Source organism: Crassostrea angulata, chromosome 1 (assembly GCF_025612915.1).
Source record: "Crassostrea angulata isolate pt1a10 chromosome 1, ASM2561291v2, whole genome shotgun sequence".
Lineage (NCBI taxonomy): Eukaryota > Metazoa > Mollusca > Bivalvia > Ostreida > Ostreidae > Magallana > Magallana angulata.
Genome location: NC_069111.1, coordinates 56719022 through 56774102, shown reverse-complemented (window position 1 = coordinate 56774102; position 55081 = coordinate 56719022). Strand labels below are relative to the sequence as shown.

The 55081-nt window shown below is 36.9% G+C and overlaps 5 protein-coding genes across 5 annotated transcripts; 2 read left to right on the top strand and 3 right to left on the bottom strand.

Annotated features, from left to right (window-relative positions):
- Positions 1–4722: 4722 nt before the first annotated feature.
- LOC128156954 (speckle targeted PIP5K1A-regulated poly(A) polymerase-like) lies at positions 4723–12611 on the bottom strand. The gene is made up of 10 exons (XM_052819296.1): positions 12457–12611; positions 11934–12136; positions 11175–11564; positions 9515–9629; positions 8981–9090; positions 8405–8646; positions 7573–7802; positions 7073–7159; positions 6735–6856; positions 4723–6377 (listed from the first exon to the last, which is right to left on the bottom strand). The coding sequence occupies exons 1-10, from the start codon at positions 12497–12499 to the stop codon at positions 5121–5123; spliced, it is 2799 nt and encodes a 932-aa protein (XP_052675256.1). The 5' UTR covers positions 12500–12611; the 3' UTR covers positions 4723–5120.
- A 166-nt stretch (positions 12612–12777) lies between these two features.
- On the top strand, positions 12778–26491 carry LOC128188200 (poly(A) RNA polymerase, mitochondrial-like). Its single transcript, XM_052859114.1, has 12 exons — positions 12778–12885; positions 13093–13235; positions 13337–13400; positions 18865–18941; positions 20100–20181; positions 20333–20547; positions 20844–20909; positions 21607–21756; positions 21843–22040; positions 23044–23210; positions 25219–25433; positions 26098–26491. Exons 1-12 carry the CDS (start codon positions 12798–12800, stop codon positions 26475–26477), a joined length of 1845 nt encoding a protein of 614 aa, XP_052715074.1. The 5' UTR covers positions 12778–12797; the 3' UTR covers positions 26478–26491.
- Positions 26492–27572: 1081 nt separating this feature from the next.
- Positions 27573–34168, bottom strand: LOC128188207 (uncharacterized). The gene is made up of 4 exons (XM_052859124.1): positions 32191–34168; positions 29981–30183; positions 29434–29468; positions 27573–28269 (listed from the first exon to the last, which is right to left on the bottom strand). The coding sequence occupies exons 1-4, from the start codon at positions 33537–33539 to the stop codon at positions 28066–28068; spliced, it is 1791 nt and encodes a 596-aa protein (XP_052715084.1). The 5' UTR covers positions 33540–34168; the 3' UTR covers positions 27573–28065.
- Positions 34169–38220: 4052 nt separating this feature from the next.
- Positions 38221–54231, top strand: LOC128162935 (solute carrier family 13 member 2-like). Its single transcript, XM_052826367.1, has 14 exons — positions 38221–38348; positions 40436–40585; positions 42105–42220; positions 42810–42952; positions 43418–43505; positions 43851–43982; positions 48957–49088; positions 49226–49309; positions 50629–50742; positions 50827–50933; positions 51069–51187; positions 51658–51819; positions 51914–52051; positions 52758–54231. The coding sequence occupies exons 1-14, from the start codon at positions 38241–38243 to the stop codon at positions 52956–52958; spliced, it is 1794 nt and encodes a 597-aa protein (XP_052682327.1). The 5' UTR covers positions 38221–38240; the 3' UTR covers positions 52959–54231.
- Positions 44611–48876, bottom strand: LOC128162926 (uncharacterized). The gene is made up of 2 exons (XM_052826356.1): positions 47528–48876; positions 44611–45851 (listed from the first exon to the last, which is right to left on the bottom strand). Exon 1 carries the CDS (start codon positions 48580–48582, stop codon positions 47554–47556), a length of 1029 nt encoding a protein of 342 aa, XP_052682316.1. The 5' UTR covers positions 48583–48876; the 3' UTR covers positions 44611–45851; positions 47528–47553.
- Positions 54232–55081: the final 850 nt, after the last annotated feature.

Sequence of the window (55081 nt, the reverse complement as noted above, 5' to 3'; positions counted from 1 at the left end):
AATTATGCGCGTACGGTTCGCCGTAGAATTCACTCTCAGAACTCGTAGAATGACACCCTCGAAAACCTTTGTCAACCTCCGCTTCGCGTTGGTTGACAATGGTTTTCTCGGGATGTCATTTTCAACAGTTACCCTCACAAACAGGCACTATTTATATATTATTATACGTTCATGTTATATACTGAAATCTGATTAGTTTAGACGAAGTTGATAATCCATTCTATTACCCTTAGCGTTAGCAACACACTTGGCAACGGGTAACAGTAACACTATATAAATAGTGCCTATTTGGGAGGGTAACAGTTGAAATTGACACCCCGAGGAAACTATTGTCAACCGACGCGAAGCTAACGCTGAGGGTAATAGAACAGATTATCAACTGCCTCTAAACCAATCAGATTTCAGAATTTAACATGAAAGTATAATAATATATAAATAGTGCCTGTTTGGAAGGGTAACTGTTAAAATTGACACCCCGAGAGAACCATTGTCAACGGACGCGAAGCGTCGGTTGACAATGGTTTTCTCCGGGGTGTCGATATCAACAGTTACCGTCCCAAACAGGCACTATTTATATAATACTGTCTTTTGCAAGTGTGTTTATCCACAGTGAGCTTTGGCTCATAAGGTCCAAAACATTCAACAGCCAAATTTTAACACAATGAAGTATGATCTCATAATTACGGCCCAGCTCCGCGGGCACCCTATAGTGATCCATCTGTAATTTCATCCATCTGTCCTTCCATCAATCCATCTGATATCTATTTTTCGGAGCATATCGCCTCTCCCCTTGGCCCAGTCTAGCTCATATTCAACTACAGAGTGCCTTTGTGTAAAAGCTGTGCAGTGATTTAGGTCTAAGGTTCAGAGGGTGCTGGTCACTTCGCCCCAAAGCCAAAGCGCCCCATGCACGAGCGCCCCAAATTTTTCTTGGTGCGCCCCAAGTACAATTCACGAGCGCCCCAAGTGTATGTCACGAGCGCCCCAAATGTTGCTTTTTTCACGATTAAATTTTTTCACGTGTATGTCACGAGCACCCCAAATGTTGTTTTTTTTTCACGATTAAATTTTTTTACGTACGAGCGCCCCAAAGTAATAATTGAAATGTTATGAGCAAAATTTCCAAATGCTCCGAATGGTAAATCATGTCGTTGTTTTTATTTTTTTTTTTTTTTTACGAGCGCCCCAAAATAAGTTTCGTTCTGAAATATTATGAATGTAAAATGACTTTTTTTCCAAGTGCTTCCAGGGACGTATATACTAACTAGTATATACGTCCCTGGTGCTTCACAAATTGCTAGTCTTGCTTGTTTTTTTTGTTTTTTTTGGTGTTTTTTTTAATTTAAGTTTCGCTGTCTATTATTATATTTCAAAATGTAGTTTTCGAGTCTATTAATGTTTTTTTCTAATTTTAATTTCGGAGCGTCCCAGAATAAGTTTTGCTATACAAAAATAAAAATGCTGATATAAAGCGATGACAAATATTTCCGTAAACTGTTTTTTATACAAAGATCAAAGCATGAGCACTGAAATTGATATTCATCAATCAAACAATATGACAATTATCTACCCAATTGACCTTCCAAAGCCCCCCCCCCCCCCCCCCCCCCATTACGTCACATATTGTCAATCCAGGGTGTTGGGTGTTACTCCTTCGTTGACATTCGTACGATTGCAAGAAAAAGTTAAGTGAATATTCTCATTTATTTTCTCTCTCTACTTAAAGAGACAGTACGGCGCATCTTATCGAAAAACCGACTTGAAAAAATTTTCCAATCGTGTTCGGTATTTTTGTACTACTCATGAATGTATAAACTTTCAGAAAATTACAAAGTTCTCCATGCAATAAATCTAATTTATATAAATTATCAAGTAAGTAAGGATGTGTTTCATTTAGAGAATCGCTTTAACCTCGTTTTCCATTATGACCGTAGTGGGACAAAGATCTTGTAGTTTTCAGCACATGTCAATTACTGTCAATCAAAGTCCACGTGGTACAAATTAACGATATAAGATTATTCCGGTTTGTACGACCCTTGAATTTCCGGCAGTTCATAATTACGTTAATTAAGTATGTGAAAGAGATTTTCATGTATTTCAACTATTACAATAAACATTATTTCTTATTTCCTAACTATACAATATGTAAATCTGAAGTTATTCACACCTGTGTTTTCAGCTGCACTGTCTCTTTAACAAAACATTAATTTATTTATTTAATTTATATTTTTTTTAAATTTTATTTCGCACGGTCATAATAATATGTAATTTTAGGAAGCTTTTGCAACCGATTTAACAACAGAATCAATAATGTTCGGATCTTTAATATACCTGAGTTTACCTAAACATATTCCCTCATCGGTGAGGTTTCTTTAGTTAAATTTTTTTAAGAATCTCGGAAAGAGGTATGCAAATATATATATATATATATATATATATATATATATATATATATATATATATATATATATATATATATATATATATATATATATATATATAATCGTTCATATTCTATCGACTAAAGATAAAACATTCAGAAATGGGGGGGGGGGGGGGTCGTAATATTTTAAGTTAACAAATGTTCATATATACAGAATCTTTATATAAATGTTTCTTGGTGTTTACGCCAAATTAAAGAATTTACAAATAAGGACAGTTTGAAGAACCTACAACCATGCATACCTTTTAACTGGATACTTATTACGAAATTCGAATCATAAGAACAAACTTAGATCATAATTTTCCATGTAATTAGATTTTCTTGTTTAATAATAATTAATTTAAAAAATATATACCAATATTTGTAAACAGGTCTGTTTATTGCTTCCTTTATAAATATCACGTTTCCTTTTGGTGTGTTTTTAGTTCATTATTGATAGTTTCTACAAAATACCGAACACAATCAATGTATATATACATACAATACACACAGTGATTACTAGTACATGGTGTACACACATCTAATCAAAGGGGTACGCGACGAAGCCAACGTCTCCCGCGTGTCTGGGTATGTTTTCTCCTGATACCGTGACAGGATACCCCCTCCCTTGACACCTTTTAATGTTTCCGAATATCCCCTTCTATTACATAATCGTCATTTGTCTTCGGAAGCTAATGTTTTAACACATGCGGTATATGTAATACAAAATAAATAATGACACACCCGTCCCATTGGCCCTATATATCACTGCAAATACAATTATAACATATATAATACACATATTACGCATTTTTTTCCTTATAAATAATGATTTACTGTAAATGTAAGCTTAAAAAACATATTTTGAGGTTTGCGCGGAAAATTTGAGAGTAGAAGAACAATTGTGTTGGATTATATCTGACATTATTAAAAATTTCCTTCAAAAATAAGAATACTTTGTACAATTCAACAGAATTGGTGCGCTCAAAATAAAAAAAAATTGAGGTATGTATTTTGGGGCGCTCGGAATAATAATGTGTAAGTTTAATGAGATTCCATAGAAGATTAATAAGGACTAATAAACAAAACCATTTTGGGGCGCTCGTGAAATTAATCCAAACTTGGGGACTCACACACCAACGTTGATTCTAGTTCAAAATAGAATAATCTCATTTGGGGGGCGTTCGTGTAAATGATGCTTATTTAACGTAAAAGTGAGATTCTCCAACATACATTTTAAAGCAAAATCAGGTTTCAGATATTTATTACACATGTAGTCAAATATTAACTTTAAAGCAACATAGAATGCTGATTTGAGAGCAAAGTTAAAGGTTATTTTGGGGCGCTCGTGGAAATGATTTCCTAATCATAAGATAGTTTTCTTACAAATCGTAGGCAACTTCAAGGCACGTTCGTAAAAAAAATAATCCAACAAGATTCTATGCAGAAAGGCATTATCAGGATAATCATTTTGGGGCGCTCGTGAAAACGATCCCGATTTTAGTACAATATTGGAAAATCCAATTTTGGGGCGCTCGGGCAAATTATTCAAGACGTAAGGTGTAATGATACAACAAGATTCTATGCAGAAAGACATAATCAGGAAAATCAGTTTGGGGCACTCGTGAAAACGATCCCGATTTTAGAACAATATTGGAAAATCCAATTTGGGGCGCTCGTGCAAATTTTCCAAGACGTAAGGTATAATGATACTTTTACTTTGGGGCGCTCGTATACATTTGGGGCGCTCGTGAAACGTAATTGGGGCGCTCCAAAAAAAATTTGGGGCGCTCGTGCTTGGGGCGCTTTGGCTTTGGGGCGATACGACAGTAACCCTGTTCAGATCATAGCAGAAATATATTTTAAAAAATCCTTGTTCAGAGCACATATTATCTTCTTTTGGTCCAATCTGCCTCATAATTCAGACACAGAATGCCTTCTAGGTTATAGGTTATAGATTATAGGTTAACATGGTTAAGGTCAACCTGCATTAATTTGGTTCTGTCAACCAAGCTGAAAATTTTCCCACAGCCCTATTCCTGAAGCTCTGAATAGCTTGTAAAAAAGAAGTCTTAATTTGTGATATGCTAAACAAGAAACACTTGTTTGAATCCCAATCTACAGAGATAACCCAGCATTTTCTGCTTAATGCATATTGAGAATATTTAAGACCTGTTATGCTTGTATTTTGGGTCAGAAAACATAAAGAACTTGATAGAGAACAATGAAACAAAGTCACAAACTATTGGTCTAAACATACACAGATTGCCGGTAAATATAAATGGAAAGTAACACCATGATTCTTGTACAGACACAAGTACTTCAATGATAAATACATAATATGAAAACAGGAATGTAAATGCATGAATACCTAGACCAACTGGTACAATATACATACACGTCTCTAAATTTCCACTGATTGTTGGTACGCTAGAGCAGCAGGGCTGATTTTTTATATCAAGCTTAAAGATCAGAGTAATGGGAGACAAGCTTCCTTTTTTTTGTTAATGTCAAGCCTCTCCCATCATTGCTTGTTTATATCGCAATTTCCAATTATTTATTTATTACTTCACCAATACAAAGACACCATGTACAAGAGACAATCAACTGAATATGTTATTCTCAACAAACATCTTTGTTCCATACAGCAAATAAAAAAAATTTTTAACAAATATTTTTCATATAACACTTCAAATAGTTACGCATAAAAGAATTTGTCGACATTTTTGAGGACAAACTTCTTCATGTAATGATAAATACAGTCGTATTCCTTTTGTCGTGTATCAGCCATACAATCCACGAGCACTGAGGCCCCATTATCAGAGACCAAGGATCGCATCACACACCGGAACTCTGTGATTGGCTTCTGGGCGGGCCCATGCACCTCGTAGAATAGCCTCTCAGACACAATTTGTTCTAACTGCAAGTTTTCCTTAAACCCTCTTTCTTTTAACTCCTTTATCAGATTTTTTCGCTCCACCCAAATCCTACACATGACTTTGACATCCATATCGACGTAATACTCAGAATCTCCAAAATCATACTGAATATAAGACGGATCTTGTCGCTGGTTCTCCTCTTCCTCAAATCTCCTCTGCTCTTCTTCCTTTCTCTGCGTTGCTTCCTCTTCATCTTCTTCATCATTGTCTAGTGGGTTTTCTACAGGGACCAGTTCTGTTCCATCCACTACATGCGGAAGGGTGGGGCCCTCCCCAGCAGGTGCCCAGCCCCCGTGGCTCCCAAAGTCTACATCAGCGTACTCCTCACCCCCAGGGGCAGTCATCTGGGGTTGGGAGCTTTCTTCAGCTTCTTCAGCGAAGTGCTGGTCATCTCCCTGGGAAGTGCTTGGCTGGTTCGGATCTGACCAGTTTTTCTCCACCTCTTGGCTGGTCCCCACATCCTGCTGACCTTCCATTCCTTCCTCTTGACCCTCCATCTCTTGCTCCGTGCCCTGTTCCTCTGTAATGGGGCGGAGGGGTTGTCCAACGTGTCTGTATACCGAGTAAGTTCGGGACGGTTTGAGCGTCACTGGGAGATTAACCACGGCCAGTTCGCAGTCAAACATCAGGAGTCGCTCGATCTGTCGATACAGGAACACAATCATCTTCTTACACCATGTGAGTCGCATGTTTCCCGTGGCCTGCAGTGTTTGAATGTCCGCCCGCGACAGCTTGTCCATATTCATGTCAATCAAGAACTGGTACGGCCCGATCTCCGCTAGGCCCTTAGGTTTCCTGGACATCTTCAGTTTTTTTGGCTGGAATCCCACAGGGACGTCCTCACTAAAAATGTCCATGATACTTTTTGTTTCTGCATTTGCGACATCGAACCATCGCTCTGATTTCACGACAGCAAGCTGCATCTCCTTCACTATTTTAGTCAGCATCTTCTCGTTAACGTTCTGTGTGATGTTGTGATTGAGAACAAAGGGATCCTGAAGGATGATTACTCCAACCTACAAACATAACATGGCAAATTACCACTATTTACAAACACTTACAGCAGAATTCAGGTGTTCTTTAAATATGTATTGCACAAAATGTTCTTGTATACCACTTTTTCTCAATTAATCAGTATGTCAAGCAGGCAACATTTCATCAAAACTATCTGGATCATATGAATTAATAGGTTTGTATTTTGTTAAAAACAGCTGACTCGTGAGGTTTGAACATTTAAGCTTTTTGTTATTTCTTGGCATACAACTGATATCATACTAGATATTAATTAAGATAATAAATATAAATTCATTGCAAGAAAGATTCACATACAGAACGTGGAAATTAATCCTTAATATAATATTGAGTAGATTGACCTTGAGTGTCTTTTCCAGCACTGATAGATCCAAGGTGATAGGTTTCCCTGTCCTCACAGACATGGGATTCGCCAGGAAATCAAAATGGCTAAAGTACTGGAAGAACCCATACAGTAGCTCCTCTGTCAACAAAACATGTAAAATTACCAAACATTTACAAAACAAGCAGACAATATCAATAATTTTTAAGCTAATAAAGTTAGATTTAAGTTGAATTATTTTTCCATTACAAAATAATAAAACTATGTGTGTAAAAAATGACTTTATCACAATAAATTGTAAATCTAAACTGTTGCTCTACGGCAACTAAACTGAATTTACAAAACAGTGTACAATACCTATGGTCTGTATGTTGGGGGTGGGAGGCATGAACTGAGCCGACACAAAGGAACAATCCCATTGGTCGACAATGGTCCTATCTCTCCCTACAAAATAAAGAAATCCATAAGAAACATGACATATTTTAATAGAATAATAGAATAGAATAATAGAAAACTTAAACCCTATTTCTACACAGAATTCATCATACAGTAGAATAGGGCTAAAGGGAGCACCAGGGGCAATAGAAAAACTCATCTCTACAAAGTGTTCAATATACAGTTAATCAGGATCATTGGGAGTAACAGGGGCAACACCACTAATTCATTGTAAACACAATTTGTTAATGAGTTTATTATGCATGTCTAAGATTATATGAAAGACATCAACATTGCTCTAAGTGTTGATACATCATGAAATTAATGTGTCTCTGTAACAGTGTTTAACCATATTGTAAAAAATGTAAAGGTAAATGACAATTTGTTTTTCTGAGGTTTGGGGAGTTTTATTTTCTACTGACCACACATCCTGGAGAGCTCCTCCACCGGGGGTAGTATCGGGGGCGTGGTGTTCATCAGGTAGTAGATGACCAGCATGGTGAGGGCGTAGGAGGACAGGCGGTTACAGGCCTGGGGGTTCCCCGCGATGCCCTTCAGCTTGGCCCAGTACCTGATTGAGTAGACCAGGGGCTTTATCCTAGCGTCAAACAGACTGAAGGTTTGCAGGAGGCGCGTGTTCTGAAGGGCCAGTCTGAAAAACGTAATAAATTGATTAAATATCATTTATTTTACAACGATTGATAAACAAGTTCAACAGCTTGAACAGACTTAAAGTCTGTAGGAGAAGCGTATTCTCTAGGGCCAGTCTGTAATTTGTAACGAATTAATTAAATAACATTTATTTTCCAACGAGTGATAAACAAGTTCAACAATTTGAACAGACTTAAAGTCTGTAGGAGAAGCGTGTTCTGTAGGGCCAGTCTGTAATACAGAAAAGACAGAAACTTTATTCAGTTAAATATCAAACCAATGCTATCAGTTGATGAGGAATTAAAGAGAAAAGACTTCTAACAGTAACATTGAAATATTGTATATTTACATGTACCAGTTGATTTAGTCACTCAGGACTTGTGACAAATGTGTGCACAAAGTTAAGAATTAAGGTACCATAAATAAACCCCAAAACATTATAACAATGGTTTGGCTGGTCACTGGGAAAGATCATGTAATTATGAAATTCTTATCTAATTAATTTTACTGTAATTTGTATGCATTTTAGAGATTTCAAAATGTTAAAAATATTTTTTCAGAAAATTGAGTGTTTAACTTTATTAATCTGGAGTCAGGACCTACTTATTATTGATAGAGAGGTCACACTTGATCTGGGAGTTGTAGTCAGTGAATCGCAGGATCGGACAGCGCTGGCTCGGGATGATGCGTGTGTCCATGCACGACGGAGCGTGCTCAGTGATGATGCGCTGGATGAGCTTCAGTTTGTCCATGGGGCGCATGTTGTCCACTTCCTGTTGGGAGAGGGGGCCACTGTTCTTCTTCTTCAGTGTGTACAGGTCCTTGATGTAGGGAAGTACTATGTTCTGAGGGACAAACAAGAAAGCAGTTAGTTCGCGTGTGTACATTTCCTTGATATAGTGTAGTACAATGTTCTGAGGGACAAAAACAAGAAGGCAGTTAGCTCTGACGGCAGTACAAGAGATGAAAGAAATATTAGCGTCATGAATTTAGCCTTGGAGAAATGAGGCACATTATCACTTGATAAGTTTACAAATGCATTTATCAAAATCATTTTACATTCAATGTAAGTACACCACACTGCTTAAAAAATGATTCTCGATTGAAGAAGATTTATGTTTCCGGGACTCATCTAAAACCAAATTTAGAGATCGCCTGATCTCTTGCTGACCCACTTACCGAGGTTCGGCAGGGAATTCCCAGTTTTGTCAGATCAATGTAGACGTCCATGTCACAGCCCTTGATTCCAAAACCATTGACCGAGGATCCAAACTGGTTCACTGTCATTCCTGGTACATTAATGAAAACGGATCAACATGAAGATTTACCCTGATTGAAATAGAATACCAATCTCAAAGCTTAATGCATCACATTACATTTATCTACAGTACGTGTTAATTTTAAATCTGGATATAGTAAATACAGTAAATACAGGTATGACAAAAACCTTTATCTATATATTGTAAGTGACCTTTTGCTTTAAAAATTCAAACACTTTCAACTCATAAAGTATCATAAAAGCTATCAGCATCATGATATATACATTTGCTCACAATATACAAATTAAACAAATAATTGCTGGAATTGATCACCTCAAATTAAGAGATCAAGTGCATTTATGTCGCATATATACAAATGAATGTATACTATTACATGTACATTTGAAAAGCAATGAATGGTTGTTGGGATGCTTTTGAACTTCCCGAGACAAACCTGGAAAGAACGGACTGAGTGCGTCCTCCAGAGTTTTACAGATCGTGTAGCGAGACTGGAATTCGGCTGTGGTGACCTGGGTTAGCTCTACTAACAACATCACCTGGGTCTGAATCTGAGGGAGAGCAATGGTCATGTCAAAACTAGGACAAGGTCAAACCTAGGACAAGGTCACTTGATTCTGCAAGGTCACGACTGACTGCGATTGTAGTGCCTGATAAACCACGGTTTAAAGAACTACTTCGCAATGTCAGTTACGATACTGATGTAACTGTTAAGTCGTTACCGATACAGATCAAGTGGGAGTTCAAAATAAATGATGGGGTTTCTAAATACAGGAGAAAACTGCTCAAGATCCTTGGACGTTAACTACTTGGTACTCAATATACCAAGGGGAAAATGAAACATTTAGAGCTGTAACAAGAGCTTGGACTTTCAGTGGGATGTTACTATCTAGTTTGCTCAGTAAAAATGGCTGTCAAATATTGACCTCCTTTCTTTTAATTTATCACGAGAAGCTCATTAATATTCAAAGGCTGTTGCTCTGTTATGTGAATGGACAGTTACCAGGAAATATTTGCATATCCATTGTTCTTTCCCACTATAAGTCCATACGGAGGAACTACAAATATATTTCTATAATCGCAATTGCGCTGTCTGTATACTATGACATCATAAAGGTGTGACATCATATTCTTTTCCATTACGTTATAGATTAAAACAACTATACGATACATCATATGTTTTTCTCCAACTCCATAAAATTGATATATCTAATATTAAAAAATGTCTTATAATAACATTTTAAAGGAATTACTGTTATAACATATCACTGATTCTGTTAACAAATCTATGTGAATTAAAATGATACATTACAGTCTGAACGTTTATTTTTGATGCAATAGCTAAATGTCAAGGTCTATGCTAATACAGGGTATTTGAGAGTGGTAAAATGCAAATATAAGTAATAAACAACGATTACTTAGTGAACATGGCGTTATGAATAGCAACTGCTCTGCTGGCATATTTTCCATGATGCGTTAGCGCGCATCATGGAATATGCCAACAGAGCAATTGCTACAAAACGCCATGTTCACTAAATAACGTTGTTTATTTCTTAAATATACATCCCTGGTTTAAGTCAGACAGGTGTCATTGCCTTCAATGTATTCATATATATTAGATAAAATACATGAGTAGACCCCACCAGAATCAAATTGGATTTGTCACATACTGCCCAAAGTACAAGCTCTTGTTAAAACGTTTCTAATTCAGTTATTTTTTTTTTTAGTAAATACTACTTGAAGGTATTCCTTTGTTGTATGTCAACACCCAAGGATATCAAGCACAAACAGTTATTTCAAATAAACTGATTTAAAAGATATTCATCAATGCATTGAACATGCATGTAAATAAAATGATGAATTTCATATTTAGTACATAATTTGATTTGTTTTTACATCCATTGAAATCAATACAAACAACAGAACAAAAATTGATGATATCACCCAAAACGACTAGACAATCATGATTGAAATTACCAAATGCTTACACGATCTTACATTGTAGCAGCCTTATACAACATCATTACTGCCTTACTCCTTCTTCATTGCTAATTCATCAAGCACTCTTATCCCTAAAGGATAGTTGGAAGCCTTACCCCGACACACTGATGCTGCTCCAGATAAGTCTGGAACTCCTTCACATCGATGGGTACGATGTCCTGACCCTCGGAATCCTTGGCTCTCCCCTGCTTGATGGGTGCGGGGCCTTTTATTTTCCCCTTGCGCCGTGGTTGAGTGGCTTCGTAAGGACCCATCTGTATGTTGTTGGCGGACAACTTTTGGTGTAACTCGTTATACTTCTGCCACGGCAGATCCCTATTGTTATCTTCCCGTTGCCATGGAAAGTAGGGCTCTGTTCGCAGTTCTTTAAATGTGCGTGGCCTGATCTCTATGCGCTGACTGTTAATGACGTGCTGCCCATAAGTTGCCACTGATCTTGCTGTGTCAGCTGATTTAAACTCCACAATGGCAAAAGCAGGAACTTTCTGATATAAAACATTGTTTTCAATAAGTACAAAATTAAAGCATCTATCCTGGTTGATGAATATGATGATAGGATTTTGTCACAAACAAATGTTTATCAGATACTATTATTCCCACCAATCCCAAAACAAGCTCCCTACTCTCTAAATACTTCATTATGCTGACTTAGGTATCTCATTAGAAAGTCAATATAAGAAAGACGATCAGTTCTTGCTTGTTATGCCAACACTTGGCAGAAGAAAATGAGCTTATCAATAAACTTTAAAACTCATGAATCAAATCACAAGCAATGTATTAAATGTTCCATTTAAAAAGCTAGAAAAAAATTCATCAAGTTCACAAAGATTGATATACAAGAGGCAATGACTTACAGTTTTCATAGATTTCTTTTCATCATAAACTATTTTTTCCACCGGTCCAAACATGCAGAAGTAGGCCAGCAGTTCGTGCTCCTGGGTGGAGGGTGGGAATCCCCGGGCGTACACACTGCGCTCGGACTCGTCCTTCCGGCGTTTGTACCGCTCCAGTTGGACCTGATGTCGCTTCCCATTGACGTGGTATTCATAAAGATCCGCTACAAACAGATTTTACTCGTAAATAAAAAAGTTATAAGATAAAATAAGATATAAAGGAAACTCTATAACTCTCTTAATGGGTTGTAAAAATTGAAACTAGGCCTACCGGTAGAATTACTTCACCATCAGAGATAAATTGTCAGTACTTTGGCTAATTACTTTTAGCAATCAAAAAATTTTTTAATTTCCATTCTGTATCATGAATATTTTCTATCATCAAGCTATTTTAAATAGCTAAATAAATTTAAATAAAACCTAAATTCAGCAATAGTAGCCGATAGCTACTTTCAGTTTATAACCATGGTTATAGTATTCTTACCTGAGGATATTTCACACTGACATATATCGCAAATAACAAACATCACAGAAACGATAGCGTTTGTTCCTATCAAAAAAAATCACACACGACAAGTGAAAAAATTTCTTGGAAGTCTTCCCCAGTGGTTTGAAACGTTCAATGACCAGCCATGATGCCGTATACTCTCGAAGACGTGTTATCTTTAAAAATTTTATATCAATCTGAGAGAAAGTAAAAAAAATTAACAAAATTTGCTCTGAACATTTTGTAAACTTTTACTTCGTCGCACAATTTGTAATTTAGTTGCACGAAACACTAGAATTGTAATGTTTTCCTTTTATTTGCTTAGAGAGTTTAAAAAGATGGCTGCGCTCATTGGAAGAATGTGGCGAAGTGCATTTACACATGTTTTAAGAGACGTTTCTAATGTTTCACCCCGAATTCAACCAAGTAATTCATTGAAATCTCTGTTTACATTGATTATTTATCTTGTCACATGAAAAAAAACTTAACGGAAAAATGTATTCATTTTTTTTTTTACATCAATTCGAATTTCCTCAAAAGTTATTATCAATTGATCAAATGAGCCCTACTGCAGTACTGTTTATCGAAAGCTGTTGGAAGTATCGATATTGTCAGTAATTTTTTTTTCTTCAGGTGGTCATCCATGTACAAGATGGATTTTTGGTAAGAATGCCAACTCATTGCAGACAGGCAGAAGTTTGTCCTCCTCACCTCATAGTTTATCTGCTAATAAACCTACCACAGATATAGATACCACAACAGAAAGTTCGGATGAGGTACAGACACAGTAGCAGAATGTTGTAGAAATGGATGCACTAAGGAAATAATGGCACTTATCTGTCTAGCTATATATCATGTATTGATTTGTCATTTTCAGGTTTTGTCTTTGAAGTCAACAACTTCAAAGAAGAGGAAAAAAAGAAAGAAAGAAAAGCATCAAGGTATGATTGTTTTGTTTCACAGAGCCAAGGCGATGTGAATATTGTACTTCGAGGGAAATTTAATCATCAGATTAATGAAGGACCATGCCATCCTTCAAGGGGGGATTTACAAGAATCATTGAAAATTTGTTTGATTTTTTCAAAAATCTTCTTAAAAACCATGTGGCCAGAATAGCTGAAATTTTTAAAGCACACTCAAGAATGTAGATTCAAGTTTGTTTAAAACATGATCCTTTTTGGGTCGGATAGACCACAATGAAAAAAAAGAGAAAATCTTTTAATGGGAATATATAGAGAAAAGTCTTTTAAATCTTCTTAATTAAAAACTAATCAGCCAGAAAAACTTAAACTTCCTTGGGCATCCGTAGGAAGTTTATTTTCAAATTTGTTAAAATCATGATCCTTGGGGGTAGGGTGGTGCCATAATGGGGGGGCAAATTTTTGGTTATGTTATATATGGAGAAAAAAAATATATTTAAAAAAAATTAATTCTTAAAAACCAATCAGCAAGATTAGCTGTATTTTGCTGGGAAGCATCCTCAAGAAATGTAGATCCCCTTTCAAAGGCCACAAAGTGTGGTTAATTTTTTACTCAGGATTATATATGTAAAAATTTTTAAAAAAAATATTCATCTCAAAAACTAATTGACAAGAAAAAGCTGCAACTTGTGTAGAAGTACTGTGGAATCATTTAATATTGTGGGGGATAATTTTTGTGGATTGTGGGTTTTTGCATATTTGAGGGGATGTTATTTGTGGATGTGTTAGTTTTTAATTTCAGAAGATAAACTATATCTCTCCTATAATTAGTTTTCATTGAGGATGTAAATTCGTGGGCACAAAAACCAAGAAAATTGAGCCACCAAATTCTATTCCACTGTATCCTGTATCTCTAAGCAATTCGTGGCCTCAAGATGTTCAAACTGTATAATTTAATTTTAATTCAAACTACATATAGCAAGAACAACACCTTTCTAATTTTTATTTATTTTAATATTAAAGGCAACAGTAACATGATACATGCATTTATATTAGTAAATGGTAGCACTTTTCATTGAATATTCATAAAGTATTTATAGCACTATAGGCAAAAACACACAAAGCTGAGGGAGTATGCAACACTAGGTAAAACATTACAATGTTTACAATATATAATCATCACTTAAATATACTACAGAATAGCTGAATTTCATAACAAAACACAAATGTATATAAGATCTAAAGCCCTGATCTAGAGCAATGTTACAATCAACAAAATTAACAAACTTATTTATAAATGGATTGAACACAGCACCATACATCAAAAAGCACAAGCACAGCAAACTAAAGTAGCACAAAGACATTATGTTTAACACTAAAACGGCTACTGAAGGTTTGCAAACACATCACATATCACACACATAGCATACACAAGATGAAAATCACACAGCAATGGCGCATTCACAAGACTGTTTTCACAGGACATCAAACACAGACATCACATTTTACAGGCATTGCACACACAGATTTCACAGAGCACATTCACCAGAAGCAGGGCACACTCTTGATGACACCGGTTGACCTCCTCTTGTTGACCCCTGATGACCTTCGGCTTCTGTTCCTCTTGTTGGAGAACCACTTCTTGACCTGCTCCTCCCTGACTCCTCCTTTCCTGGCCAAGTCCTGGATGATGTGAGAGGGTGGGTAGGGGTTATCTCGGTGACTGTAGTACCACTCTTCCATCAGCTGAACGGCTTTCTGGGACAGGGATGGTCTGCTACGAAGGTTGCTCTTGGTGGTGGTCTTTTGCTGTGGGGAGGCTGTCTGGGTGAATGAGGATGTGGCGAGGTTTTCCTCAAGGAACTGAAGACTGCTCTCCACACGGTCCATGATGCGGTGGTGGGTGATGTTGTAGTGTTGGTTGATGCTCTCTCTGATGTGGAGGGGCTGGTTGGAGTTCTGATGAAGGGCACAGTAGCGGTCAGTCTCCACCTGGGCACTCTGGTACTTGAAGAAGGAGGACAGGTTGTTGATCTCCTGGGGATGAAAGGAACGGAGGGTCTTGAATCTCTGCAGAAGTTGCTGTTCACGGTCGGCTGGTGAAATCTCTGGTTGGACGGACTTGATGAGCACAGAAGGAGTGGATGAGTCGGCTTCTGAGCAGAAGATGGACTTTAGAGCAGTGAAGATCTCTGTGGAGGAGATGGTGCTGTCACTGAAGATCTTCTTTGGACTGGTCGGTGGAAGACACTGGAGAGCAAGATTGAGGTCGGAGTGAAGGTCATGGGATTTCTCTGGTGTGGGATGGTCACTGAAGAGGGAGGTGAGGCACTCGTCAAATCTGGTCTCTGCTTGAGTAATGTCCACGCTGGTGTTGACTGGGCTGGGGGAGGGTTGAGGGCTAGGTGGGGCGTCGTCAAAGATGGTGGCCTTGATGATGTCCTCAAGAGTGGTGGTGAAGTTGATGGCGATGGCGGGGGAGGAAGAACGAGAAGCCATGGTGGATCACTACACTGACACTAAAACACACTATTGACACTAGAAGACCCTAAATGCACTTTTTCACTTTTCAAACTGACTCACAATTCACTGATACACTTTTTACATAAGACAACAAAGAAAAAACAGTGATATTTCACAACACTAAATAGGTGAACAATTTCTCCACCTAAGAGATATGCTGATTTTATGTGTTGAGGTTGGCAATAGCACTGTGTTAACTTAGATTGGATCACAATGGGTGATTGATGACTAGCCAGCTTACTCTGTCTTTTTATAGACCCAGATTCTGATTATTTTCAGCTTGGGATGCTAACAAAGATAATCATTGGCTTATAGACTTTTAGCTGTGTATTGATTGGTTAATTTATCCAATCAATTAAGAAGCCAGTCTATGATTGGTTGATCTATAGCTGTAATTGTTTAGATGGGTCAGCTATGGTGATTAGTGGATAGCTTGGGTGTGGTCATATTGTGTGTGAGGATCAAAGTAAAAAGCTAATCCATGATGGGTCATAATTGATACACAATAGCTAACAGATCAAAGTGAAAAGCTAATCCATGATGGGTCATAATTGATACACAATAGCTAACAGATCAAAGTGAAAAGCTAATCCATGATGGATCATAATTGATCCACAATAGCTAACAGATCAAAGTGAAAAGCTAATCCATGATGGGTCATAATTGATACACAATAGCTAACAGATCAAAGTGAAAAGCTAATCCATGATGGGCCATAATTGATACACAATAGCTAACAGATCAAAGTGAAAAGCTAATCCATGATGGATCATAATTGATCCACAATAGCTAACAGATCAAAGTGAAAAGCTAATTCATGATGGATCATAAATGATACACAAAAATAAAAGATCAAAGGAGGATTTATATGATGACAGGTGATATATATAACTTATATACATAACCTAACCAAAGTGATAATACTAACAATATTTTTGAGTTTTACAGTCACAGGTAAATTAGATGTAATAATGATTGGTACTAATGAATGATTGGTTCAGAAGTCCAAGTCCAGGAACATATATACAAATACTGTTTAACTTGACCTAAAGATGAGAGTTGTTAACAATTGATTCTCTCCATTTCTTTAGGTTGAAATGCTACCGCCAGCAAATTCAAAATATTCAGCAATTTATAATCTTAATTTATAAAGTGGTGGAATTTGAAATCGATTTCATAAACATGGCTTAAGGTATCCCACTCCTCAATGTTGTTGTATCAAGATTTTCTTGAGAAGTATATCATTGAAATCTGTAGACAAAACATACTTAAAAAATACAAAGATAATGGGGGGTCAGTGTCCATCCCTCTGTGTTATGGCCTATTTAATTTGACCTTTTCGCACCTAAAATGCAATTTCATCCTGATTAGGATTTGTTGTCAGCAATTTTGATTAAGCAAACTTATTTCTTCAAATATTGTTTTTAATTATGCACAATGGGCACACTGAATAGAGGGATTGCGCAAAAAATTTGTACGAAGCTGCATAAAAATTTTTGTGACCTTTTTGCACTTAAAATAGACAATTTCTATAATAGTTACAATTTGATTTGAAATAAAAACTTTTTGAATATCAAGTATTTTATAAGATTAATCCAGTTTGCCTAGATATGTATTCAGTATCATTTTGACATAATATAACATGGGGGTCAGTGATGTCAAATTTTAGATATAGGGCTTCAAAGGTAAAATTCTCGCAAAATTTGGTTTAAAAAAATTCAGACATGTTCTATATATTTGCATGATGTTTTGCTAAACGGCTATCACATTCTCAAGATTTGATTTTGTACATGTCACACAGAACCTATAAAATATGTTACAAACCTATCAAATGTTTAAAATTTGAATAATGAATAAAGTATAATAAAAAGAAAAGTATATTGAAAATTCATAAAGTTGCTTGTTTCTGTCATTTTCGTCTAAAAAACCTTCCGCACGAAAAAATAGTTCCCCAAAAAACTTGTTTGTTTTTTGAATTCAAATGGATTTTCTTTATGAATGTTGTGTAATTATGAAATAATAATCTATCTGTGATGATTAAATAAATAAAATCATATTCATTTCAAATATAATGATCATATGCGCAATGAAATCAAAACATGAGGAGTGAGATACCTTAAGTGAGAATTATGGTCATCAAAATTTATTAAACATCCATGTACATTAAATTTAAGATATAAATTAAGTGACCTTGTTTCAGTTGTGATTTGTACAATATTACATAAAGTAGCTGCAATATTTATACAGATTTTCGCTGGATTTGCAGGAAAATTCAAAATTGACGAACAATTGGATGATGAAGCTAGATATAAAGGAATAATTCTAAAGAGATAAATGATAGATTACATGGAAATACTAAGTCTTTAGCAGGGATAGTTACTGCAGGATTCTTTTACGGAAGAAGACGTTAAAAAGATGTTGTCTCTACTATATAGAGTGATCTAAGTTTAACAGTAATGTGTAAATGGATATTAATGATCGAAATGGCTGAAAGCCCGGGACAGTCCTGCTTGTGTTGACTAAAAACCATGATAATGCCTTAATAATTTCACTTCTTAGTATTAAGTATGGACACTCTAATGAAACATGTTTTTGAGTTTTTAAGAAAATGTACAATGTATAAATATTAACAGTTTGTGTTTATGTTGTTCGTTTTTTACACAAAAGGTGTTCTCTTTTGAGAAGTGGACAGTCATAGCAAGCCCTCATATATTGATTCTGGAAAACGTGTAAATGTCGGAACCGTAGACGGCCTAAGCTTCGACCCATGTTTCGACTCCAATTTCCCTGAATATTTGTAAAGAAAAGGGGATGTAGGCTATGCCTGTCCACTTCTCAAAAGAGAATACACAAAAGGAACCAGTGCTTGCCTATTTCCCACTTATTACAAGATAGTGTCTCCATCGCTCATACTTACAATACTATAGCTTACCAATGATTGTTTACTTACCTGTCTTTTCAGGTACTTCAAAGCAGGATGTGGATAGAGAGAGACTGAAGAAAGAGGAGTCAGTTTTGTTGTCAGAGGAGGTAGAACCGGTAGGTCCAGACATTGGGAGTTGGTTTTGTTGTCAGAGGAGGTAGAACCGGTAGGTCCAGACATTTGGAGTTAGTTTTGTTGTCAGAGGCGGTAGAACCGGTAGGTCCAGACATTTGGAGTTAGTTTTGTTGTCAGAGGCGGTAGAACCGGTAGGTCCAGACATTTGGAGTAAGTTGTGTTGTCAGAGGAGGTAGAACTGGTAGGTCCAGACATTTGGAGTTGGTTTTGTTGTCAGAGGAGGTAGAACTGGTAGGTCCAGACATTTGGAGTTAGTTTTGTTGTCAGAGGCGGTAGAACCAGTAGGTCCAGACATTTGGAGTTAGTTTTGTTGTCAGAGGCGGTAGAACCGGTAGGTCCAGACATTTGGAGTTAGTTTTGTTGTCAGAGGCGGTAGAACCAGTAGGTCCAGACATTTGGAGTTAGTTTTGTTGTCAGAGGCGGTAGAACCGGTAGGTCCAGACATTGGGAGTTGGTTTTGTTGTCAGAGGAGGTAGAACTGGTAGGTCCAGACATTTGGAGTTGGTTTTGTTGTCAGAGGAGGTAGAACTGGTAGGTCCAGACATTTGGAGTTGGTTTTGTTGTCAGAGGAGGTAGAACTGGTAGGTCCAGACATTGGGAGTTAGTTTTGTTGTCAGACATTGGGAGTTAGATCAGATGGAGGGACATATGTTGACTATCTTGCACAAATTTTATCAGTGTTAAAGTTTGGATGTAGATTCAATTAGCCCCAAGACTGTCATATGTTGACAAAAGTGAATTGCTTAATCAAACCTACTTAGATTTGAATGAATCAGGAAAAATGTAGCCAGATTTGTGATGTTTAATTGATATTTGAAACTAAATAAATGCCAAGGAATATCAATAAGTCTTTGTAAACTCGTCAACATAATCATGTGATGGGTAGTAAGTTGAAAATTTTATGGCCGGGATATGTTTAACACCTCTTTGATTTTCATTGCTATCGATATTGAAATTTTATATCCAAATTTTTGATAGTTTAAAATTTCAACAATTATAACTTTTTTTCTTTGAAATTAAGATGCATTAATTATTTGATATTCTTTGATTTCTAAAAGCTTAGATCTAGCACCTTTGAGTTTAAATTAATGTTTCCGGTACCAAAAGTTAGGCTTTTAGAACTGCGTTGATTTTTACAGAGGAGCCCCAGGGTCTGGGTGATGGATAAACATGGAGAATTTTGTTTGAAAGATGTCAAGTCACCTAATAAATCTGCTCCTGGTAAGACACAATTGATATAGGATATTGATGAACTGTAAACTTTATTCTGTGTATTGGAATACAGATACCAAGGTTAGCATATTATTAAAAAAATAAAATACTCGGGCCCTGTTGGGTTTTTATGAACTTTCAAAATACTATTTTGAACCAGGTGGAGACACGAGGATGGAAATGATGGAGGATCCCCCAGACGACGGTCAGGCCTGGTCAATCCCGGACATTTACGAGTCGGAGGAATTCCGGAGGTGTGTCCAGGCGGCGGAACGGTCCATCCTCGTTCATTGTCCACAACGGACCATCTCCGAGTGTATCACTGTCTGTGAAAGCATGGCCCCTGTCTCCAGAGTCCTCAAAATTCATAACAAGGTCGATTAACGAGTTCTGGACAGGGAGTTAAGAGATGGACTTCTTTTGATATATTTAATTTATTTCAAGATCAAATGTTTTGTCCAAGATGTAAATCAAACATAGAAAACTAGTCAAATTGTAAAAAAAAAAAGGATCATCTCAGATTTCTTATAGATGTAATTTTTTTAGTACAAATTGAAAAAATACTTTGGATGGGGGGGGGGGGGGGAAGGGGTGTTATCTTGTAATGGGTCTTAGTCTGTTGATCTGAGCTGAATACATCATGGGGGAGTTATCATTTTCTGATTTTGCAGGCTATACTAGTCACCTATGAGAGTGATATCTCGGACATTCTTGCCGGAGGGTTCCGTAAGTGTAATGTAAGTCAGGAATTCAATAGTTTCTTTATCTACCCCAAAACAATAGAGGATATTCAGCAAAACACAAATATAACAAACATAGAAACAAGCAAATATACAACTACCGGTATAAGAAATATTTTTTGTTTCAAATTTCATTGAAGATACATGAAATTTTAAGATGCCTACATAAAGCATTGATTTCATACAATGTACAAAATTTGTGAAAATATTTGAAGTGAAAAGATTATGATACATGTATTGACATTTCTTGTGAATGATGGTAATATTGATTAAGATTTATGACTAACGATAGTTGAAAGCACTGTTAACTGATTTTTATAACAAGTTAGCCATTAATTTTTCTTAAGAATTGGCTGAAATGTATAATGAATTACAGTTAATAATTTTTTAATATGGCTCCTTGGAATTGCTATAAATGTATAATGAATTTCGTTTATGACATATTGTTAATATGGTCCCTTCAAATTCAGTTAATGAGTTTTGCAATAATATGCTTTCTCCATCTCATATCATTTAATCTTTCCGTCTTTCCTACATAAGAACTCTTCTAGACTTGCAGACGTCTTACTTTGGTGTGTTGCTTTTCATTGATTACCCAACAACAACTGTGTTTTGCTTTTTAAAGTCACGTGGAGTCCATATTTAACCATTGTGTCCTCCTTAATGTTTCACAGAGTTTGCTTCTACCTTGCAGTCAGACGCTGTTTCTATTAAGCAGACAGAAAAAAGGGTGTTTCTGATGTGGATAAACAGGAAAAAGTTCAACTCAACACAACAGCCTGTGTGCAAAAATATTTCAGTTCTGAAGCAGAGAAATTACCAAAGACTTCTGATGAATGAAACAGTAAGATAAGCCCCTTACTAGTGTTTTTTTCAATCAACAGAAAATAGTTGTTGTTACTTTTTGTTTGTTCTTTTTTTTTTGTGTAGATAGAGGGCCAGATGAAAATCCTCGGCAACAGAACGAAGAACCAATCAGAGAGGCAGCAGGTGTTGTTCTTCCTCAGACAGTGTATCCAGGACGTAGTGGACTTGACCCAACCCAATTACCTGGTGGTGCCATTTGGATCGGTGTTAAATGGGTTCATCTGTGATACCAGTGACCTTGACACTGCCCTTGTTTACACCGTTCGTATATCATCATTCTATCTCTGTCCTCTCATCCTCGCTGTCAAAATCACTTTGATGTTGAGAGTTTGTCATCTTTTTTAAAACAGTTTTTAAATGAAATTCCACACTCAAATAGGTCTTTTCTTGTTGATAGATGTTTTAGTATTGTTATAAATGTGAACAGTAACTTTTGCTATTCCTGACCTGGAAGTATAAAGTGGTGAAAGTGAATTCAAAGTCTCTAATATCAAGTGGTAATTGAACCAGATAATAGTGTAGTGTAGATTCCTTATTTTATGCAAGTACTTACGGTAATTCTGCAATTCAACCATATTGCATTAAATTGCAGAAATATAAGGCCATTGCAAGTTTTTTCTTTGTTTAGCGTTCACCCAAAACTCAAAAACTTGTCTTTCTATCAGGAAAAAACACACAACTTTAAAGGTTCAACAAAAAAAAATTTAATATATATTTTGAGGTATTTTCTTTATTTTGTAACAAAAATAACAAATACAATATGTAATATAGTAAAAAAAAAATCCATATCTTTGGCACCAAACTTCATGTAAGAAATAAAAAACAAATAAATTCCCTGCATTATAGTAGAACTGACATTTTGCATTTTGAATGTTGTTTATAAGTACATGTATTTGATTTTCGATCCCGATTTAAACATGCGATCCCGAGCCCGATATACAAAAAAATAAAAAACGATCGAATTTAATGAACAACTATTGTGGGGTTTTTTTTATGTTAACATCTGAAAACCAATCTGTTCGCGGACGCTAAACATAGAAAAAACTTGGAATGGCCTAAAATCGTGAATGCCAATTTTTTTTTTCCATAGATACATTAAGTTTACATCAGTCCGAAACATAAAAGCAAGATTTCAAAATTCGTGAGATGCGCTTCTAGCGATTTTTCGCAGATATTTTATCCCTCATGTATTACTAGGAATCTACAGTATATTGCTGTATGTTTACTACTGTTGATGTTCACTTTGCCACACTCTGCATTTCAGGGAAGCAGACAAAAGCAGGCTAATGAGACAGCATTACTAAGTGAAATAGCTAAAAAACTGAAAATGTTGGACAGTTACAACAGCATTCTTTCAATATTCCATGCCCGTGTTCCAATCATAAAATACCATAACAGGCTCCTAGAGGTTGGGGGAGACATTTCCTACCAGTAAGTAGACACCTGTTACAACTAGTTAAATACTATATCCAATGGATAAGTTACAACTAGTCAAGTATTCTATCCAATGGATAAGTTACAACTAGTCAAGTATTCTATCCAATGGATAAGTTACAACCAGTCAAATATTCTATCCGATGGATAAGTTACAACCAGTCAAATATTCTATCCAATGGATGAGTTACAACCTGTCAAATATTCTATCCAATGATAAGTTACAACCAGTCAAATATTATATCCAATGGATAAGTTACAACCTGTCAAATATTCTATCCAATGGATAAGTTACACCCAGTCAAATATTCTATCCGATGGATAAGTTACAACCAGTCAAATATTCTATCCAATGGATGAGTTACAACCTGTCAAATATTTTATCCAATGGATAAGTTACAACCTGTCAAATATTCTATCTGATGGATAAGTTACAACCAGTCAAATATTCTATCCTATGGATAAGTTACAACCAGTCAAATATTCTATCCAATGGATGAGTTACAACCTGTCAAATATTCTATCCAATGGATAAGTTACAACCAGTCAAATATTCTATCCAATGGATAAGTTATAACCTGTCAAATATTCTATACAATGGATAAGTTACAACCAATCAAATATTCTATCCAATAGATAAGTTATCACCAGTCAAATATTCTATACAATGGATAAGTTACAACCTGTCAAATATTCTATACATAGTTAAGTTACAACCAGTCAAATATTATATCCAATGGAGAAGTTACAACCAGTCAAATATTCTATCCAATGGATGAGTTACAACCTGTCAAATATTCTATCCAATGGATAAGTTACAACCTTTCATGTATTCTGTCCGATGGATAAGTTACAGCCTGTCCCGTATTCTATCCAATGGTTAAGTTACAACCTGTCAAATATTCTAACCAATGGATAACTTACAACCAGTCAAGTATATTATCCAATGGTAAAGTTACAACCTGTCAAATATTCTATCCGATGGATAAGTTACAACCAGTCAAATATTCTATCCAATGGTTAACTTACAACTTGTCAAATATTCTATCCGATGGATAAGTTACAACCAGTCAAATATTCTATCCAATGGTTAACTTACAACTTGTCAAATATTCTATCGATAGAAAAGTTACGACCTGTCAAATATTCAATTAATAGAAAAGTTACAACCAGTCAAGTTTACTATCCAATGGATAAGTTACAACCAGTCATGTTTACTATCCAATGGATAAGTTGCAACCAGTCAAGTATACTATCCAATGGTTAAGTTACAGCCTGTCAAATATTCTATCCGATGGATAAGTTACAACAAGTCCAATATTCTATCTAATGGTTAACTTACAACTTGTCAAATATTTTATCAATTGAAAAGTTACGACCTGTCAAATATTCTATCAATAGAAAAGTTACAACCTGTCATATGTTCTAACTAATGGATAAGTTACAACCAGTCAAGTATACTATCCAATGGTTAAGTTACAGCCTGTCAAATATTCTTTCGATGGATAAGTTTCAACCTGTCCAGTATTCTATCCAATGGATAAGTTACAACCTGTCAAATATTCTATCAATAGAAAAGTTACGACCTGTCAAATATTCTATCAATAGAAAAGTTACAACCTGTCAAATGTTCTAACTAATGGATAAGTTACAACCATTCAAGTATACTATCCAATGGTTAAGTTATGACCTGTCAAATATTCTATCCAATGGAGAAGTTGAGACTTGTCATACCAGAAAAAAAAATGTCAAATTGTACCAGTAAGTGTAGACTTTATACCAGTAAAAAATATCAAATTTCATATTGTTACAGTAAATAGAGACTATACCTTCTGAAAAAATGTCAAAATTGTATTAGAAAGTTGAGACTTACCATCCATACCTAACAATTTTAAAAAAAAAAAGATTTTGGCTGTGGAAATGAATTCAAAACCACATTTATCTCTTGATTAGATATTACTGTATGACTGTTTGGTCTTCTGTTAGTTTTAAACTCTCATTTCAGATCTATAAATTCGTCAGGAAAAACTGCCACTATATGTCTGAATGCATTGAGCCGTTGTTCTCCGAGTGTGGTACCTTTCATCATGACCGTTAAGCTGTGGACCAAGCTGTACGTAGACTGGTTCCCATCCAAGTTTGTCTTCACAGCCTTAGCCTTGTTCTATCTACAGAGGTGCCAAATCATACCCCCGATTCAGAATATCAAGGTTATAAATAGTAAGTATCCAATAATTCAACCGAGTCACTTTAATGTCCACTAATGCATTGTGGGATCCAAAACTTTCTGATGTGTGTCCTTGGTCACTCAGTTTCTGTCTGTTTCTTATATTTTGTCTTTCTATTTCAGTTTGTTTTTCATGTTATTAATCTTGTTTTTCAGTTTATTTTTTAATTTTGTTTCTCTTTTTCTCTCATTTTATCAGTCAGTCTTTCTTTTCCTTTGTTTTCATCCATTGTGTTGTATATGTACATTATTTTGCAATATTTACATTTTCCAGTGTCTTTGCCAGTGATAACACTACGAATCGATTTTGTACTACATGTATATAACCCATAACTTCAAATGACGTATAATTGGGGCGCCAGCGGGATTTGCTTATTTATATTTGTATATTTAATCGTACAATAGCTTAAAATTATATCCCGTAAATATAAGTAATAAGGAATCATTCTTTGAATATTATGAGTAGATAATTTCGGTCGGGGCGTGATCAAATCTATCATGAAGCCCTTCTTGGATTTGATCATGCCCCGACCAAAATTATCACCTCATAATACTCAAAGAATGATTCCTTATTCCTTAGATAAGCCAGTCTTTTAGACGACTGTGACTTGTAACCATTTTCTAGACTTCAATAACCCACTGTTCTGTTTATTACAGAGTCTCCAGTGGATGGGGAGGACTGGAAGTGTGTAGAAACAGTAGAAACAAAGTCATTAGACCGACTTCTGTGTGGATTTTTTCAGTTTTATAAAGACTTTGATTTCAACGTTTATGATATTTGCTTGAAATCTGGTAAAATAATACCCAAGTTAGATCATCAATATACTATAATAATGAACCCATTCTGTGGTAATAAAAACAGTGAGGAATACATGGCTGCACGGATCAGAGACTGGAATGTTGCGCGGATACAGGCGGCCATGGCGGAGTCCGTCCGGATATTATCTGAGTCACCATCAACCTTACTCCAACCAACTGAACAACACTGGAATACTCCAACAAATGAACCATTTAAGTTTAATAAAAGGAAAAGATGAGAAATAATATCAAATCTTTTATTTATTTTGTCTCGTATACAAGGCATGAGAATGAATGACATAAGAGATACAAAATCTTTAGCCATATTGATTGGTATTACCGTCAGAATTTTCTCTGACTTACTGTTAAGAAGATTGTAGCTTTTACCCTGACCTCGTAAACCAGAATTCAGAAATACAGGATTGGAATGCATTCTGCATTAACATGCTTTCTTATGAATTAATACAGGGTTTGGCTACCCGAGAGTTTTGTTGAAATGTCTAGAGGTATCACAGCTTTTGTATAAGACGATGACATTTATCAAAGCTCACCTAGATATGTCAAAAATTAAATAGAGCACTTGTCTACAGCTTTTTTACGAATTCAAAAAATGCAGAAAAATTTGAATAAATGTTTACAATTTTATTGCATAATTTTCATTCTACATGTATCTAAATACAAATTTTATGTCCAAAGAATACAACGTTAGGACAGAGACATAAATAAGGATCAGTTGCTAATCTAAGTTATTTATGTCTCTGGTTAGGATGATACAGAAACAAAAAACCCACCAATTGTACAGGCATGAAGCTTTGTTTTTGAATAGTGGTGGGGGGCCAGATCTATTTTCGTAGAACCCCCCCCCCCCCCAAAAAAAAAATCAGTAACTTCACTGAACCCGGAAATACTGACCTTAGTAAGAGTACAAATAGTTGCATCTTATTCAAATTAGACGGATGTTTGCACTGTCCAAGAAAGTGAAAAGGCATATTTGTTGAAATATTTCTGTAAATATTGTTGAAAGAAAAAAGGAAGGCTAATTAAACAAATGTGCATGCCGTGTTGCCCCCCCCCCCCCCATCCCAGTTACTAATTGTCTTAGTACTGGAGAAAGATGCCCTGTCCGGAAACGAGATCAATAACCTCCATAGGTGGCGCTGCACTGGACGCCCAATGAAGATAACAGTCATGCTTTTATTATATACAAGTACATAATTACTACGGCCTAGATTTGTAGACTGGAAATTTATGCAAATCTTTAACTAAGTAAAAAATCTACCGAAAAGCACAGGTTTTTGACACAGTCTGTGCCAAAATCGTATGTTTTGCACAGATTGTGCCAAAATCGTTTGTTTTGCACAGGTTGTGTCAAAACCCTGTGCCGAAAAGAGGGTATATGTAAATGTACGTCGCTCGACAACACAAATGGCAAGGTAAACATCTCACATTACTTCTAAATTACATAGGAATGGATTCACTGAAGGCTTTTTTTATCCACTTCCAATTATTGTCTTGGCATCTGATGTGTTCCTTTGTACGCCCAGAGGTACCGGAAGTTGAAACCGAATTCTGCTATTAATAGTTCCGGTCTTTCCGCGGGGCAAATATCCATACTGGTTCTGAAATGTTGAAGTTTGAACCTTGTTTCGTCCCTGTGAGTCTCCATTATTATAGAGTTAGTTCGCAACCGAACCAGTTACGGAAACAAAATATAGTGAATAATATTAAAAGGGATTGGTAATACTCTTGGACCAATGGCTTCGATATTTCGTTTTATCCAATCACAGTATATAACGAGATCATAGAATGGGGTGTGCTGTTAGACTACTAGAACTTGGAATCCTCAATTTCCCCGTTACAGGCGCCGTTATAGTGCCCGCCCTCGGACGAGGCCGCTGTTCTTTGAGCTCCCCTCGTTCGCGTCTCCTTTTTGGCGGGTTTGTTGACAGTGCACAAGATGCGGACCAGTGTCATGGAGACAAAGATCAGAAACAGACAGCAGAAGACCAGGCTGTATAACAGGATCTCCAGCTGAAACAACAAGTCAAGGTCAAAGCTCAAGGTCATGCAACAGAAAGGGTTATAGATGTATATCTTACATCCGCTGGGGGTTTTCTCCTCTATATCTTAAGACAAGTGAAAAGCTGTCAATGTGACAGCAAATCGGGTTTTCTTTTATGTGAATTGTATCCATAATCCACGCAACCCTGAATTGATAAAGACTACCTACCGTATCCAGTGAAATGGAGAACCCCATATGCAATTTTTTGCCAAAAAATGACTTAGTTCAAAAGCTGGTATCCGTACAATGAGGGTACCCTATATGCAATATTTTGCCAAAAAATGACTACGTTCAAATGCTGGTATTTTTTTCATAAATTATCAGAAATCAAAATCCTAGCAATATGCACACCTCTGATATATGTATAATTGATCTGCAAAAGAACAACTGCCTGTCTTGAAAACCGTAGGAGGAGTTATCCGTACAATTAGGGTACCCTTTTGGCAACCGCCCGCCCGCCATTTTCACCATTTTTATAACCGGATTTTCCGTTGGAAAACCCGGTTAAAAACCGATTGTGATTCATAGCTCTATAGAAACTGACGGGGCTAAAATCTAAACGATCAAATTCTAACCAATTTATCGATAGGTCAAAGCCTTCAGCAACCAAAAAAAAAAAATACACGGTATGCATGAAACAATCATGATGATGTCGGGCTACATTCTCATATGTATATTGCAGGCAAAAAATAAAATAACCCGCTAATGCAGGTTATGTGTTTTTTCTTTAAAGTCGCTGACTTCATATCCCTCATGAATCACCAAATAAAGCATTTTATTGTTTAAATTACGTCTTTTGGAAATGAAGACTAATTTATTAAGACAGTTTCTTTCAATAGTCACGATGCCTTATCCATACGCCGGATTAATTGAAGCGTATACTTAATCGTCATAAATCGAACACTTCTAAATATTTACCCTCCATTTATCGATTGCGAAAAAATATCGCAAGGAATTAAAAGCAGATGAATGTCGCCAAGAAAATCCTCTAAACAAGTAAACATCTAATTAAGGATAATTAATCTGTAATTAATTTCAACTTCAGACATTTACAGAAAAATCGCTGCCCAATTTGTGTGAAATACAACTGTTTTAGATCATTCAGCCGTGACGGTGTCATGCAGTAAGCCTACCTGGGTCTCCGTCATTCCCCATTCTGTCCTCGTCGCTAAATAAAAAACAACGCCATCTTTAAATATGCATAGGTATACACAACAAGTAAACTAATTCATTTAATGAAATCTGACTGTAATACAAAGTAACCAATTTATCTACGTTACTGCCTACCTGTCAATGGTTTTGGCATTTTGTTATAAACAATAGAGAGGCAAAGCCAAGGGTGCTAGTAGTGAAGAAGTCAAATTCAACTACATATAATAGATCTAATCATATGACATACTTATATGACCTATTTGAATTTATCATTGTAAACGTTCGCTCATGCAGTGAACATGAATATACATGTACAAGATTGTATAAGTGAATTTCCGAAGATGCTATAAACTCAACTTATCTAATGCACTAATTGTCATTTTTTGTGTTTAATCTCGACAAACCATAATTATTATTACAGTGTATAGAACATTATATAACAAACAAAACCAAATTAAGAAACCGTTATGTTTTGTGTACGGAACCAGGGGATATAGCGAGCCTTTGCTATGCATTACCATATCTCACCTGGACAAATGATTTCATGGATCCCTGCTTCTAAACCCCCACCCTTGAACGCTGGCGCCAAATCGTGCCAGAGCATCTCCTGTTGGACCAGTGGCCACCGTCTCCTGTCCCCCGCCGATGTTTTGTACCCGTTGAAGATCACGTGACTCTTGCTATGGACTGTGTACGGACGCCAGCGAAGCTCGTCATCGGAACCCGGGTAGCTGCTCAAAACATTCAGGTAATACTAAGGTAATGAACTCGGGTAACTGCTCAAAACATTCAGGTAATACTAAGGTAATGAACTCGGGTAACTGCTCAAAACATTCAGGTAATACTGAGGTAATGAACCCGGGTAACTGCTCAAACCATTCAGGTAACACTAAGGTAATGAACCCAGGTAACTGCTCAAAACATTCAGGTAATACTAAGGTAATGAACCCGGGTAACTGCTCAAAACATTCAGGTAATACTAAGGTAATGAACCCGGGTAACTGCTCAAAACATTTAGGTAATACTAAGGTAATGAACCTGGTAACTGCTCAAAACATTCAGGTAATACTAAGGTTATGAACTCGGGTAACTGCTCAAAACATTCAGGTAATACTAAGGTAATGAACCCAGGTAACTGCTCAAAACATTCAGGTAATACTAAGGTAATGAACTCGGGTAACTGCTCAAAACATTCAGGTAATACTAAGGTAATGAACTCGGGTAACTGCAGAAAACATGCAGGTAATACTAAGGTAATGAACACGGGTAACTGCTCAAAACATTCAGGTAATACTAAGGTAATGAACACGGGTAACTGCTCAAAACATGCAGGTAATGCTAAGGTAATGAACCCGGGAAACTGCTCAAAACATGCAGGTAATACTAAGGTAATGAACTCGGGTAACTGCTCAAATCATTTAGGTAACACTAAGGTTATGAACCCGGGTTACTGCTCAAAACATTCAGGTAATACTGAGGTAATGAACCCGGGTAACTGCTCAAACCATTCAGGTAACACTAGGGTAATGAACCCAGGTAACTGCTCAAAACATTCAGGTAATACTAAGGTAATGAACCCGGGTAACTGCTCAAAACATTCAGGTAATACTAAGGTAATGAACCCGGGTAACTGCTCAAAACATTCAGGTAATACTATGATAATAAATTCGGGTAACTGCTCAAAACATTCAGGTAATACTGTAAGGTACTGAATTCGGGTAACTGCTCAAAACATTTAGATGATGCTAGTAATGAATTTGCGGGTACGATGGGTTTAAAGAAGATGGATGAATAAGGCGTGTAAAATGCCCATGCACGATCGGACAAGATACTGAAATTAGAATATCAAATCAATCTGATATTTCTTAAAATATCATTTAAAACAATTTATATTTAACATTAAATTGATTTTTAACCTATAAATCTGTTCAATACCGGGATTATGTTGACTCAATCAGACGTAAACCTATCAAAAGGTGACCCACTATACATTAAAAATACCATTTTCTATTCCAACAATTGAACGTTTTGAAAAAATTATACAAGTCCGTAAATTCGAGGCCAAAGTGACACATAATTAAAGTATTTAAAAACGCGACTTTGTTGTGTCTGAAATGGCTCAGTGGTTAGAGCACCCGACATAAGCTAACCTTAAACGTCTAGGGTTTTATTGTTATGGATTCGATACCAGAGAAATTTAATGCAACATTTTTTTTCTTATCTTTTGTTAAATAATTTAAAAACTGAATATAGTTAGAAATTGAGCTATTGCAAACTTGAATTAAAATATATTGAATAGATTTAATTGGTAAAAAATCAATTCAAAGTTGTATTTTACGACTAAACTGAATGGGCATTTGCGCTATCTTATCCCCCCCATCTTCTTTTTAAAAAAAAGAGATTTTTTTTTTGTTCTGCATAAACTCCTTATAATAGCTTTTTTTAAAGTGAGGTATTTTGGATTTAAAAGAGGAGGGGTTGAATTGCCAGTCCGAGTACTGTCCATTTAGCAATACTATTCTATTCACTCATTTGATTTGATTTTAGCTCTAATGTTCAGAATTATGCAGCTTTGGTAAATTGGTTAAAAAAAAAGAGTGACGGATATTCCCAGTGTCTGTCTTATTTCTATCTTGAAAATAACTTTTCAAATTTGCTTTCCCTTTATACAATTCAAAATTTCGCCCTAAAGCAGCGCTTGCTTTATAATTATTATGAAATGGAACTATTCCACTGACCTGTCCTTCAGGAAGCTTTGGACTGCTGTTAGGACAAGAGAAGCGGTGGCGTCAGAGTCACAGCCCTCACCCCTTCCCCGGAACAGACACAGAGAGTCGCTGGTCCCGCCCTGTAGGACGTAATACGGTTCCAGTAGGGCAAGAAACACGAGGGCGGATCTACTGGCGCGGTCAAGGTCAAACATGGACGAAATAGAGGCGTAATCGTACAGAAGCCTCAGCACTTCGCTACAGATGCTGTTAGCCGTGACGTCATCGGGAAAGTAAAACGTTTCCAGTAACACACTGACGTTCGATGACGTCATGGTTGAGACCATGTGGATGACGTTTTTAAGAATTTTCGGAGTACACTGGTAATGTTTCCCCTGGATAACCACCGATGTCTTCCGATATATATACGACGGTGCTACGACATTTAGATGAACTTGCTCGGCGTTGTTGTGGATGTCTGAGCGCTTGTCCCATATTTCTCCATCATTTATCGGACCAAATATTGGTAAGGACCAAGGAAAGTGATTCAGAGTTAAATTCAGGAGCTGTTCTGGCTTAATCCCGTCAAAGCACTCTCGTGAAATAGTTCCATTGCAAACTGACTCTAGAGTTGATTCAGCGATACCAGATGTTGGATTCGTTGGAAACGAGTAAGGGATATCCAGTGGAAGAGACACAATTTTTGAAAACGTTTTATATAGTTTCGGTATGTAGCGGAGAATCCGTGCATTACTAGAGTCTGCTAAAATAGCGATATTATCCTCATCTCCCCCAAAGGAGGCTATGTTTCTCCTGACCCACTTAACAGCCAGAATCTGGTCCTGTATCCCATAATTCCCGGAAAGAAGTGAAGTAGAGTACGCAAACCCGAGAACTCCAAGACGATAATTGAAAGTCACCACAATAGCCTGTGTCTCCATGGCAAGAAACGAACCGTTTACCATGGCAGCGGCCCCGCATTGAAACTGACCAGGGTGAATGAAAATCAGCACGGGAATGTTCTTGCCGGGGCTATCCCTGGGAATGAAGATGTTGAGATTCAGACAGTCCTCGCTGCTCCGGACGTTGTTTAGGTACTTGTGTACCGAGCTGTCCGGGGCCTGTAGACAGGCGGCACCGTATTCCTCGGCCCTCAGTGTCCCGTTCCACGGCGCCACAGGGACAGGGGGCGCCAAACGCCGCGCCCTGACCGGACTCTGGGCGTAACGGATCCCTAGGAACGACGTCACCCATTGGTCTGATACTCCAAGAATCTTCCCATCGCGGGTTTCGATGAGATTTGGAGCTACACCTTTGAGAATTTGAATGGAAATTAGAAGTGCCAAAAAACCCTCATAACGCATTATTTTCGACGGCATTAGAGTGACAATGGGCGTCTCATCAAATACACCTGTTGTTTATGCGTTCTAATCAGCGCTCATGCATTTCTTTCCACCGCATAGAGCCATGTGCAGGCTCGATGTGACTGCTCCTAGGTATCGCCATGGTCTGGTGTTTGGAATAAACTTGAAAGTGATGTTGTTGACAGTTAATAGGAATTCCACATGTTACACGTGACAGTGGGACATTTTGCGGGAAATGGGGGTCCTTGTTTGGTGTTGCCTGTACATGGTTAGCTCTTGTTTTACAAGTTACTTCCGTAAGCAAGGCAGAGAATTTAGACAATGGTATGGCGGCTGGGCTTGTTTTCCCCTTGGGTCCTGCCCTGTATCGTGTTTTACTACGTGGGCTTCTATACGTGGGTCATGATAACCACACCCCTTTCCTCAACACTTGCGCTCTAACCATTTTCTCCAAAACATGATGTAAACGAACAAGACCGTTTTACGCAATAAAAATCCATGAAAAAACCACAAACAAAACAAATGAAAAGCAGTACTAAAAGGATCGGTTTTATTTTAATACCTTACTTTTACATGTAGCACAGTTACACGTGTAAATCGGTGTAATAATAATCGGTCATAAATCATCCTTATGATGGATCGTCAAATTCTAAATGTCAGTCACGTGATGTGAGATGAAGGGAAACTATTACATATCAACAAGTAATAGCTTTCCAAAAAGCTTGCCTGACTTAACAAATTTATTCAATGGAAGCATGCATGTATTAATTAGGCTATCTTATCAGAAATGAATTTTAATTTTCGTTGCTGATCATAAATTTATAAACGGAACGTGCAAATTTAAGACGAAATGTCAGTCTTTTCTTCGATCTAGAATATGTACATATATCACTTGAAATTCATTTATTTTATTAATTCAGTTTTTTAGGAATGTACACATATCATATAAGTGCATGTAAGCTTGAAAGCTGGAGAGTAAATAGTCGTTTTTTAAAATTGTATTTGACAAGCAATTAAAAAAGGTTGAATTCTCAAATTCATAAAAAAAAACCTAACTATAACTTCAATTCAATTAGAATTCCTTATTTGCAGTTTCGTTTATTGCATGCTCCTACAAAAGTGTGTGTGTGTGTGGGGGGGGGGGGGGGGGTCCATGATATTTCCATTTATCCTATAAAGTTAAGAAAAGTGCCAGCTGCCAAAACAGTGGGGTGGGGGAAGCAGCCTCCCTCACCCCAACCCCCGATGCTACGTGCCTGTGATGTAAACACATGGTGTGCTCTGGGGTATTCACATGATCACAACGGACTCGTCAACTATTCGGCGCGCAAAAATTATGAATGAGATATTATGGCGCGAAATCCTGCTATTACCGTTCACGCAAGGAATGAACTCATCCATTGGCAGAGGGGTCAGATGAATTTTTTGACATTTGTTTTGTAACAGCTAAAAACATGTATATTATACATTGGATCGGATGTTTTGGAAGAATTTTATCGAATTAAAAAACACACTAGCTTGATTAGTAATTGTTAAATGTAGTAATGTACATTTAGTAAGACACGCGAGTTATGACCCCTTTTCAAGATTAATGAAATCGCCCAACTGAACGAAAATCGGGTCACACCCCGCTTTGGCGATTTAGGTCCTCCAGTAAACATTCCAGCTGTATAAATATATATTTGTTTTAACCCAAACTGATGACTCTCTTGCAATAATGATAATCCAACGCCAATTATTAATTACATTGTACCGTAATAGACAATATGTTACAACTTATTGCGATGACCCCCTCCCCCTTTTTCACCGTTCAAATATGGTGGAATGCCTGATCTATTTTTAAATCAGGATTACACACGTGCACTGCATGGTGAACGTCCCTTTCACTTGAAAACTCTTGCTCGCTGTTGTTATAACATGCCATATAACATTTTCATCAATTGTGAATGTAAATGCTGACATCTTAAACATGCATCGGTAAATCTTTTTTTATGAAATATCATGATATTGCTTGTCCCATTGTCTGCACTGTTTCGGAGATTGCAACTTTTAAACCTTAGATATGCCTGACGTCATGACGTCAGGCAACAAGCTGTTTACATCACATTACTCGGTGTTTTAATTGTAATTTTTGGAAAACATTTATGACGATTAATTCTAAAAATAAGGCGGAGAGATTAAGAAACAATGTACGAAATAACGAAGAATAGTTAATACACATAATTTTCCACAATATTATGAAACTTTTTCTTAATTATCTGCCGTGTTCATCCAAATTTTTCAGACCGGGGGCTACAAACCTGCAGCTACATTATTGATACCTTTTCCTGCTGCACGTCTCCATTTGTTCATGACTTGGTGTATAAATTCCCCATCCCCACAAAAAATGAACACCGACCGGAAAGAACAACAGATGTAAGATAATGAATTTTAGAGTTGATTTTTCAAACATGATACTATCATAATTTTTCTTCTTGAATGACCGAAGAATTGGTTGACCTATTTTGTACGCAGTTGATAAACCTATCCTATTCTGTCAGGGATATATAGAGGGACATAGTTTGTATGCGATTGAAAAAAAATGTTATATTTGACTATTTGGTTTAACATGGTCTTCGTACTACAAAGAAGAGAAATATTTCAATTAGTTACTTTTCTGATACAAGCATGTATTTGGGGATATATGTTTAGAAAGACGTCCAATGGAAGTGTTAGACGCGTGGTCTGGTGGTAACGCGGAGGTCTTTTTGATTTTGTGGTCGCTGTATAAGAATAGTTTAAATTACATAATTCTTCAGCAACACTTTTCATGTATTCTATAAACAACATGAGAATAAATAAAATGAAAATGTAATGCATTTTGCTGGAAATGATGCTATATTACTCAAACTGAAAAGGGTTGAAAATGCATGAATTAGATCTACATTTGATAGGTTTTGTGAAATAATCTTTACAGTTTTTGAAGCATGCATATAAAAATTGCCTATTTATCATCATACAGTTTGTCTATTTTCTTCGATTATTCAAGATATAACACAACATAAATGAAAAATATTTAGCAGCGTTTTCACTAGAAACATTTCTTCCATTTATGTCAGCAAAAGCAATAATTAAATATTAACATATGATATTTTCTCTTCAAACTTTTAGCATGTACATGTACTTCCTATGGGCAGTAAGTTAAACAAAGGCGCTAAATATTCAACATTTTTGCAATAATCTTTCTTGTTTTAAAAAAAAAATGAACTTGTTCATGACCAAATTGATGTTTGAAACCAAATTCATGAATATGGATGTCAATTATTATGTAGATATGCTTTTATGCAAGTTATATTGTAACATAAAATACATGTAAATTTCAATTGCGAGTAGATATGTTTTATTTATTTTATTGTCAATTGCCCTCGCAGGAATTGTGATATAGACTATAGCAATTAAGCAACTATCTCACCTGGTCAAATTCCTGTTTCGATACCTAATTTTCAAATGTGTGCAAAACGGGAACAAACCATTTTTATTATCGAGACACTTAACGCACTTTGAAAATATATTTATAATTCACAAATTTTGGAATTTAATTTCTAATTTTAGGATTAACTAAACATACAGGTCATTTAACTGATTACAGGAAGAACGTCCCCTACCCCTCATCTTTCCTTCCGAACCATATGACATTCAGCAACTTGGAGTAAACATATAAGAACTGAAAAAGAAAATGCATTGTTGTAAATTAAGTACAGTGATATCGTAAAAACGAGCTGGCTAAAGAATAATATCTCCAGTGGTATGTTAAAATATCTGTAAGTGTTTCAACATACACCCTCTTTTTAAATTCAAATCAAATCACTTCATTATATAAAAAAGTTACATTGACAAACATTAAATCACTATAAACTTCAAAATAAGCATTACGGTGTGGGGGTTTTTCTCTCGCACAGATGTTCGGAAAGATCATACTGTTTTTTGATAAACATAACTAACGCATCCTTTTTCACATTATGTTTGTTTACAAGCACATGCAATTGAAGCCGGTTGAAATATGTCATACATATCAATATAAATGAATTATTTTCGTTTCTTGCTTAGCCCATTGTACCAGATAAAATGTAAATCTGCAGCATGCATAAAACATAGCAGTAGACAGTTGCTAAGCGATACAGTTTATGTCATTATTATTATTACATATTTGGATATTTCAAATCTCCTGAGTTGCTCTTTACTTAAAGATTGTTTAACTATACATAGGCTTATGAGAGAAGAAAAAGTACAATCGAGTGACTGTTTTTCACGTTAGCTGAGATTGCCTTGGGTTCTTTTTTTTTTTAAATAAAGTATCAATTATTTCGACCAAACCCTGAACATTTTTTTTTTCATAGTGCCTTAATATCGACGATATCAACGCTGACTTGGTCCTAAAATTAACGCACTTTGAAAATTGTTTCAAAGTGCGTAATTTTTGCGTTTAAACACAGCACTTCGCTCAACGTTACCTAGACCCCCCCCCCCCCCCCATCCCACCCGCTTAAAAAGTAAGCGCCGCAACAAAAGCTGTAGAAATTTCTTATTTACATTTCCAAGTTTAAACTCAAGGCTGCTCTTGCTACGCGATCCCTTTTATCACCAGGTATCGGCGTCTGTCATCTTTCTGTATATTAACCAGAGCACGGCGGTTGTATTGACACTATATACAGCTGACGCAGATCAACTAGATCAAACATGGATTCTGTTGTCGCCTTTTTACGTAGTTTGTGGGCGACCCGATCATGGATTATCCTCGTTCTAGCTTTTTTTTTGCCGTATGAGTTAATTGCCATAGGAACGCCTGTAAGTAAAAAAAAATACTTAACGTTTTGTATCTGGCATATTGATCAAATATCTGCATTCTTTATCCCCGTCCGACCCGACCCCATACTCATACAATTTCCCAAATTTATTTACTTTAACAAATACACGTAAAATGCGATACAAATACTCAATGATTTAATTCAGCAAAAACGAATTTAAGAATTGTTTTTATAAGTTTTGGTCCTTATTGCGAAGTTGACATACTCTTATTTCAAATTTCGCCGTAAAATATGAAATTAATATTTTATATACTGAAATGCCTGAAATTTATTAATTAATCTTTTATAAATGATCTTTCGAACAAATATCATTCGTTTTAGAACAAAATCAACAAAAAAAAAAGAAAAGATTCATGTACGATCATGTATATAAATCGTTTAGGCGGACCCATGTACATGTACATTTAACAGAAAATTGAATTGAAATTGAATTAGTTTTGTTTGAGAAACCTCATTATATTAAACCTATATATTTTATGCACTCGGCATAATGACAGCAGACTTTGCTGCATGTAGCGATCAGAAAACCATTCGGAATTTCTTTTTAGAGCAGAAAAATTGATGTGTGCAGATTTAAATTGTTGCGTATTTGTTCTTTGTAAAGCTACTCTAGGTAGTTCTTGAGACTTTCGACGTTACGGTTGAACAAGAAAATTTTAAGCTAGAGGACAATTAAAGTCTTTGACTTTTTTATTTAAATATATTCAAAGCGTTTTTAGAGGAGATTTAAAATCGTCAAAATGTATGGTTTTGACAATTTACTTTTTCTTATTACATGTACTCCTTGGTTGTTTATTATTTCGTGTCATTCAGGAGGCTGGGGGCAATTATCCATCGGATGTTAAGTTGTTAAACATTTCAGGGAAATTATCAATTCTGTTTTCCAAAAATGGCATGTGACATGGGTCACAAATAAAATAAATGAACATTTTAGGTCCCCCTCTTTATATCCAAGTGGTTTTCGGATGATCGACATTACTATTATTTCAGGAACCAACTTCCTTAAGTAAAGAAAATTCAATACATTTGAGCCTCGAAATTAAAGTACCGATATCTTTACAGAGAGGTCGTCGATAGACTCTAATGGTTGCTATTACCAACACAGTGAACCCTCTTCACTGAAGACTAGATCAAATTTAAGCTTACTCTGTATATTTCTCATTTCCTATGGAATTTTTGTAACACGATAACGGCCCACATTTAGTAGCCTTCTCTGTTTCTCTTCAGGTTTATTTGTTTTCAGGCAGCTCAGGTTTATTTAAACTTAAACAAAAAGATTTGCTAGCTTCAAATAGTTTCTTTTTTAGAACTGGCTTTTATATATTCATGTTCTGATCCAATCTGAAAAGAAAAAAAAAATGTCAGCAATATACACTTTGAGAATCGTTTGGTGTAGATACAAAGAACGGAGCCCTCTCCACCTACTGTACCATAATAATGGTGTTCTAAAGTGTAATGCTGGATAAAGGACCAATTAATTTATTATTTGTCAATCAGTTCTAAATAACTATACGTTATTTGACAAGACAATTTTCTTAGACTTGATGTAGACGTTTATTCTTTGCACACTGCTCAGTTTTTAATGTGTACATTTCCAATTAATTTATTTAAAAAGAATTATACTGAGGAAAGAGACACTTAAGTTAGTGGTATTTAATTGACGCAATAACGCCAAAAATAAATCATTAACCGCTATACTGTAAATTCCTAATTATGCGCGAGGAATTTTATTAGCATAAAATCGCGAGAAGCACCTCTCGCGGATTTTAAAACCTCGCCATTATTTTATGAGAACTGTAAGAAATATGGATAAATGTTCCGCGTTTGCGATTTTATATTCTCGCGATTTGATACAAAACAGCGAGATCGCGGAATTAAGTACTCGCGGAATATAAGGAATTTACAGTACTGAACTGTATTTTATCCTGCAGCGCCGCCCTTTTCATGTTTACCCTCGCCCAAATATTCTAGAGGCATATATTTCTAAACTCTAACCATTTATATCGACATCACAGGCTCCATTTGAGTACCTTAATTATTCCTCATTTCACGCCATTTCGTTTTCAGGAGGCACGATGTGCTTACGTCATCATTGTAGTGGCCATCTTGTGGGTGACGGAAGCATTGCCTATCGCTGTCACGGCTCTGATGCCAATATTTCTTCTTCCTATGCTGGGGGTGCAAAGAGGTCAGGACGTCTCCAAGAACTATGTGAACGTAAGTGGACACAAATCACCACCAACATAGGTCTTAAGCGATAACCACCACCACCATAGGTTATAGTTAGGCACTTACTACCACCACCATAGTTTTTTGTCTAATCACCACCACCATAGGTTTTTGTAAGGTGATAATCACCACCATCATAGGTATTAGTTAGGCGATAACCACCACCAAGATAGGTCTTAGTAAGGCTCTATCAACCACCACCATAGGTCTGTCTAAGGCTCTAACCACTACCACCATAGGTCTTTGTTAGGCTCCAACCACCACCACCAGAAGTTTATGTGAGGCGCTAACCACCACCATAGGTTTTTGTTAGGCTCTAACCACCACCACCACCGGTTATTGTTAGGCGTTAACCACCACCATCGGTCTTTTTTAGGCTCTAACTATTACCACCACCACCATAGGTATTTGTAAGATGCTACCCACCACCATAGGTCTTAGTTAGGAGCTAACCACCACCACCATAGGTCTTAGTTAAACACCAATCACCACAATCATAGGTCTTTGTTTAACACTAACCACCACCACCATAGGTATTTGTAAGTTGCTAACCACCACGATTTGTCTCAGTTATGCGCTAACCACCACCACCATAGGTTTTTGTAAGGCTCTAACAACCACCAATACCACCACCACCACCATAAGTCTTTGTAAGGCTCTAACCACCACCACCATCATAGGTCTTTGTAAGATGCTACCCACCACCACCACCATAGGTTTTAGTTAGGAGCTTACCACCACCACCATAAGTCTTAGTTAAACACCAACTACCACCACCATAGGTCTTTGTTTTGTGCTAACCACCACCACAATAGGTTATTGTTAGGCGCTAACCACCATCACCATAGGTCTTTGTTAGGCGCTAACCACCACCACCACAATAGGTTATTGATAGGCATTAACCACCATCACCATAGGTCTTTGTTAGGCGCTAACCACCACCACCACCACCACCACCACAATAGGTTATTGTTAGGCGTTAACCACCATCACCATAGGTATTTTTAGGCGCTAACCACCACCACCACCACCGGTTATTGTTAGGCGTTACCCAACCACAACCACCACAACAATAGGTTTTTGTTGGGCACTTACAAAATGGTTTTACACCAGAAAAGTCCAGGGCTTCAAACTTTCTAAATTCCCTGTGTATATATGTCACCTAATTAAATTCAGAGTGAGTAATATTGTGTGCAAGTTGATGGTTAAAATTACATGAGATTTTGCAGTTGTGTGGATTAGGTTTGTTTGAATTAGAACGGTTACATCATTTCGGTTATTTTCTTTTTCAAATGATTCTGCTACCAAAGCATGAGGTGAGGTCTTAGTTACTGTTGAAAAATATCTCTTTGTCCTGGATCGAGAAGTTGTAGAATATCAAAAGCATTCTGAATAATAATAACATAAGTTTCGGTTTAGCATGGTACAAACGGCTCTGATTTAAGTGAATGAAAATGTTAATGTGAATGGCATTATAATGCTATGTATCCTACACATTTTGACTTAGGATACCAGCACCCTCTTCCTCGGGGGACTATTCATAGCTGCAGCCATGGAAGAAGTTAATCTTCACCGACGAATTGCTGTGGGCGTGATGCGCGTGCTGGGGTCAAGGATCAACACGTGAGTGATTTGATCCATACAGTACTAACATGTCGACCATTCAATCCATTTTGCACATACCGATATAACATGTTAATGTTGTACATTGGTTGATCTTAGTTTAGCTATAAGTAGTGTTAACTCTCCTAAATCCATTCGTACTAACGCAACGATTCTTTCTTTTCTTAATTCGATAGTTACATTTTTTGTTTGATTTTTCTTAACATGCAGGCATGATTAAAATATCTATTGCCAAAAGATCTTGACTTAGCTTTAAAAATCCGTGACTTCTACTTTTTATGACAGTGGGTCACAACATGGCAATTTAAACTCATTATGAATCAGTTTATTGCGCAAAAATTTGGTCTCCATCTCTGTAGCGTAATTGGTGTAGTTTCAACCGACTGACCCGCAGGTCCCGAGTTCGAATACTGCAAGGACTTCTTTCATGAATAGCAATAAAATTCTAAATGTTAATTTTTTCCCCCGTATTGAAATTTATTTCTGCCATTTTCAAGTCGAACACATGCTAGAAAACCATTTGCAGAACTTTTCCCTAAGGTGTAGATGACCCTGAAGTTGAATTGACCAATCAGATTGTGCATTACAGGCTGATGCTGGGTCTGATGCTGCCCACGTGGTTCCTATCCATGTGGATCAGCAACACCGCAGCCACCTCCATGATGCTCCCAATCCTCGTGGCAGTCACGGAGCAAATGGAGCGAATGGAGAAACTGGACCATGAGCATCACGGTAAAACATGATCCCGGGGCACGGAACGACAATAGATCTATAGGTTCTCGGTGTTACACTAAGGCGAAGGCAGGAGATATGCTTCACAAAGAACCTCATGTAGTCAGTGGATATTTAAAAGCTTTAAGAATTATCTAACTCTGGAAAAAATTTAACTGAACGTTTGATTTGGTCTTTTAAATATGAAAAATTAAAGATTAACGACTCTTGATTTGCGTCATGACTTTTTAAAAGTAAGGGGCCGATAAAAATGCCCTTGTCGTAACAAAGTATTATCTCATTCTGCAATATCAGCAATAGAATGGAAACAGTTATTTAAAAGTTGTTCAATCGATTCTCGATCATTAAATATGAGACAAATAATATAGTTGTGCATTATATACAAAGACAGGTTTTTATTTTTCGAGATTAGGTAAAATTCAATCCAGTGTAGACTATTCAAAGCATATGATTCGGATTTTTTAGGTGACACGGAGGATGCTGAGGAAAAAAAGAACGGGGTGGCCAGTGTGGAGGCCGTTACCATGGAGATGGACGAAAGCTCCATCCTCAGGTGAGACACTATACTGTTTATTGAACCTGACGTTACACTCAATAAGGCTTTAGTTTTGGTGCCATTTTGTGTTCCCCATTACAAAACTTTGTCATGAAAAGAAAAGCGAATGTGCGGATTCTGAATGTAAATTGCCTTCTTATATTGTTGAAACACAAAATCATATCCAATACAAGAATTTTTTTTTTCAAACTACAAAAAGGATCCCTGCAAAAAAGTTGATTTTACAATAGCTCGTGTTTTGAGTTACTAGTAGTGTCGTAAGACGCACGTCCATTGGTCCCAGTTCCACTCATAAAGTGATTGCATAAATAGACGACCGGTTAAATGTGGTTTTAATTTCAGAAAGAAGAGCCCGGAGTTAAAGAGGATGTCTAAGGGTTTCGCACTCTGCGTGGCCTACGGGGCAAACATCGGTGGGATAGCCACTCTCACTGGGACCCCGCCAAACCTGGTGCTCCAGGGTCAGGCCGACATGTCAGTACATTGAATCTGGATTATCATTTTAACAATTTCAATTCAAAAAAGAAAGACAAATCAAACTAAATTACGTTACCAATACCGGTATTCTATATCAGAGAATAACTTGTTTTACAGTTGTTTATTTATGACTCGCAAATATAGTTCTCGTGAATAAACTGTTCCGCAAATTATTTCCTACTTGCAAATGATGTATTAACCTTGTGTCTACTCCTAAATGATTTCTTGCAAAATAAAAGATGACTGCAAATTAAAAAGTTAAACGAGACTTACCTGGAAGGTGAAGTTTGACTGTAATTTCTTCGACCCAATTGGGTGCCGAGGGATCAAATGAGATGATAAGATTATCGCGTGGTTCATACTTCAGAGCACATAATTTGGATTAATTCACTTTAATAACGGGCGGGAAAATCATTTTTAAAATCATCCTTGTTCGGGTTGGGCATTTGATCCCTCGGCACCCAATTGGGTCGAAGAAATTACAGTCAAACTTCACCTTCCAGGTAAGTCTCGTTTAACTTTTTAATTTCTTCTCCCCCAATTGGTGCCTCTGTCTCAAATGAGACTTTAGAGCTGAATCCAAATTTGTGGTAAAAATATATCTCGTTTAATAAAACAAAAGACATTAGTTCATTGAACTTTATCTAAAACAATCCAATTCATGTACATGTTATATAATATCTACGAATAGTTTTCCAATAAATTTTTACTCATTTGTACATCAAGACTAACAGGTTTCTTGTAAAATTTTCTAAACACTGAGTCCTTAGACCAGCCCACTGTCCGTATGATAGTATCTACAGGGATGCGCATAGCGTATGCGGCGCTGGTGGAAGCTGCTCTCGTGCTGTGAGGTTTGAAAATGCTGACATCAATACCAGCTTGCTTCATAACGGATTTCAGCCATCGGCCGATGGTATCTCGAGACACTGGTTTGTGCGGCCTTTGTGTCGTAATGAACAGTTTAGTCTCTAAGGCACGCAAGTGTTCTGTACGCTGCAGGTAGTGCGTTAATGCATTCACAACACAGAGATCGGTGTCTTCGTCATATCTGGACAGATTAATTTCACCCAGATGTTTCTTATTGTCTGATGTTTTCAACAAGTCACCAATTACAATTTTTACACAAGAATCTTGTAAATGTATGTTTCTTATGTCTATCAAATGAAGAGTCTGGCCTCGTTGACCTGATAATAAGGCTAACAGCATAAGTAATTTTTGCGATAACTTTAACAATGATAAAGATGAAATTGGTGTTAAATTTTTTAAAAACTTAAGAACAATATTCACATCCCAAGTCACGTTATATCTTGGTAAACTTGGTCTAAGATTAAAAACACCTTTCATAAATCTACGTACAAGGGGATGAGACCCGACACTTACACAATTTTCTAATTGTAAAAATGATGACAATGCGCTTCTGGCGGTATTAATACAACTATATCCCAAGCCAGCATTATACAATTCAGTCAAATATGTTAAAACACTGTCTACATTTGCTTCAAAAATATTAATTTTTCTTTTATAACAAAATGACATCCATTTCTCAATATATGTCCGATATTGTTTTTTAGTGGATTCTCTCCATGAAGACAATAAAATGGCTTGAGTGTCTTTTGATAGGCTTCGACTTTCAAAGGATTTCCCGACACACGGAAGGCTCCCAGTCTCATTTTCTTCAGCGGGTGGTTCCTCTGAGGCTCGTTTGGAAGAGTTAGTAAGTTCGGTATGTTTGGTAATATGTAACTTTGTTTGCAAACCATCTGTAGTAGCTGCGGGAACCAATGTTGTGTCGGCCAGATTGGTGCAATTACAATGGCTTCCGTTACGTCCGTGGAAATCTTTTGAAGCGCCGATCCTATCTGACTGAAAGGACAAAAAATGTAACACATTTTATTTCTCCACAGTATGCTAAAAGCGTCAATTGCCTCTGCGTTTATATCGGGGTTATAGGACACATACGGTCTGAATTGAAAATTGTGTCTAGAAGCAAATAAATCGATGTCACATTGACCATATGTTTCGATTATCTTATCGAATACGGCGGTATCTAATTTCCATTCCAAATCACTATTTTTGTGGCGGGAAAGAAAATCTGCCTCCGTGTTTTCAACTCCAGCAATGTGACTTGCAGAGAGCCAAATATTTCTATCCATACAAAACTTCCAAATAGATGTTGTCAAAGTGTTAAGCGATTCAATTTTTCCACCCATTTTTGAAACATAAGTTACCGCAACCGTATTATCCATCAAAAGTTTCACATGGCAATTTTGCATTTCTTCACAGAATGTTGTTACTGCTATCAACCCAGCTTTAAGTTCTAAATAATTAATATGATGCTCTTTGTCATTTATTGACCATTGTCCTTGGATACATTCACCGTTACTTTCGTTAAAGGCGCCCCACCCTGATTGTGAACTGTCTGTTTTTAATGTTACTAACGCGACGTCAACATTAATATATCGTGGAAATAAAGCAACGTTATTTATCCACCATTTCACCGTTTCTTTACTAGAATCCGATATTGTTATCTTTGCTTCAAAGTTTCCACAATTTATTTTCAAATGTTTGTCCTTCTCAATCTCAAGAGACTTATAATACAGAGGTGCATATCTAACACCGGGTTCACTCGACACGAGTTTACCAATTAATTGTGCAAATTCGCGTATAGTCACTTGATGATGGTTAAGAATATCTTGACATTTTTCCTTAATAGATATGGCGCGTTCTTTTGTTAGAGCTACTGTCATAGTCTCAGAGTTAATCTCAAATCCTAGAAATTGAATACATCTTGTCGGTTTAAATACGGATTTATCTTCGTTGATAGTTAAACCAAGAGTGTCCAATAAATGAGCTGTTTGTTCTACATTTCGTTGGCATTCTAATTCCGTTTTGCTTATTAAAAGCGAATCGTCTATGTATGCCACATTAGCATGTCCGCGTTTTCTTAAAGTAGCAAACACAGGTTTTAACAGTTTCGTGAATATTCGTGGGGCTGATGCCAACCCCATGGCCAAACACGTGTATTGGAACTTCTGGCCTTTCCAATAAAATCTCAAATATTTTCTGTCGTCCTGACACACATTACACGAATAATAAGCGTCTTGTAAATCAATCGACGCAAAATAACAATTCTTTGACACTAAGTTGATTGCGGACGACAACGTTTCCATTTTAAAATGATGATATTCTACAAAGTCATTCAAGTGTTTTAAGTTTAATATAACTCTGAACGTCCCATTTTTCTTTGGTCTGACGAAGATATTTGAAATAAATTCGTTTTCGTTATAATCCGATACTTCTTCAATTATTTTCTTTGATTGAAGTTCTTTGATTTCAATATCAATGATTTCTAAATCAGTTTCGTTGAAATTAATTGGTTTGGGATTGCTGCGTTGAAAAGGTGTATTTTGAAATTCAATTGAATAACCTTTCACTAGTTCTAAAATTCTTGAATCACTTGAAATCATTTTCCAATTTTCATAGTGACCGGCAATTTTCCCTGCCGTAAAATTTTTAGAGGTATTTAGAAATTCACTCACATTTTCTGAAGGTAACACTTCCTGATTTATTTCTTCGTCAGCTTGTTGTTTGGGTACATTTTCTTTTTGTAGCCCTGGAAAGAACGCTGGCCTAAAAAAGGCTGAGGCCTGTTGGTCTGGTTGTAGGGTCTTTGACCTTGGTATTTCCGACTTGGGAAACTCCTCTTCTCAGGTCTGTTGCTGCTACCCGAGATCTTTGACCCAACCTTATTTGCTTTCGTGATATCTTCGACCTTTTTCCCCAGATCATCCCCGAACAGTTTGTCAGTGACGGGATAATCGTTTGAGCATAGCACCCGGAATTCGTCGTTACTTTCGGGTTGGATAATGAACTCTCGTCTTCTTTGTGATAGATCACAGTAGACGTACGTCATCAATTTGAGACCGTCCATTGCCAGGGTTGTGAGGTCCTTCGTTGACGGGCCCTCTCCTTTTTGCTTTGCATTAAGCAGAAGATTGATCTGCTGCAGTTGAGGCACAATTGCCTTGGCTACCAGAGTCTGGGTACGTTGAAGTTTGATGTCTTGATTTCGGATTTTCCGACTGAGGTGTGCTCGAATTTCTTCATTAATCTTAGGTGGTGACAGATTAAGCACATTCCGTGGTCGATTATACTTCTCGCTCACTTCCTTGATCTTTTCAGCATTGAGCACTGCACGCACACCATCGCTAGTTACTTTGGCCAGTTTTTCATGAACCGGCTCGCCACATTTTTCTTCTGTGCCAAAACATTCGGCAAGTTCATCTAAAATAGTGTCGTTATCGAACTCTTCAACTTCATCTACTTCATCAACTAAATCGCCGAACTCGTCCCTCTGAGTTTTCTCTTCATCTTCTTCATCCGATGACACATCACTCAAATCTTTCGAGGAACACGGTTGATTTTCGGCTTTCCGTTTCTGTCCTCGTCTTTTCAACTCAACGACAGATGATGCCAAGGAAGCAATATTGTTTTGCATTTCCTTCATCATTGTCAGTATTGATGGGTTCACTGGAGCCTCTTTTTCTTCCGAAAGGCCACCAGCCATTTCCGAATGCTCAGAGTTTTCACTCATTGCATGAATATGCGTTAAATACGCAACTGTCAATGCGAATAATTCGCAAAATAATGCGTCAATACGCAGTTCAGCGTTAATACGCAGTTTAGCGTTAATTACGCTATATGATTTTTGAGCAAAGTTATTTAAATTTCACAAATCACTACAGTCCTATAATAAAACTCACAATGTAAATCCAGATACTTGATAATAATTAATACACGTCTGCTGCTGAACCACGCTAACTTATCTATGAACCACGCGATAATCTTATCATCTCATTTGAGACAGAGGCACCAATTGGGGGAGAAGAAATTACATGGCTACCTCTTTTTGTTTGCGTAACAAGTGCATTCTAGAGATTGCTATTAGAGTATAACCTATCGTTTCAGTTTCTATGCCAAATACGGCAAGTCTTCGTCCGGCATTACGTACGTAAACTGGCTGGCCTTCGCTTTCCCGATGTCTCTTCTTCTACTCGTCCTGGCGTGGTTGTATCTCCAGGTTGTATTCCTCCGCCAAAAGTAAGTTATCATCATATTATTCCTACGCAGGTGCTACTTTTAAGGCGGTGACCTAAGTTGTCAATCGTTTTTAACATGAGACTCATCGTTTGGTCAACATTTTGATTAATATCATAATTATTATTTTTTCCCCACAGATGCTGTCAGGGCACGGAATCGGCCAGAAAGAAAGCAATTCAGTCTGCTGTCCTTAAGGAATGGAGAGCTCTCGGAAGAATTAGGTAAGACGGCGGGAAGAAATCAACGGTCGCGCTATGTCTTTCAGGCGGTTTATATTAATTAAGACAAACAGGAGACGGCGCGTTTATATCAAATATCAATTTGGGTCAATTTTTATTTTTATTGTTAACAATGGATTAGTCATTCACTTCTAAAGATCAATCAAAATTTGAGTGTTAGTCGTTGATTTATAAGCAAGATTATGAAGATACAGTAAAACTCGTTTAGTATGAACACGAATACTAGTATAGCGAAATATCGGATAAAACGAAGGGTTTTTTTTTTAGTCCCCGGTAAAAAATTTTACAAAATTTTACGGTTTATAACGAATGTACGGATATAGCGACTAATTTTGAGTCCCATAGAGGTGAAATATAATAAAAATTTATAACGAATATCAAAAGAATGTATTTTCATTCTAAGCCATATGTAGCAAAAAATGTAGTCTGCTGAAAGAAAACATGGATATAGTGAATTCGCTATAGTTATTATTACGAATTCGTTATACGGATATAACGAATTTTGGATATAACGAAGTTAATTCATCAGTTCCTAGAGCTTTGCTATAACAGAGAGCTCACAATTCTTTGTTACATAAACAAGGCCTGTGCTATGTTTTTGTTTACATTTGTTCAATATACCGGTAAAAGTTCTTTTCAAGGTGATTTTTCTATCTGCCGTTTTATTTCAAACATTCTGAACGTAAAAAATAATTGTTTACGTAACGAAGGATTTTGAAGCCTTTATCTCGCTTATAACGTGGGGACCAACGTTGACTTATTATAAATGCCTTACTGAAGCTCTGTTGGGCATTAAAAACGGAAAAATAAAGTCTGACAAAAGTCCAGATGCCTCTTTAATTGTATAAAATATGCATTCAGTGTATGTTATTACCGTGATCCCATTGTCGAAATAAATAAACGAAAGGTCCGATGTTAATCGGAAAGTTAACAAATAATCTAACCATTAGAAACATAGCATGATAGAGGGTTCAGCCCCCTCCCCCCCCCAACTTTTTCTCGCAGGAAAGATTATTGTTCCTAAATTTACCTTGAAAGATTGGGAAGTTGGATTCAGAAGCATACTAGCCCCCCCCCCCCCCCCCCCCCCCCCCCCCCCTGCGGATTAGGATTTCCATGATTTTGAGAATTACTTTTTTCTCAATATTTCTGAGGATTAGTCTAGCCCCCCAACTTTCAATTCGCTTCCGACGCCAGTGCATTTCATATCTTAAAAATGTGTTGAATTAGATATTATTAAGATCCTGAAGATATATAGTTTGCGTGACAGAGAGTATGGGTCACCTGCATCTATGTTGTAGGTTCGCCGAGGTGGAGGTATTGGTGCTGTTCTGTGTTCTAGCATTGTTGTGGATATTCCGAAACATTCCGAATGTAGGAGGGTGGGGAGAGCTCTTCAAAGATGCAAAGACAGGGTGAGGCCAATTAACTTTAGTTGATTTTTGTTGCTTTGGAAACTGTTTTCTGAACGTTTAAATAACAAATTGTGTTCTCTACAGGAAAGTCTCCACTGCACGTGATTCTACGGCATCCATCCTCGTTGCATGTCTTCTGTTCATTCTTCCCAGAGAGGTTCCGAATGTCTTTTGTTGGTTCAAACCATCAGGTCCGATCAATTTCACTGAGAAACATATGTAACCCGATCACTATTAAGTATTTGATGGAATACATTGAAATCATAATGATTGCCTCTTAGAACAGTGTATGTCACTGTTGTTAAATTTTTGACCTTGTGTTCCAGAAACCAATCCCAAACCTGGTTTCACACCCATTTTGTCCTGGCGGGTGGCCCAGGATAAAGTCTCGTGGGGCGTGATTATACTGTTGGGTGGTGGATTCGCACTGGCTGATGCTGCCACGGTGCGTTCAAGCTTTTAAAGATTTTTCATATGAAATTAGCTGCAGATAGGTAACTCTACTGGAAAATTCGGCACACCGACCTAAACATTCTCGTAACGCTACAGATTTGTAGCTAATGTGAATCTGACATAAAGTCTATTTAAATTTGCCGCTAATGGGCTGTAAAAAAATTAAGTGGTTGTAAAATTTCCAATTGTAAAATAGCCCTATCGCGGTTCTTTTTAAAGGAGAACGTATAGATTTGTTTGATATCAAAAAACTTATTTCGGCAACGTTTGGCTTAAGCAGAATTTACTTGAATTAATGCAATCAACGCCCTTACAGTAAACGGTGAAAATCAAAATGTGGTTGCCGAGCCAATCGAACATCGCCGATACTGTATTTGTTGTAAGCCAATCGAACATCGCCGATACTGTATTTGTTGTAAGCCAATCGAACATCGCCGATACTGTATTTGTTGTATGTTGTAGAAATCCGGGCTGTCCTCATGGATTGGGTGTAAACTGACTGTGTTTGATTTCCTGGATCCGTGGGTCATGAATCTGTTAGTGTGTCTGATCATCGCTGGCATTACAGAGATCACCAGTAACACGGCCATAGCATCGCTTGCCATGCCGATCATGTTCGAATTGGTAAAACAGGAGGAGATTGCTATAAATAGATGCATCATTATGACTGTGTACATAAATACGTTTATTATAATATGTAATTAACGCTGTATTCTAGGCTATCTCGGTGGGAATGCACCCGCTCTACCTGATGATTTCGACGGCCGTTGCTACGTCATTTGCCTTCTGTCTTCCGGTGGCCACGCCCCCCAATGCCATCGTCTTCAGCACGGGATTTGTTACCATTCCATATATGGTAACGGCCATTTTAGATTTTTATCTTTCTCTGCCATGAAAAATTACGTATGGTAAAGGTGTTAGCTCGTACGAATAGAAGACACTGGACTCTGTGAAAAAGAACAATTTTAACAAGAGCTTGCACTTTTGGCTAGTTGTGTCAAATAGCAATGTGACGTAGACCTGTCTATTTCATTGCTATCCATTCAGTGACTCCTTAAATAAACTAGATTTGTCTGGCTTTTGAGCTAAGACTACGCAATCGATGCATATTTCGCTTGAAATCGCGTCAAATTTAACTTGTTTTGACGCAAGGAATAGATAGCTACGGCCTACTGAAAGTCCAAGGTCTTGTTAAAATGGTTCTATTATCTTCTGCAGAGTGCTGTTGTGACACTGGCAGTCTGCCAAACGACCAATGTCTATGACGGGTTGGTTTAGGGGTTGACTGGTGTATCCAGACCTCAAGTTTTGTTTATATTAACCAAATTGAAGTCTTTGAGGTCGGGTCTTATTAAAGCCAAATTTGCAGAAGCTTAAGTACTCTTAACATAAATGCTTTTTATTTCGATTCTTTCTCTCCCCATCGTCAGCGCTTTGACTAAAATTTTGAGACCTGCATTAACCAATCAAAATTCTGATTTACTGATTGTAGCTAGGGCCAATCCTTGTGTCGTTATTCGTTATATTTTTCTCACATACAACCTATTACTACTTTTCCCCAGGGTATTGTTGGAATTCCAATGAACATCCTGGCTATTTTGGTCCTGACTTTGGCAGTCAACACCTGGGGCAAGGCCATCTTTGATCTGGATAACGTTCCCGCCATCTTTACATCCGGCTCTTTGGAAGGTGTCTGCAGAGCAGTTGTCACGACAACGCTGGCTCCCAACATTACCACGACAAGTCTATCCACCACCCCTTGAGTGGGTGCCCCCCCCCCCCCCCCCATTTTTTTTTAGTGACAACTGTATAACAATCGCGGACCAATGACTTTCAGCGAAACTGGTTTCGGGGTCTTAAATAATTTGGAGAGTTCGCTTTTGATCTCATTCTTACTTTTACCAGAAGAATATATAATCCAGACTTGAAGCAAGACAGAACAAATTAAGCTCGTCTGAGTATTTCTGGCTATATGGCCTGATGACGCTGCTATTGGCTAACCTAATGCGTGTTCAGCAGAGAGAGCGCTCGTGAGCGCTTGCCAAAATTTTTGTTGAGGGTGAAGGGAAATTTGGCGAGCGGTCGCTCTGTTGAACACGCCTCTCGTTTCAAACACTGATATACCGTGAGCACAGTGCGTCACCTGTATCGCTACGTGTAACCTAGATAATCGTTATATTGCATACCACTCTATAGTACATGGCATCGTCGGAAACCCACGGTCGGTCTCGCTTTTCTTGCATAAGAGAAAAGGTCAGAGAAGCGAGACCGACCGTGGGTTTCCGACGATGTAGTACATGGATGCTAAACGCAAGGCAATGCATAGAAATTCTTATTACATAACGGTACATTAATCAAATATCATATCTATTGTTTATATACTTCTATTTCGACCTTTAAACAACACATTTACATGTTTTTTATTATGGGACATACATTTTATTTCGTATACCTCGGCTCACATGTATTATTACATCATTTGTTCAAGTACTGTTTATTTGTGCTATGTGTATTCAACCTATAAACAGCCATTCTACATGTATAATACTATTTCGTTTTTATAAGTGAATTTTAAGCTTGTACTGTTTGTTTTCTAACACCCTCTGTTCCTAATGGTAGGTTTACAATGTTCCGTTGCATGTAACAAAAAGTTCTTTTTAAAGGGACTTTGACAGGATTTGAGATCACTGAAAATTTGATTTTTATTTTTTATGTATAAAATTGTTTACTGATGCATTTTAAATGATTGCCCAAAATACTGAATGTTAAAGTCAAGTTACAAGTGAGATACAGAGGTAATATTAAGAGTTGGTTGTTATGTAAACAAAGCTCGAGTCTAATAGTTATTTACAAAAAAAATGTAAGATAGAGAACTACCATTTCTTAGACAAAATGACGTGTAAAAACAATTTAAACTCAATATCTTCATAAATACTATTATCAACAAAAGAAAGATATATATTTGATTGAAACTTACACCAATACAACACATATGTAAATCAAAGTACTGAGAGTACTGAAAGACGGGGTCTTGAAAGTTTGAATTTGTAAATGTCCACGTTTTCCTCGAATATGTTCAAAAAATTATGAGTTTGAATTAGTTGTTTCAATCTAGTATGTTAAAATTCGGCTTTTTGCCTGATATTTTGTCTAAATTTACTAAATCCCGGCCGGGCTGTTCTTTATAATTGTAGAAAATTGACACAACGGTATTTTATGTAAAATAAGACCCCAAGGAAAAATTTTAAAACCTACAACTAACCGGGAAAATCAAAACAACTATATTTAGGTAGATAATTTAAATCATTAGATTTATTTTATTTTGTGATCCAAGGGAAATTCCACAATTCGGACAGTATCTGTTATACAAGGTTTATGAAAACTCCGAAAACTCTCAAACTGATATATTACCGAACAAAGTTAACATTTGTATACCGATAACAAACACAGGCACCTGACGTTAGAAATATTCCTTTTTACAATAAGATTATTCCAAGTACTATAACAATAAAAAAGTTCGTCACGGTAGCCATTTCGATTTTTTAGACCGACTTATCCGTCACAAATTTCTTGAAGCGATTCATATAAAATTAATAGGTAAAAATGAATTCGTTCGCCACTTACTACTTTTTTGTGTAAACTCGTGCATCAACTACACGAATTACAATACAACCGTTCCTTTCATTAATCAAAGTACTGAAGTACTGAAAGCCGGGCTCATTTGGTGTGTCTTTATGCACATTGTGTAGTAAAGACTGAAAATCTCTCTCTCTCTCTCTCTCTCTCTCTCTCTCTCTCTCTCTCTCTCTCTCGCTCTCTCTCTCTCTCTCTCTCTCTCTCTCTCTCTCTCTCTAGCTTTTAATGTCGGCAAAGCATCAGAGAGCGA

Bases quoted from the DNA above. Each gene is read 5' to 3' on its own strand.
- LOC128156954 (XM_052819296.1), bottom strand. From the start codon at position 12,499: ATGTTTGTTATTTGCGATATATGTCAGTGTGAAATATCCTCAG. The intron at 11,565-11,933 runs GTAAGTCATTGC...GTTTTATATCAG, and splicing joins AAAAGAAATCTATGAAAACT to AAAGTTCCTGCTTTTGCCAT. The intron at 9,091-9,514 runs GTTTGTCTCGGG...TTAATGTACCAG, and splicing joins ACTCAGTCCGTTCTTTCCAG to GAATGACAGTGAACCAGTTT.
- LOC128188200 (XM_052859114.1), top strand. From the start codon at position 12,798: ATGGCTGCGCTCATTGGAAGAATGTGGCGAAGTGCATTTACACATGTT. The intron at 13,236-13,336 runs GTACAGACACAG...TGTCATTTTCAG, and splicing joins CAACAGAAAGTTCGGATGAG to GTTTTGTCTTTGAAGTCAAC. The intron at 20,182-20,332 runs GTAAGACACAAT...ATTTTGAACCAG, and splicing joins ACCTAATAAATCTGCTCCTG to GTGGAGACACGAGGATGGAA.
- LOC128188207 (XM_052859124.1), bottom strand. From the start codon at position 33,539: ATGCCGTCGAAAATAATGCGTTATGAGGGTTTTTTGGCACTTCTAATT. The intron at 30,184-32,190 runs GTCAGTGGAATA...TGTTTTGAGCAG, and splicing joins CAAAGCTTCCTGAAGGACAG to CTACCCGGGTTCCGATGACG. The intron at 28,270-29,433 runs GTAGGCTTACTG...TTGTTGTTTCAG, and splicing joins GGGGAATGACGGAGACCCAG to CTGGAGATCCTGTTATACAG.
- LOC128162935 (XM_052826367.1), top strand. From the start codon at position 38,241: ATGGATTCTGTTGTCGCCTTTTTACGTAGTTTGTGGGCGACCCGATCA. The intron at 38,349-40,435 runs GTAAGTAAAAAA...TTTCGTTTTCAG, and splicing joins TAATTGCCATAGGAACGCCT to GAGGCACGATGTGCTTACGT. The intron at 43,983-48,956 runs GTCAGTACATTG...CTATCGTTTCAG, and splicing joins CTCCAGGGTCAGGCCGACAT to TTTCTATGCCAAATACGGCA.
- LOC128162926 (XM_052826356.1), bottom strand. From the start codon at position 48,582: ATGAGTGAAAACTCTGAGCATTCGGAAATGGCTGGTGGCCTTTCGGAA.